General features: G+C 43.0%; 4 protein-coding genes across 4 annotated transcripts; 3 read left to right on the top strand and 1 right to left on the bottom strand.

Annotated features, from left to right (window-relative positions):
* Positions 1-6,286: 6,286 nt before the first annotated feature.
* Positions 6,287-11,328, top strand: LOC308049001 (bile acid receptor-like; the record flags this gene model as incomplete). Its single annotated transcript, XM_080358357.1, has 10 exons — positions 6,287-6,377; positions 6,704-7,072; positions 8,498-8,638; positions 8,783-8,922; positions 9,012-9,116; positions 9,214-9,313; positions 9,642-9,770; positions 10,331-10,450; positions 10,835-10,948; positions 11,090-11,328. The coding sequence occupies 10 exons, from the start codon at positions 6,287-6,289 to the stop codon at positions 11,326-11,328; spliced, it is 1,548 nt and encodes a 515-aa protein (XP_080214483.1).
* A 200-nt stretch (positions 11,329-11,528) lies between these two features.
* On the top strand, positions 11,529-28,816 carry SYCP1 (synaptonemal complex protein 1; the record flags this gene model as incomplete). Its single annotated transcript, XM_080358206.1, has 30 exons — positions 11,529-11,636; positions 12,492-12,573; positions 12,739-12,785; positions 13,217-13,381; positions 13,925-13,992; positions 14,184-14,257; positions 14,424-14,482; positions 15,020-15,089; positions 15,738-15,811; positions 16,660-16,768; positions 17,038-17,132; positions 18,151-18,335; positions 18,750-18,817; positions 19,297-19,358; positions 19,708-19,812; positions 20,461-20,564; positions 21,041-21,158; positions 21,401-21,471; positions 21,708-21,789; positions 22,255-22,317; positions 22,412-22,474; positions 23,074-23,136; positions 23,328-23,444; positions 25,266-25,376; positions 25,767-25,859; positions 26,356-26,430; positions 26,852-26,911; positions 27,639-27,782; positions 28,508-28,594; positions 28,673-28,816. 30 exons carry the CDS (start codon positions 11,529-11,531, stop codon positions 28,814-28,816), a joined length of 2,766 nt encoding a protein of 921 aa, XP_080214332.1.
* A 5,681-nt stretch (positions 28,817-34,497) lies between these two features.
* Positions 34,498-35,583, top strand: TSHB (thyroid stimulating hormone subunit beta; the record flags this gene model as incomplete). Its single annotated transcript, XM_080358306.1, has 2 exons — positions 34,498-34,659; positions 35,341-35,583. The coding sequence occupies 2 exons, from the start codon at positions 34,498-34,500 to the stop codon at positions 35,581-35,583; spliced, it is 405 nt and encodes a 134-aa protein (XP_080214432.1).
* Positions 35,584-41,482: 5,899 nt separating this feature from the next.
* Positions 41,483-55,703, bottom strand: TSPAN2 (tetraspanin 2; the record flags this gene model as incomplete). The annotated part of the gene is made up of 8 exons (XM_080358131.1): positions 41,483-41,560; positions 42,620-42,703; positions 43,388-43,459; positions 44,461-44,562; positions 44,683-44,757; positions 45,206-45,303; positions 54,155-54,257; positions 55,635-55,703. The coding sequence occupies 8 exons, from the start codon at positions 55,701-55,703 to the stop codon at positions 41,495-41,497; spliced, it is 669 nt and encodes a 222-aa protein (XP_080214257.1). The 3' UTR covers positions 41,483-41,494.
* Between the last annotated feature and the right edge of the window lie 9,040 nt (positions 55,704-64,743).

Genomic DNA, 64,743 nt, shown 5'->3' with positions numbered 1-64,743 from the left:
CATAAACAGTATTTCTGCGATGGAATAAATACACAGCATTTCTGAGAACAGCTGAGGTTCTTGCTCACTGCAAGGAAATCAAAAAGGAAAGAAATCTAGACAGACCAAAAGCATGGAAAAAATATAGATTGGTAACAGGCAGAGCACAGAATCCTGAGCACAACGTGGTATCTGCAAACCTGGGCTGAGTTCAGGCATCGGTGCTGAGGATGTTAAAACAATGTGCAAGAGGTAACGCCTGTAGCTTATCCAGAAACCAGCAGTGGAGTAAATGATGGATAACAATGCAAAGAGGAACTGACGGTTAGAAAATGGCAACACCTGGAAGTAGGTAAAAAAATAAAGGGCAAATTTCTAGGATAATTCTTGGGCGTCCAGTAAAACCATGTTAACTGTAAGTATCGTCTGCACGGTTTGAAAAATTTTGGTGAGTCTCTGAAAGTGCAAGTCCCACATAGTACTGCAGCAGCCATTAGCTTTTCAAAAACTGAATTGCCCCTACCAGTCTTTCCTTCGGTGTCTAACAGCCAAGCATTTCAGCAACTCCAGCTCGGTTAAAAAGCAAACCAGACTTCTCTGTCACACCGCACACGCCAACACTTCCTGACCGCTTGCTTTTCTAATTAAGTGATGGTGTTAACACAGTCATCAGCTACGGTCACAATTTCACTAGTATTGTCCTCAACAAAACCTGTAGCACAGAGACTCACAAACCAGGAGGCCACGTGAATCCTCATCTTGCACTTCTAGCTTATGCTTCCAGGTGGATCACTATTGCATAAAAGAGGCATTCTGTGACAAAAGTTACTACCAGGAAACTCAGTCTTATTGTTCATCTTAATTATCCTGCTTTGATAAATCTTGAAGAGTGACCAATTCCGCCGCAGCATTAACATTTATGAGTCTAATATTCTTTTTGTGCTATTAAAACAAATGTCCTTAAGATGGAATCCAGGCTAGAAAAAAGGAAAACATTCTCACTGATAAATGGATATATCCAGCTATTTCGGTCTCTCAGCAGCAAGACGCCACTGCCAATAAAATGCTGACCAAGGGATTCCAATATAATTGTTTTGTAATGCTTAATATGGTGTCAAGATGTTCTGCTTTATGGAAACTGGTTCCAGGACTTGGCTTTTCTTTGCTGTACCTACAAAGAAGTACAGTCATTTAACCTCAATGCTTAAAGTTACATTTACAAGTACTCTCTATGAATTATCGATTCTGAAATCATTGCAGGAGATTGTAATCAAGCTCTAGTTTGTATCTTTATTTTCCTCCACATCGTGCCTTGCTGAACACCAGTGCATCTCTATTTCAATATAACCTTTAACTCACACATAACGACAATTACTGTAATTAGCAATTAATTTTCCAAAGGCTGCCAATTGTTTAGTATTTGACTCTTGCTTTCATCATTTAATGATTTACAGTAATTAGCTGGAACATCAGTATTTTGTAGTGAAGTGGCCAAAATAGTTGTCCAGCCATCATTGACCTCATGTGACAGATCTCAGATGTTTTTGTGCGAAGTTAGCCAAAAGCAATAGACAATGCCATCGCTTCTGGTTCGTTTTTACTGAAAAACAACAACAAAGTGACCATCATGACTTTCAGTCAGTCTCAGTAGCTTTCGAAAGACCGTTACTTTGCTGAGATCCTGCCCCTTGGTTAAGTTTTGTTTGACAAATACTTTATAAATGAGCAGAAGAGGTGGTTTATGTTTCATTAATGAGGCTGATAGTGGTTAATTACTGAAGTTACGTAAACAATCCATTACCAGATCAAGCCGAACGGGTCAGTTATGTAGAGAAGATCCAGCTGGAGTAGATACGGTTTCCTTTAACTATTCGGATACCAAACAAGTTACAAAGATCTGGAATCTCTAGTTCCGATGAACAAAGAATTCTGATTAGCTTGAAAATTAATTCTCTCAACAGGTATCAGCCCAGGGAAGCTCTTTCTTGATCTGCAGTTTCAGCACCCACCAAATTCTTAGACCTCACCGCACAAAGACAGACACGGTGTGGAGATGAGACTCCGCAGAAGCTCACGGTTTACACTAACGATGGAAAGAGGCCACAAAAGCGGCACAATGCACGGTGTTCAGGCCAGACCAATGTCACCAGATCTGATTATTTTCCGTGGAAAACATGTGTGTCCCTTATTCTCCACTTCAGTGGCACTTCTAGATTTTGGCTCACGACATGGACTTGGTCATCTAATATTTTCAGGCTGTATCCATGAGTAACACTTTGTTTACTCACCTCTAGTAAAGCATGCTTGAAGTATAGCATTCTTTCCTCTGCCCGTTTACATGGCATTAGGCATGTTACTGATAGGAGACTTTATCAGTGTTTTACAAAATTGATGTATGTAAGGAAAATAACAGAAAAGAGAGCTGGAAGAGATCTCAAGTCCTTTCTCTTCCTTTACAGACCAAAATAACTCAGAGAGAACAATTCATAAGTTTTATCAGGTAGCCCAAACTGATCTTCAAAACATCCAGTGATGAAGATTGTACAGACAACTTCACAGAATCACAGAATCTCAGAATGTCAGGGGTTGGAAGGGACCTGGAAAGCTCATCCAGTGCAATCCCCCCATGGAGCAGGAACACCCAGATGAGGTTACACAGGAAGGTGTCCAGGCGGGTTGGAATGTCTGCACAGAAGGAGACTCCACAACCCCTCTGGGCAGCCTGGGCCAGGCTCTGCCACCCTCACCATGAAGAAGTTTCTTCTCAAATTTAAGTGGAACCTCTTGTGTTCCAGTTTGAACCCATTACCCCTTGTCACAGAATAGGGAGAACAAGGTGTGTTGTATTTGGAGATACTGGCCTAGCTGTGTGTTTCCAAATTCAATTATTATGTCATGTATATATCTACAAATAATCCGATTGCAATACTTTCTCTGTCCAGGAAATGTTATCCATCAGCACTCAGACATGGCAATGTTAAGCAGTCAAAATGGGAGAATTTTAAATTCTATCAAGAAAGCAGAATATTTAGCAATTGGGCAGGGAGAACTCTGGGAAACAGTGACGTGAGGGTCTCTCTGGCCTCTGTCCCTGATGACCCAGTTATTATTTGATTTATGTGGACTCACAGCTGCCCTTGCTCCGACCCCAGCGGAGGCTGTGTGGGAAGTTTGTGTCTCAGAGCCGGCGCGTTGCTCTGCGGAGTGTCTGGAGCCCCGTGTGTGCACAGAAACTGATAAATAGGGAAAAGGCCCCGTTTGCTCCAGCTGGACTCAGAGCCGGGATCAGCGCGCCAGCCCAGCTCCGCTCTGCAGGCAACAAACTCTCCGGAACTACCGTAAGTATTTCACTTACTTCTTCAAATGCTGTGGGATTATAAATTGTTGCTGTAGCCATAAACAATTTGCCATGTGAAAATATTTCAGGCATTGGGCTTTTTTCTTCTTTTTTCTTCCTTTTTTGTTCTTTCGTTTTAAACGTCTAACTAAATGAAAACAGACAACATGCGCTTTTAAATTTGGTATCCTGCTCCCAACAATTTGTTCCATTATTACTACATTTGACATACAGAGCCAATTCCTATCATGGTTATTATATGACAAGGAAGGAACATGTTTAATGAGAAGCGGATTTCTTCAAACCGCGGCTTTGGGAGCTTCCTGGCATATTAAAACTGGGAGAAACAGATAAATCCTTAATAATGCATGTAAGCTGTATATAGGATCAATCAGGATCCTACAGCTTCCCCTGCAAAATCATTCTTTAATTATAGTAACCAGTGATTACTGAATTGCCTGAGTGAAGCGACTACATCACCTGCCATCACACAGAGTTGCCACCAATTGTGCTCTGTTAAAATCTTTTTCAGTTTTGGTAGAAATGTCACAAATTGAAAAATTAAGCTATGCTCTCCAGAAGCAAAAAAAGTACCGTGATTAACATCGAGATGGCAATGAGCTGTCTAGTTCCACTACACGATCATTAACGTGCCACAAGGTGTGTTAAATAAATGTTGAAGACCTTCAGCTTGAGTCCTAAAATTCCCTGTAAACAAGAAATTTCCCTGTGACTCAACTGTCAAAATATTTACAATAGCAGTTAAAGTACTGTCAATACTGAGAGAGCTCCCTGGAGCCTCTTCTACAAGAAGTACGTTTTGCATCTTAATAAATTTAATGATAGAAGTTGATGATATGTTACTTTATGATACAATATTTTATAGCAATAAAAATGATTAAAATGACATCTTTCACCATAAATAACAAGAAGCAGATGTACAGTACGTATTCTAGTCTGAACGTGGACATTCTGTGACTGGTTTGTGATTCTTCTTTCCTTTTATAAATTAATTCTTTCTTTAATGGCTTCCATCTTTGATAAACTGAAGTATTTCAGTTAGGACTAATACCTTAATGTCGCTGAATTACTGTATTAGATGGATAAGCAGCTGCTTGAATCAACATATATTCCAATTTGTATTGAACGCTATATGTTCAGAAGACTGATTACTGTCAAAACTAAGCCTGTAAAAGCGCAACATTTTCAAATGTGATTAAGCAACCCAGAGTCTAGGGCACATCTTCTGAAAAAAAAAATTATCTTGCTTGTAGAGGCTTTTAAAATTAAAACCAACCAAATAAACAACCCCCACGATCGCGATCTCACATATGAAAATGCCCAGCAGAAATAACACCTCAGAAGTAACTGAGAAGAAGGGAAAGCAGGAAGCACCATGCGCCTTTATGCATCCAACATGTTCTTGCAGGTCAGTATGTCTGACGGAGGACTGAAGATTTTCATCCTTACTGTGTTACTGCTTGTGATTCTATGAAACAAGGTCTTAAAACATACATCTTGTTTTCAGTTACTTCTACTTTTTTAGGCTGATAGACCTTTATGCATCATCCTTAGGAATGTATATATATGACTATAACTTCCCCAAACACCCAAAGCTCTTACTCCAATCTTATTGCAATTTTATCCAAGTTATCATGTTTCGAAAATTCCAATTGGGCCCGTATGCGACATTCTGTGAAGGATCCCACAGCGTCCTAGTGCAGAGTGGAGCTTTGTGTGCACACAATGTACTTGTCTGCTCGGCAAAAGGTTCCTGAGTGTCTGTGTGGGCTCCGGGGCACGGCTCAGTGCCAGGGGCTCAGGGTGGCTACTGAACCTTTCAGAGAGCAGCATATAGTGCATCACGAAATTTCGACGACTCCTCAAGTCTGGAGGTGGCTGCTTCATTGCTGACTGACTCATATATAAAGGGTGAGGCAAAGGTCATAACATGTGACTATGACAATCTTATAAATAATCCAGACTTTCCTGTCCTAGAAAATTAAGTTCCTTCCATACATATCTTACTCTGTTGTTTTTGTTTGTTTTAAAAAGCTCAATGTTTTTTAAACCACAGGCTCCAGTATAGGTTGGGAATGACTTATTAGAGAGCAGCGTAGGGGAAAGGGACCTGGGGGTCCTGGGGACAGCAGGATGACCATGAGCCAGCACTGGGCCCTTGTGGCCAGGAAGCCAATGGGACCTGGGGTGGGTTAGAAGGGGGTGGTCAGTAGGTCAGAGAGGTTCTCCTGCCCCTCTGCTCTGCCCTGGAGAGACCACACCTGGAATCTTGTGTCCAGTTGTGGCCCCTCAGTTCCAGCAGGACAGGGAACTGCTGGAGAGAGTCCAGCGCAGCCACCAAGATGCTGCAGGGAGTGGAGCATCTCCCGTGTGAGGAAAGGCTGAGGGAGCTGGGGCTGTCCACCTTGCATTTAGTAATATTTACTTCATGCTCCCAATATAATATTTTTATCAGACTACATCAGTGTCATTTTATTTTAGCTTCTGTTCTTTTATTATTTTTATTTCAAGAAACTCCTGGAATCCAAGAATGCATTTCTTCAGCAAATAGACATTTTTGGGGAAAAATGTAGACTTTGCCCAGGCTAAATTGATCTAACTGATAAGGACCTCATGATTCAGTGAGTCATTTCGCTTTCAAACAAATATTTACTAGTAGAGATAACAAAAAAATCAGCATTCCAGCCTCACTTCATCTTTTCACCTTCTGCTGACAACACACAGAGAAAGCATTCTTTTCCAAAGATACGTCACATGCATTGAAAGTATGATGTGAGTTGGTACACACTTGTGCTTCTCTTATGATGTGCAAACTGTTTCATATTCTGGAGTTTTCTGGTTTTAGCTCTGTACGTAAACCTACCCAGCAACTCCTTCTCACATGATGTTTCCTTTCCTTTCCCATTTCTCTAGGTTGCCTTCTTAAAAGTCCATCACACGGCAACGTGAATGAAACAGTGCAGCTGGGAGCAGAATATGGCAAACACATTTGTCACTGTACCCGACGGGTACTGTCTGCCCGAGCCCATACAGTATTACGGTGAGTAAAGCAAAATTTCTACACTATGAAAAAGCGGTATAGTAAAATGAACAGCTGTGGAAATAATTTTCTTCACTTTAGTCTATCTTTACAAGCTCTTAGAAGCTACACATTTGACGATCAGGCCCATAACGAAAGTGTACTGACATATACTACCATGTGCTTATACATTCTTTAAAAAGAATGTGTCAGACTGCTCTTCTGAAAATGTGTTCCTCTAATATTTATGATTAAATATTTAATCTATAAAACATTTTACAGCTTTCAAGTAGCTGATGTTGAGATATTCTTCAGGTTATATCATTTCCAATTTCTTCTGTATCTAGATGTCATACCGGAGCACATCAACTACCACTTGCAAGACACCGATTTCCAGACTGCGCCTTACTGCCAATACTCAACAGTTCCAATTCCTCCTCCAGTGCTACAGTCACCGCCACCTCAGTCTCAGTACAGCCCGTATGGGCTGGACTCCCCGTACAGCGACAGCCAGTGCATCGGCGGCGGCAGCTGTGAGTTAACCAAACCCTCATTCATGGCTCCCCACGTCGATGACGGTGGATACCAAGGACTGAAACGGCCAAGATTCCACCATTCTTCCCTGCGGCTGAAGGGACAGGAGGAGCTGTGTGTGGTGTGCGGTGACAAGGCGTCTGGCTATCACTACAACGCACTCACCTGCGAAGGCTGCAAAGGTAGGAACAGGCTGATCCATATCCTACCCAGAACCACAGCCCCATGGTGCTCATCGTAACCTTCCACATCTGTGATTTAAGCAAAGAGAATCATTGTTTTCTATGTTGATATTTCTACAAAGGACAGTAATTTATCTAAGGAACGTTTTATCTAACACACTTACTTCAAAGAATCACAGAATATTAGGGATTGGAAGGGACCTCAAAAGATCACCCAGTCCAATCCCCCCGCCGGAGCAGGAACACCCAGATGAGGTTACACAGGAAGGCGTCCAGGCGGGTCTTGAATACCTCCAGAGCAGGAGATAACACAGCCTCCCTGGGCAGCCTGTTCCAGTGTTCTGTCACCCTCTGACAATCTCCTCCTTAAGCTTTGCAACCATGTAGAGCAGATCCTGCACCTCCTCACACCTCACACAGGTGGGATGCTGCCATCGTCATCCGGCAGCAGCAGGCTCTGGCACTCCCTGCAGCCAGAAACCTGAATAGCCACGGTTTGGGGCAGACAGTCTGTCCGAGTTGCTACAGTCTTCTTCAGACAAGCTCTCTTTCTGGTCGAGACCATGGTCAGCAACAACATGAGACAGTGGCAATAGGTGAGAGCGTCTAACTAGCAAAAGGTGACAACCTCTACACCCTAGCGCACGAGCTACTACACCTGCTGCTGCAGCACAGTGTGGGTGCTACTCACCCGCGGCGCAAGCAGATTGCCCCTTCCAGCACCTGGTGGGCAGCAACACATCACTGTCCTCTTGGAGGCTTTTTCAAGACCAGGGGCGGGGGTGTGATCTCCCTCCCCCCAGTAACGCCCAGTCCACGTCAGCTGCTCTCGCAAGGGCTGCTGGAAGCTTCTGGGTCTCTTGAGAATGGAAGTGCGCAATTGAGAGAAAAAATACCCAACAAAAGGCTTCTCTGTACCTCGAAGATTTTGCTTAATCAGGACCCATTGAGCTGCCTCCGATCAGCTGATCTCAGGAACATTCACATTTATATAACATTTTTTGAAGAAACACTTTCACAGCCTGTGTTTAATATGAGCATTTCACACAACTGATGTTTGCATTGATTATTCACTAGAATAGTGTCTGTTTAAGCAGGTGCTGATTTTCTCATGACCATTTATTATGGATTTACCTCACTGTTATTAATTATACTTATCAAAATAAAATAAAAACAAGTAATAATTAATTGCTACTTATATTTTAACTTGCTATATAAGAGCCGTCTTGATCAGGTAAGGAAAACAGTGATTAATATTAATCTGAAAGAATAAGGCATAACTATGTTGTTAAAAAGCAAATTTAAAAACAAGGTAATGTAAAAAAAAATCAAAGAAACAAAACCAAAAGACACTTTAATTCTTTACGTCATTATGAGATGAAACTCCTTAGATTCCTTCAGTCATAAACCCATCCTTGTCCATAGGCTTCTTCCGACGTAGCATAACCAAAAATGCAGTATATCGATGCAAGAACGGTGGTCACTGTGAAATGGACATGTACATGCGAAGGAAGTGTCAGGAATGTCGCCTGAAGAAGTGCAAAGCTGTGGGAATGCTGGCAGAATGTAAGTGCTCCTTCCATGCTGCCTACTTTACTAATCAATGTGGATAAAACCTTTTCCAAAGTCAGTCCCCGGAAAAAAAAATTGCATGGTTGTTTTTCATGCAAAATTCTCATGCGTATTGATACACACTTCCATGCCTTACAGGTTTGCTGACTGAAGTACAGTGCAAGTCAAAGCGACTCAGGAAGAATTTCAAACAGAAGAGCAGTTTTCTTTGCAACATAAAACTGGAAGATGAAGGACTGAATAGTAAGCGTGTATCATCTACAATAAGATCTGGAAAAGTGAGATATTTTTCTGTTTCAAATATCTCTTTTTATCATTTATTTTTGCCCCAAGTCACTGCCACTTGATTGGTTTATTTTTTCAAAAGATCCCAGAAAAGATGGAACTTACTCCAGGGGAACACCAGCTTCTTGACCACATTGTAGCAGCACACCAAAAATACACAATTCCCCCTGAGGAAGCCAAGAAGTTTGTAAGTATCCAGAACAATCCGCCTGCATTGATAAGTTGTTATTACCCTAAGCTTTGTATCTTGGTTATACCAGGTGTCTAAATGCTCTTTTGTGCAGCTACAAGAAACTGCAAGTCCTGAGGAAAGTTTTCTCTGGCTCTCTGAGACGGCAGTTGTCCATGTGCAAGTGTTAGTGGATTTCACAAAAAGACTTCCAGGTACGTTCCTTCCTTTGGAAAATGTTACAGAATAGTGTGACTTTTTTTTCTTTAAGAGGCAGAAACCATATTGATGACATGAATCCAAGAAAACTCTCATTCAACTGACTATTTTATCTTCCAACTCCAACAATCAGGGTTACCATCTACTTGTCATGAGGACAAGTCAGAAGCGTTCACTTCAAAAGCTTGCTATGATTAGATTTCTTCTCTATTTTTTACATAGAATAGCGACATTTTCTGAAAGTACATGGACTTTAAAATACCATCTTGAGTGAATCACTATTTTATGCCTTCTTTGATTCTCAACATGTATCTTTCTCTGCAGGATTTGAAAGTTTAGCTAGTGAAGACCAGATCGCGCTGCTAAAAGGGTCAACAGTTGAGGCAATGTTTTTGCGTTCAGCCCAAATATATAACCAAAGAATTAGTGAATGCCAACCAACAACAAGTGGAAGTAAGTTTGACTAACATGCTTTCTATTAACACCACGGGGAGGTTTTGTCATTTTGAAACAACTTCTACTTATTTTAATTCACTTGATCTAAAATAATTTCCTATTCAAGCATAGTAGCACTTAGAATAGTAACGATAATGCCCACATACCTTCTATATATTTTTCACAGAATCACAGAAAGTTAGGGATTGGAAGGGACCTCAAAAGATCATCCAGTCCAATCCCCCTGCCGGAGCAGGAACACCCAGATGAGGTTACACAGGAGGGTGAAATCCAGGGTTGCCATTCTGCTTGCTTTCCTGCTCCTGCCATATGAGATCCTGAACTCCACCATCTCATGGTCGCTGCAACCAAGGCAGCCCTCAACCTTTACTGCTTCAACCAGACCCTCCTTGTTAGTGAGGATGAGGCCTAGCAGTGCACCTCTTCTAGTTGGCTCCTCCACCCTTCTCCCTTTGGGAAAAATTAACAGATTTCCAGGTGTCTGTCTCCAAAGCAGATCCAGATAAATATTCAGCCGTACTAAGCTTAGCTGGGAACTGTCATCTCTCTTCTTCCAGGTCATATAAGACTTTCCGATCGTGGGACGTGTCATCACGTTCAAAACCTTGATAAAAACAACATTTATTCCATGGAAATGTCCCACAATGAAGAGAGTCCAACTTCCACTACCACCACAGGTAATGGAGGCCTCGGAATCAAAACACTTGGGAATCTTTTGCTTTACAACTGCCTGAAAGGAGCTTGGAGCCAGGGGGGTCGGGCTCTGCTCCCCAGGAACAAGCGCCAGGAGCAGAGGAAACGGCCTCAAGTTGCACCAGGGGAGGGTGAGGTTGGATTTAGGAACAATTTCTTCCCCAAAGGGCTGTGGGGCATTGGAACAGGCTGCCCAGGGCAGTGCTGGAGTCACCATCCCTGGAGGGCTGGACAGACGGACATGAGGTTCTCAGGACATGGGGCAGTGCCGGGGGTGGGGGAAAGTTGGATTTGATGATCTTGAGGGTCTCTTCCAACCAAAATGATTCTACGAAATAACATTCTAATTATTCTATTTCACTTTGAAGGTATAACCGAGGAGTTTATCACCGCGCTCTTTTACTTCTACAGAAGCATGGGGGAACTCAAAGTCACTGAGACCGAATATGCCCTGCTTGTAGCAACAACTGTGTTTTTTTCAGGTAAACTGGGAGGCTGATCCCTGTTAGGGTGTCACAACGAGCGTTCCCTTCCCCGGGCGCTGCCCCCTGTCCCCTCCCGGTGCGGCCGCCCCGCGTTCCCGCCCCCGCCCGCTAACCGCGCTCTCCCGCCCCGCTCCGCAGACCGCCCGCTCCTGAGGAACAAGCGCCACGTCGAAGAGCTACAGGAGCCACTTCTGGGCATCCTCTACAAATACTCGAAAATCCACCACCCCGAGGACCCCCAGCACTTCGCCCGCCTCATCGGGCGCCTGACGGAACTGCGCACCCTCAACCACACCCACGCGGAGGTGCTGGTGACATGGCGAAGGAAGGACCCTCGGCTCACCTCGCTGCTCTGCGAGATCTGGGACCTGCACTGAGCGAGGCGGCGCCTCACGGAGCCGCGCTGAGGAGCGAGCGCTGCGGAGCGAGCGCAGCCCGGCGCGCGCCGCCTCCCCTCACGCCCCGGTCGCGCGTTCCCGCTTCCCGCCTTTTGTCGCGCCCCCTCCTCAGCGCGGCCGACGAGCCCGGGGCGTTAGCGCGCCTGCTATGAGGTGGCGGCTCTGAGACCTCCGAGGCCATGGATAAAGAAAAACCGTTTAAATTGTTCGTGCCGCCGCGCCTGAGCGGTGGGCAGGTGTCTGCGGTGAAACCACAAGCGAACGCTCGGGCGGCGGGGCTGTGTCAGGTAACCAGCCCGGTGCGCGGCTCTGGAGGCGGCGGCTGAGGGGCGGCCGGGGGGGGCGGGAGCGGGAGGCGAAGGGGCCGTTCCGCGGGTCCTCCCGGCTGCTTGTCCCCACACGAAGTCCTGAACCTTCCGCCCTGGAAAGCACATGCATATATATCTGTAAAAGCGTGTGCGCTGAACTCGTTTTTCTGCAAACTTAAGGTGGCTACTGCGGGGGGGGACACCACCTTAAATTTTAACTTCAAAGACTTACGACTTTTTTCTATCAAAACCAAAGACAATCATCTTCTCGAGCATCTGCTATGGATTTTAACTGTACACCTGCAATGATAAACATGTTTGATGTGAGTGATTCAGAACAGTAAGGGGGAAATACACCACCCTGATACCCTTGATTTGATTTATTGGTCCCACCAGATCAAGTGTGCAGTGAAAACGTTTCGTCGCTATGCTCTCTGTGTTCAACGAGATATTTTTTAACGTTGAGGCTCATTGTGAAATATTAGGCTCAAATGTGATAATCTGAGCGGAGACGAGCTATACTATTTACAACACAAATCTATGTGAATTTTAAAACAGCTTATAAAATGAAATTTTCATGCTAAAACATGATGTGTTTTAGAAGCACTCTTGGGAATAAAGCAAAAAATAAGTATCAAATACTGGACTTCAGAAAAGTCATTTTGGTTAATGAGAAGCAAGCAGGAGAGTTCCAAAGCTATTACCAACACCTTGGGCTTTGAAAACTGTAGGTAATAATGGAAAATTCTATTTTCACGTTAGCTGTACTTTTTTTCTGGGTTTTATAATCTTTGCAAATCTGCCCATAAGAAACTAATTTTAAAATTTGTGCAGGGTTTTAACAAATGTCCAGATGATGACTTTAATATGCCGTTTTTAACAAGTACACCGAACTGTGGTGAAATCTCTGATTCAGGTAAGACTAAAATAAGCATTTACCTTGCACATTCTTTTAAAATTGTTTGCTATTGTCAACATTTTTCCTGAGTACTTTAACAATATCATAGCTGTAACACTGTTAAATACAGTTCCGCTGTTATTTTTTTAGAAATACATTGATCAAAATATCTTAATTTTTCAGATGCAATTTCACAGCAAGTAAAACTTTGCTCTGAGGTAGATGAAGAGGTCAGCTAAGTATAAACTCTGCATCTCTAATTTCTTAGAGCCTCTTAATTTGTTCCCCAAACAGTCCCTACTCTTCAGCATATATGTTAGGGCTAAAGGAAGGAGTCAAAGGGGAATAATAATTTTCTGTCTCCTATTTAAAGCTGAATCACAGTTATCCGTATCTTTAAGGCGATCTATTTAGCAATGTCACTAAATCAGAAGGCACTGGGGTATTTTTCACTTGTGTTTATGTCTCCTGTTTGTTCTGTACTGTCTGTTGGTACATATGCAGTGGATGCACAAAGATTTAAACTTTGAGTCCTGATTGTATATAAGCCCGTGTCACCATCTATGGAAAAAAAAATATGATATTTCCGAGATAAATATGTATCTGAAACTTTATTAATTAAATAGCATTTGAGATTAAATTGTGGAACCTGTTTTAATAGACTATAGAAACAATGAATGAGTTGTATTCAAAACTCTACAAAGAGGCTGAGAAGATCAAGCGGTGGAAACTAACTGTAGAATCGGAACTAAAGCAGAAGGAAAGAAAACTGCAAGAAAACAGAAAGATCATTGATGCACAGCGTAAAGCCATTCAAGAATTGCAGGCCAGTATTGTACAATATACATTGAATATGTAAAAACAAAGTTCTTCCTGATTTAGTATGAATTTATTATTCATACAATTAAATATTAAAGAGTGTTGCAGAGGCAGAATAAATTTTGAACTGTTAATGTGATGACTTCGAAGAAGCCATTTGGCTGGATACCAGTGACCTATGGCTCTACTGTTACTAAAGGAAAAAGCAACATTTTGGTTTGTAAAAATGGTTTTCCTCTTTTTAACGGTGTGCATTCCATCTTTGTATTATTTACATGCACATCATACTGTGGATATGCAGAAACCTGTTCAAGACTGAATAAGCTTTAATCTTCCTAGTATGTGTAAAGTATGCTCATGCATATTTCTGTATTCAGCACATACAGGTGTATATCACTAACATACCTGTAAGTGTTCCAGTTGCTGGTAAATTATTATTAGTATGTCGTTCATGCCAACTATAACAAAAGGCGTCTCAGATGTGAGTGAAGGTATATTTCTAGTATATTTTTCTGTAACAATGTCTTATTTTTGTTCCCTATGAAATCAGTTTGAAAACGAAAAACTAAGTGTAAAACTGGAAGATGAGATATGTGAAAATAAAGATCTCTTGAAAGAGTAAGTAATGCACTCAAATAGAGTTCTGTGAAAATAGTCAAGTTTTGTGCTGAGAACTGTATTAGTAAGGGAAGTTACATAGAGCTGTTAAATTGTAACGATCATCAGGGCATTTACATTGTTACTACATAGGTATGCAAAGTGCCGGGCATTCCTGTGACAACATATTACAGTATTTTTTTCCCTCTTAGAAACAGCATTTCAAGGCATCTGTGTAACCTGCTCAAGGAAACCTGTACTCACTTCACAGAGAAGTCCACCAAATGTAAATGCTCTTTAAATTTTGATTTATGAAAGTAAAAGTACTTCTACCTTTCTGTAAATTCATGAAAGAAAAAAACTATCATTCTGTTCCAAATACTTCTCTGGTTGAGATAAACTGTGTGTGGCGCTGCATCAGAGTACTTTATGGTATGTTCTTACTTTGACAGATGAACACGAAAGAGATGAAACAAGACAACTATACGTGGAACTTAATAACAACGTTGAAGTAAGTGATGTAACTTGTTCAAAGGCTCAAATATGATCTGGGTTATATATATATAAAAAGGTTAAATATTAATTGTAGGTTGTTGTAATAGCCTGTTCCAGTGTTCTGTTACCCTCACTGAGAAGTTTCTTCTCCAATTTAAGTGGAACCTCTTGTGTTCCAGTTTGAACCCATTACCCCTTGTCCTATCACTGGTTGTCACCGAGAAGAGCCTGGCTCCATCCTCCTGACACTCACCCTTTATATATCTGTAAACATTAATGAGTCACCCCTCAGTCTCCTCTTGTCCAGCTCCAGAGCCCCAGCTCCCTCAGCCTTTCCTCACACGGGAGATGCTCTACTCTCTTCATCATCTTTGTTTCCCAGGGATGGAGGTGAGGCTGTCTGGTCTAGAGTTACCTGGGTCCTCCTTGCCCTTTTTGAAGACTGGAGTGATACTTGCTTTCCTCCAGTCCTCAGGCACCTCTCCCATTTCCCAAGACTTGGCAAAGATGGTGGAGAGTGGTCCAGCAATGACCTATTGAATTTTATTTTTAGAAAATGATAACGGCATTTGACAAGCTTCGTGTGCAAGCAGAGAACACCAGATTGGAAATGTGTTTCAAATGTGAGGATTTTCTTTATTGTGTTTATACTGCAGGCTTAACATTTTTTTACTTCATAGATTTTAGCGCATAGATTTTATTACACCCAGTTTGAGGCCAGAAAGACAGCAAGTGCTGGAACGGTGAACCGGCAGCACTGGGACAGGCTGGACACTATTTTATTCCTGCCGCCTGCTATTAAATACCTGGGCCCTCTTATTGTTTTTCCACTGGATCCGGTTTGGAACTTTATTTTTCAAAGTCACTTGAAGTTTAAGTTTTGTCTGTGAAGTACAGTCTAGAGGTGACTATTTATTTTATGTGGTTGATTTATTTAAATGATAATTCACTAGTGTATAGCTACAGAAATGTTAATTAAATACTTCCTTCATTTACGCTCCTATGTGCCTGTTTCATTTGTACATGTGCAATTTTGTTCTTTTCTTATAACAAACTATTAAGTAATACATGTAATAATGGAATAATTCTGTGGGAAGCTGCTGCAACTATTAATTTGTCTGATTAGAAAATAGTTTCAAACGTGACCTCAACAATTAGGAAATAAATTGTACAGCTGCACAGTTATAAGCAGTCTTAAACTGGAAACTGTATTGAGCTTGGAGTATATTTTAGCTAATGTATTAACTATGGATATTACTATATCCCAAAAGTAAAAGAAGAAGCAGACAGAGTGGACAAGTTTGAAAAAGAATGCAAACTGGAAGTCAGTATGAAGGAAAAACAGGTTTGCTCAGTTTTACAATCTAGTATATACAGCTTTACTTATGAAACAAATCTTTCGGTTTCTTAAATGGTTAAACTCTGTTTTGCCTTTGTGACTTACTGATATATCAAATGAAAACAATAAAAGCGCCTTGATGTTTGTAAAATATTTGTATTTTGGAATGATGGAAATTAATATTGCGAATGACTTTTTGATGGTGTGTTCCTCTGTGTTACTGATTTGGAATAAAATATCAATTAGGCTGCTGTATTGTAACAAGGGACATATTAGTGACAGGATTTAAAAGCACCATGTAAACACTGAATACTCTTTCTGTTCGCTATACATACGCTCGCCTTTAGAAAAGTGGCTCGTGCAGGAGCATAAAATTAGCAAAGCAGTCATCACTCCTTATAGTTAGGGAAGATATTGTTCATTTCTGGTAAGAAGGAAGGTGAGAAGAAGGGTTATACTGTATATCAGACCCCAGGCTGGTAAGAGAGTTTAGGAATTTGAGATTAGAATAGGTTTTTTGTAGTGGTGATGAAGTAGCCATGACGAAAGACTGATTAAGTTGAAGGCATCAGTAAAAAGGTCAAAAATAACAACTGGAGCCACATTTATGTCAGATTCTAAGTTTAGTGATGTTCTAGTATACTGGGTCTGTTGGAATTCACGTTTTGAATTTGAACTTAAGAGCTTTTTCATCCAGAGTAATATGACTTGATCAATATTTGGCGAAAAACCGACCACCTTATTTTAACTTAAATGACACCAGCGTGGATGCTTATCATACGCGGTGCACAAATGAAGATGACAATCTATCCTTTTTTCTAGACTTCTTTATGATATTATTTTAATTTTGTTAGATTTCAGTTCTTACAATACAGAGTGATGAAAAAGATGATCTAATAAGAGAGATCAAGACTCAGCTGCAAGAATCCAAAAATAAGATTACGGACTTAGTAGAAGCCAAAAGTAAGAGTTCTTTCTGCTATGTTAAAATGTAATTGGTTATAGAAGTAAAGGAAACAGAATCATGATAATTTGACCCTGTTAGTAGTCAGCAGCAGAACTTTGGGAACCTGTAGGCAATTTTTAATTTGGAACAAAAGCTGCTGAGGTAGGATCAGGACTAGTAGCATAATTTGGATGTGTGTAAATGTATTTATCTGTGAAATAGAAATACAAGCGTTTTTTAGTAAATATCCCATTGTTCTTAAATGTAAGCATTTTTCTTTGCTCAGGACACGAAGAAGAAATGCTAAAGGAATCCCAGATCAAGCTAGAACATTTGAGGGCGGAATTGGAAGAGGCCAATGTTTTCTTGCAAAAAGCAGAGGTAGAGCTTGCTTATAATTTTCCAGTGTAAACAGATTCGACACATAATCACATAAATAATCATTGATACTTTAGATATGAAACAATTATTTCCCTTTGTTTCACAGAATCACAGAATGTTAGGGATTGGAATGGACCTCAAAAGCTCATGCAGTCCAATCCCCCCACCGGAGCAGGAACACCCAGATGAGGTTACACAGGAAGGTGTCCAGGCGGGTTGGAATGTCTCCAGAGTAGGAGACTCCACAACCTCCCTGGGCAGCCTGTTCCAGGCTCTGCCACCCTCACTGAGAAGTTGTTTCTTCTTCAATTTAAGTGGAACCTCTTGTGTTCCAGTTCAAACCCATTACCCCTTGTGTTACCATTGCTTGTCACCGAGAAGAGCCTGGCTCCATCCTCCTGACACTCACCCTTTAGATATCTGTAAACATTAATGAGATCACCCCTCAGTCTCCTATTCTCCAGCTCCAGACCCCCTGCTCCCTCAGCCTTTCCTCACACGGGAGATGCTCCACTCCCTTCAGCATCTTTGTTGCCCTGTGCTGGACTCTCTGCAGCAGTTCCCTGTCCTGCTGGAACTGAGGGGCCACAACTGGACACAAGATTCCAGGTGTGGTCTCCCCAGGGCAGAGCAGAGGGGCAGGAGAACCTCTCTGACCTACTGACCACCCCCTTCCAACCCACCCCAGGTCCCATTGGCTTCCTGGCCACAAGGGCCCAGTGCTGGCTCATGGTCACCCTGCTGTCCACCAGGACCCCCAGGTCCCTTTCCCCTACCCTGCTCTCTAATAGGTCATTCCCCAACTTATACTGGAACCTGGGGTTGTTCCTGCCCAGATTCAAGACTCTTACACTTGCCCTTGTTATATTTCACTAAATTTTTCCCCACTCAGCTCTCCAGCCTGTCCAGGTCTCTGGATGGCAGCACAGCTTCCAGTGTCAGCCCTTTCCCTTCAGGCAGCCTTGCCCATGGGATTTCCCCTAGCAATTGCTTGATTTTTTTATTATTTTTTTTTTAGATTGCTCAAAAGAGCTTAGAAACTGACTTGCAGACTGCAGTGAAGGCATTAGCTCAGGTCACTGCAGAAAAAGAAGCACAGATGGAAGAATGTGAAAAAACTAAGACTTTGCATGCGTGCCTGAGAGAGGAATTTGAGACTTCTGTTTCCAGTTTGAAAAGCTTGCTGCAAAAAGAGCAAAACAGGTAAATGCTACAGTTTGAAATCAAAGAATGATCATACAGGTAAAATACTAGATTACCAAACTGCTAGGAATAAAAACTAATTGTTCACTAATAACTTTTTTCTTTTTTTTGAAGTCCTTCACCCATCTGATTATTTGAATTATTAACACTTGAAGATGGCAGCTCTTAACTAAGACAGCATAACTCTGTTTTTAAGAAATACAGGGTTATGTATGTATATACTTGTTTACTAAGAGTTCTGCTGTTCTGAAGTTGTAGAAGTGAAATTTGATACATGTTGCAGGCAGATATATGATCCACCTGTTGAAAGGCAAATGTTCTTCCAATGCTTGTGCTAAGACTTTGCCATATTGTCTTTGAAGTTTCCAATGCAGTGCTTTGTACTATACAATTTTTTAAATTACTTTTTCTTAGATCGGAGAAATACGAGGATGAGTCAAAGCGACTTACCCTGGAGCTCAGAAATAAGTCTGCTGAACTGGGTAAGCTTGGTATACGGAACTTGCAAAAAATAGCAATGTGAGTGTGCACCTAGAAAGCATTTTGAAGTTACTAAGAAGTGGTTTCCTTTTTCAGTATATCCATATGAATACCTTAAGCAGTCCAGATGTTTTTCTGGAAAAATGTAGATGCATCAATACTTGCTGATTACTCCTTTGTAAACATTCCATGGCTTATTTGAAGGCATTATTGCAGAAAATATAACAGGCTCTGAATTTTATTTAAGACAAATTATTAGCTTTTCTTCAGATCTATATTTGCTAATGTCTTTCTGAATTATTTTATCAACTCTACATTTAGATTAGGTCAGAATTTAGGTTGTAATTTAGCTTTACTATTTCAGACCTTAATCCCACAAGTTTTGGAAACTGGGTACTGCCAAGGGATTAATGCTTTATAGTGCCTGTTAATTACGTAAATTGATTTCTGTTCAATTAATTTTACATTACATGTGTTGTAGAAGAGATGACTAAACTGAAATGTGACAAAGAAATACAACTTGAAGAGCTGTCAGAAACACTGGTAAATGTTCCTTTTTCTTAGTCTCATGGAATTTACTTTTCATATGAAGGTTCTCATGCTTTTTAAGTACCTTAAATGCTATATATAAACACTGTCTTAATGTTGCTACTAAATTTCTTAACTGTCTTTTAGATGATTTCAGTGTTTTCTTTGAAGGACTTGATTCTTTCCACCGTTTTTCTTGTTTTCATTTTCCTTCTCAACATTTCTGGTTGTTTCTTTATCCACACCTATTCAAATGCCACTCCCTCTGGACATAAAGATTTCCCATTTTTAGTTAGGCCTAGTATTTCCTTATATATTGTACATTGAATTTTCTAAACTGAGTTTCACCATTGTTCTTAAACAGGAAAAAGTTGAAGGTCTTCTAGAGAAGAAGAAAGGTCTTGAGGCTACTGTAGAAAATTTGCAGCAGAGAGAAAAAGAAACTAAAAGTCTTCTCCAAATCAGAGAGGTCTGAATAAAGGGTGACAGTAACATGTTTTTATAAGTCGTTTTGCATTGTGGTTTGGGATGCATCTAAAATATGTGCTTATTCTAATACATAGTACTGTAATTCTCTGGGTTTTTTTATTTTGAATTTATTTAGGTGAATGCAAAAGCTTACGGTGTCTGAAGCAAATGTTTTATTTATAAATAATGTCAAAGGAAAGCTAAATTTGTCAGTATTTTTGCAGACTAGGTAGTTAGAATAGGGGACACGTTTCACATTCATATAGGAGTTCAGTATCACACACAACTGCAAGTGGAAGAGGAGAGTTTATAGATCATGGCAGGAGGGGCTGGGCACTTGGGAAGAACATAAGGCTGTTGTCAGAGGGTGTAGGAAGGCAACTAGGAAAGCTAAGGCCTCAGAATTCAACCTGGCGAGAGGGGTCAAGGACAACAGAAAGAGCTTTTTCAAATACGTGGCAGATAAAACTAGCACCAGAGATAAAGATACTCTCTGGCTGATTTATGGCATGGATTTTTGTTTCATCTTAAATTTATGGCATGTAGTTTTGTTTCATCTTAAAACTTTGGTTGTCGGTTCAGTTCTGTGAGTTTTCATGACTTGTAGTTTACATGTGTGTACTCAAAACACTTTCTTTTTCTTCGTCAGAAAGAAATCCATGATTTGAAAGTACAGCTGACTAATACAGCTGAAAAGGAACAAAATTATTTAAAACGGCTTACGACACTGAATACAGATCTTGAACAAGAGACGTATGATCATTTTTGAAAATATAGTATTAGTTTAATTTTTGTGTGTGTTATATAGAAGTTACTTTAATATACAATGATCTATGAACCTATGCACACAGCGTGACATCTGTTATACACTTCTATTTATAAATTGTATTTCCTGTATTTATATATATGCAATTGTTCCATATCTCTGACTTAGTTGGGTTAACATGAAAGGAAAGTTTCTGAGTTCATTGTTAACCCTGCTTTGAGCTGGATATCAAATTACATTGTATTTAACAACCATTATTTTTATATAAAAGCTGACTCTCGGTTTTTTTGCCTCCTTATGTACCTTTTTGCATCACTGTAACTTTGCTGCGAAGCTTAAATTTGTAGGTACAGGCCTGGACTTTTTTCAGTGTGAAGTAACATTTTGTAATGGATAAATTTAACTTCAAAAGAAATTTCAAAATAGATGTTCTTAATCCTCGTGACCATTTGTTTTAAATTAGGCTAAGGAATGAACAACTAACAGCGTCTATCAATAAGCTTTTATTAGAAAAAGAACAAATAGAACAAGAGAAAAGTGGTATGGCTACAGAACTCAAGAAACTGCAAGAAAGTAATGAGGCAAGTTGTGAACTTTCAGCTTGTTTAAACAACAACATTCAATTTACAATATAAATCATATGGAAAACTGCAACATGACATGGCTCTGTGGAGTATCTGAGCTAGTTTTGTGTTTAAGATACGAAGGAAGTGCAGTTACCCTTGTGAATAAGTCCAGTCAACATGTGGCTTACGATGTCTTTGAATTTTTTAAGATGTCACTTTGAATTTTATTCATTTTACTTACATGGGTTTTTATTTAGGATAGTAGAAAAAAAGAAGAAAATACAAAGCAGCTGGTTGAAAACCTGGAAGAAGCAAATGACCAGCTGAGGCAAGTAAAACCAAATATGAATGTACAATATTATTAGAGGAAGCAGACTTGATCCCTTCAGAGTCAGTCTAAATATTGTGTTCATATGCTGCTTTCTGTGATTTTTAGATTAATACTTTTTTTAGGTGATATAGCTAAACAAACTATAAATAAAGTAGGGGTTTATTTAGCAGTAGCAAAAAGAAGTTAAAGTCATTAAGCAAATACTTACTAATGCTTATTATTTTGGTGTCTAGAAATGAACTGGAGTCTTTGAAGGAGAAGATGGTGAAGAAAGGTGAAGAGATTCAAAGTCAACTGGATGAAAGAGAAGAAAATGTATGCCATATCATATGCTTTACTATGAAAATACATAACATACCCCGTAGGATAAAATCTAAATGTAAAGCTTGTTTGTTTTGTTCTCTGCAAAGCCCTACATAGGGATTTAATCTCTTACAGAGCCGTTCTCCTCTCAGTGCAGCCACCGACTCAACAAATGTACACGTTTTATGTTAAAAGACGAGGACCTTTGCTGGGATGGTTATTCTTTACATGGAGGCTTAAAAGTCCAGATTTATTAGATTTCAAGCAAACAGAATTAGCTTTATTTATTTCCATATACCTACTTAGTGATGGGTGGGGTACGGGTTAGCTTGCAATATGTAGTATAATTTTAGTTTAAATATGTTCAAATATTTTTACTTTCTTACTGTAGTTTCAAAGCACACCTGGTTTTTTAAATGTTCTAATAGATACAACATTTTTTTTGTAAAAGTCAAAGATTTACAATTATAATTCCAGGCTAAAAGTATGGAAAATGAAATGTCAAGAAAGGAAAAGCAGTTGAAGATTCTAGAAAATAAGGTATGAAAATTCACAATCCCTGACATTCTGTGATTCTGTAACGCAGTGAATCCTTTTTTACTTTATTAATTAATGTTTGAAATATCTCTTTTAGTTGAATAATGTAAAGAAACAGGTGGAAAATAAAAACAAATGCATCGAAGAGTTGCAACAGGAGGTATGTATGGTTTTTAAAAGTCACAAATACAGAAAACATAGTATTTTGTGGTAACCGTTGCTTTTTGACCGTTTTTGTCTGGTGTAATATGTTCAGATATACCCATGTAACTTGTAACATTTCCTTTCTTATCCTAACTCTCAGCAAATTAAGGAGTGAAAAATGCAATTATGGAAATAATATCCTTAATAACTTTTACTATTTTCATTTAGTACATGGTATAATTGATAGACTTAAGATAATGACCTCAGTTACCAAAAGAATTGTGAATTATTGCTAATAACTGTACTGTGAAAATATAACTTGTGGTTTTTGTCATGCCATCTGCATACTTTCTTAGTTTTCCTTCCCGCCCTGCACCCTCTTTCGTTATTCTCTATTCTCACCCATGACGGGTCTTTCATAAGGTCCTGAAGTAAGAGTGTTATTAAAGTAGTTGAGCACTCTTTTGTTTGGAGAAGCGATCTGGAACCTGAACTGCACTACAAAAGGAGAGTTATTTGCTTGCTGAAAGCTGAAATTTTTAAGATTCCAACCTACTTACTCATTACATGATTCTGTTAACTTATTAAAGTATAGTGTTTGTTTTATTCTGACAGAATAAGGTGCTGAAAAAGAAGATTACTGCAGAAAGCAAGAAAACAAGTGCTTACGAAGGGAAGGTAGGTTTAATCGTTTAGAACTAAATAAAATTCTGTAAGTAAACTATTTCTAGATAAACTCTTTTTTCACTTCTTAATTGCAAAAATATATGTAATTGTAAACATAATATAGTCATATTAAAGGTAAAAAAAGAATCATTGGCAAATTTATTCCTGAACAAATAACAGCAATAATTCTCCATTCTGCAAAGGTGAATAAATTACAGTTAGAGATGGAAAATATGAACAAGCAACATAAGGAAACAGTTGACATCTATCAAAAAGACGTGGAAACAAAGAAAGTAAACGAAAATAAACTTCTTGAAGAGGTGAGAGTTGTTATTTTTTCTGCAACTTATAATTATTTTTTGATATATGATGGTTTTGTGAAGCTGTACTGGCCAGTGCCTTTGCTCTTCCATAGTCGTCTTATCAACATAAGTGGAACTTCTGGCGTGTCAGCCACTCCTCCCAGCTTGGTGTCATCTGCTGCCACAGGAGATCCTGAACTCCACCATCTCATGGTTGCTGCAACCAAGGCAGCCCTTGACCTTTACCACTTCAACCTGACCCTCCTTGTTAGTGAGGATGAGGTCCAGCAGTGCACCTCTCCTAGTCGGCTCCTCCACCCTTTGCATCAGAAAGTTATCGTCAAGGCACTGGAGGAACCTCCTAGACTGTGGCTGGCTGGCTGAGTCGTCCTTCCAACAAACATCAGGGAAGTTAAAATCTCCCACCACAGCCAGGGCCTGTGACTGTGAGGCTGCTCTCAGCTGTCTGTAGAGGCCTCATCAACTTCCTCACCCTGATCTGGTGCCCTATAATAGACACCCACAACTGTATCACCCCTGCCAGCCTGCCCCTTAATTCTCACCCATAGACTCTCAACTCGCTCCTCATCCGTGCCTGGACAATACTCAATACGTTGTAGTTGCTTTTTCACATAAAGAGCAACTCCACCACCACGCCAGGCTGGCCTGTCTTTCCTGAAAAGGACACAGCCATCCATGAGCACATTCCAGCCATGTGTGCTGTCCCACCGCGTCTCCGGAATTGCCACCAGGTCATCATCTCCTGCCCTAACACAGGTTTCTAACTCCTCCTGCTTATTCCCCGTGCTGCACGCGTTGCTGTGCAGGCATTTCAGAGAGCGAGCTGAGCACCCCGATTTCACCCCAGGGGTCTGGGAGGCCTCCCAGCCTTCATCAACTCCAGAGTGCTGCCCCACTGATGCAAGCCCAGCTACCACCCCATCCCCCTTCGAGTCTAGTTTAAAGCTCTCCAAATGAGCCCTGCTAATGCCTGTCCCAGCATCCTTTTGCCCCTGCAGGATAAACCTTTCCTACGTATGACTGTTTGGACTGGTGTCTTGTAAAACCAGCCGTTACCAAAGAACCCAAAGCCCTGCCTGTAGCACCAGTCTTGTAGCCAATTGTTTAGGGACTGAATTTTTCTATTCCATCCCATGTCATCACCCAAAACTGGAAAGAAGGAAGAGAAAATCACTTGAGCCCCAGACTCTTTTACCATCCATCCCAAGGCCTTGAAATCTTTCTTCATTCCCATCAGACTGCGGGATGCAGCTTCCTCCCCCCCTGTCTGGAAGATCAGCAGTGGGTAGTAGTCCGTTGGGTGCACCAGGTTGGGGAGCATCCTGGTGATGTCCCTGATCCGGGCTCCAGGTAGACTGCACACTTCCCTATGATGAGGGTCAGCTCTGCAGACTGGGCCCTCCGTCCCTCTCAGAAGGGAATTGCCTGCTACATTTACCCTTCTTTCTTTCTTATCTGAGGCGGTCTTGAGGCGTGGGGTCAACTGCCTCTTTCTATGTGACCTCATAGGTGGGCCTTGCACCACATCCTCACCTACCTCCTCTTCAAGATCCAAGGCCTCAAACCTATTGCAGAGGGGCACCTGGGGAAGCAAAGCAGGTAGGGAGGGGGGTTGCCCGCGGTGCTGAACTGGAACCTGCTTCCAACCCTTGTCATCTTTTCGGTTCACTACCTCTGCCTGACAGCGACAGGGACTGTCTCAGGTCTTCCCTTCTGCCCAACAGGGCAGGGGGTCCATCACCTTTTGGGGGGTATCCCCCTGGAGCCTCTCTGAGTGGCATAATTGTTTATGAATTAAATGAAACTTGTTACTAACAGGTAGAAAAGATGAGGTCACTTGCTGACAAAGCAACAGTAGCACAAAGAGAAACCGATATCCAGTGTCGGCACAAGATAACTGAAATGGTGGCGCTTATGGAAAAACACAAGGTAAGAGATTTTACTGATTTCCGTGGTTTGTAATTTCTAATATTCAGATTTGCATTCAGCAGTTTAATGCAACATATTTAAATTTACATTTCTTATTACTCTGCTTTGAAGTATATTTAGCAGATACCATTAATAAAAACATGGCTAGCTTTTACGTGCAACATGTGCCGCTGCCTAAAGATAAAGCATTCTCTATCAGCCCACAAAATACTACTGCTTGTCCATTTTCTCCTCTACAGTTTCTGCCGAAGCATCAATGTTTGTTCCTAGTACTTTCTGAATCTTCAAAAGAGTTGTATTTAAAATATGAGTAATGTTTTAAGATGAGGTAGATCTGTACCCTTCAGTCAAATGTTTTGAGCTTGTTGTTTTGCTTCGTTTTAAACGCAGCATGAATATGATAAAATGGTTGAAGAAAAAGATACAGAGTTGAAACTTTATAAAATAAAAGAGCAAGAGCAGTTGTCATCCAAACGATCATTGGTAAGGTGTACTCTTCAGCACTAAGTAATGAAAGGGAGGGGCTGCTGTCCTTAAAGTGTAATATAATTATAAATATCTTATTAGACTTCTTCCGGTTTAACACTTGGGGGGGTTATGTGTCTGCTTTAGTGGGCCTGAGCAGTAAAGATCAACCCACTAATATCTGTTTACTGTTACTTCTTACAGATTTTATTATGTACATTAAACAAAAGCAGATGTTTCTAAAAATAAATTGGAGTAGCCGTTGTTTGGTTTTGTTTTTTAATTTGGCAACTGCTTCTTTGATCTGTGTTTCTGGTGGTTGAATCATTTTGAAAAGGACTAGTAGATACCTCTCAGAATGTGAACTTTGTGGATAAGTTTGCTCTGCTGAACAAATGGAACTTTTTTGTTGTATGTAATGAATATCCCTATTAATTACTGTCTTGTTTGGACTGTTTATTTTTTTTCCCCAGGTTAAGCATAGTTAACCCTTTCCTTTATCTAATTGTTTTAGGAAAGTGAGCTCTCATCTTTGAAAAGTGAACTGTCATCCCTTAAGGAACAACTTAAAGCAGAAATCGAAGAGAAGGTATTTTCTTTTCAATTAAATGTAGCAGTAGGGGTGACGCGCTCAACCTGGTTTTCTGCACTATAACAGTGACAGCTGTGAAGTGCACTTTGGATTCTAGCTTCCAGTTTCTTGCGTGAAATAATAACTAGAAAATAGAGCTCTTTCTTTCTTAAATGCAGCTGTAATAAAAATTGTATCCGATTTTCTCAAGAGAAAGGGCTGGTATGTAGGTAACTTAGCAGAGATGGAGGAGGTTGTGTAAGAAATGAAACTGTGACTAGAAAAGCAGCGTCTTTTGAATGCTGCAGTTGGGTCATGTATTACTGTGAACTTTGTAATGGACTAAGATTGTGAACTGTGTTCTGTAATTACACCAAGAACATTCTCGACCGCTGAATTCAACTAAAATATTTACTTCCTATCACATAACTCTTTTTAGGAGAATCTTGCAAAAGAACGCCCCCAAAATACGCGTCCTGAAAATGAAAAGAAGAACAAGGTAGCTTTGACATTATCATTAATTAATTTTAGAATTCAGTGATATTTATATGTAGGCAATCACTCCAGTCTTCAAAAAGGGCAGGAAGGAGGACCCGGGTAACTATAGACCAGTCAGCCCCACCTCCATCCCTGGGAAACTGAGTCTAATTGAAGTTCCATGATAAATTTTGTACGTTTGACAAGACATTGAAATGCTTTTAATTTAAACCTTTTTTTTAATTTTAGAAAATACAAACTGATTTTTCTGAGACTCCCAAGACTCCTTTAGATCTGGAGTGTGCATCCGTTAATGTAAAAACAAAAAAGTCTCCATATGATACTCCTACAAAAGTCAGCATGATGGAAAAGAAAAAAATGCCTCCTTCAGTATCCACAAAAAGTCCCTTGCGTAGTCCATTGTTAAAGGTTTGTAACTCATAACAGTGAGTGTTTTATTTTTCTGATTGTATTTGTTCTCTGTAGATGCTTATTTATTTTTTGGTGTGGTAAGTGAGGATTTACAGGGTAGATAGCCACAAAAAATGTGTTCACAGTGATATTAGTAAGCAGTTTATATAAGGGCTCTCGCTGTGCTGTTTTTCTTGCACAGATACTTAATTTCTCTGTTATCATTGATCAGTAACAATTCTTGTCCTAGAGGATACTCAAGTCTGTTAGCTGGGTTATGAGTCTTAGATTCTATAATTACCACTGAAAATGTAATTTTAAATGCTATCTTTTCCCAGACATATAGTATAAAGACTCCTCCAATACCTAAACTGCAAAGTGAAAGCACAAATCTGTATTTGGACCAGTGCATGAGGAAGAAGCAAAAGGTGCTTCTACAGCTGGATGCTCATTCAGACAGCTCGGAACACAGCGACCTCCTGGTAAAAACTGGAGAACAACTGCTGTATTTAATAGTTCTTTGTGCACACTGCCGTACCCAAGAATACAGATAAAGTGTGGGGAGGTGCTCTATCCAACACAATATTGATATGTATATTTTTATTTCATTGGCTCTTTCTGGAGTTGTATTTATATGTACATAATTGATATGTGCATAATTGGTTAACTTCCCTTATGTTTGCTGGAAGGACGACTCAGCCAGCCACAGTCTAGGAGGTTCCTCCAGTGCCTTGACGATAACTTTCTGATGCAAAGGGTGGAGGAGCCGACTAGGAGAGGTGCACTGCTGGACCTCATCCTCACTAACAATGAGGGGCTGGTTGAAGCGGTAAAGGTTGAGGGCTGCCTTGGTTGCAGCGACCATGAGATGGTGGAGTTCAGGATCTCATGTGGCAGGAGCAGGATAGTGAGCAGAATTGCAACCCTGGATTTCAGCAGGGCAAACTGTGGTCTTTTCAGGCAATCGCTATGGGAAATCCCATGGGCAAGGCTGCTTGAAGGTAAAGGGGCCCAAGACAGTTGGTTAGTGTTCAGGGACTGTTTCTACCAGGCATAAGATCAGAGCATTGTGACACACCTTCCTGTGTAACCTCATCTGGGTGTTCCTGCTCCGCCGGGGGGATTGGACTGGATGAGCTTTCAAGGGATAAAGAAATTACACTTTTCATGTAGTGCGATTAACTAACTTCTTTATTTTTCATTGAAGAGCATGGTCTCAGAGGAAGAAATGTTCAAAAAGTTGTACAAAGATTATCCTCAAGCTTCACAATTATGCGCCATGACACCAAAAAAGGTAGTTTAGCTTTTCTTCTTTAACCAACAGTTAATCAAGTTGATTATAAAAACTAATGGTTGGCTTTGTTTTTCTTAGAAACCAACTACATCAGACTTGAAAACTCCAGGCTCTGTACTGAAACTTACAACCATGAGGAAAATGCGAGAGGCTGGCTGGGCCACAGTGTCTAAAATGGACAGGAAAAGGAAAATGAAAGAAGCTGAAAAGCTCTTTACTTAAAATGAAAAAGTGACTAGTTCTCTAGCGTTATTGAATTAGTACAACCACAGGATTTTTGTTGGTTCAGAGTTAGGACATCGTTGCGTTTTTATGTCCTATTCCATAGTGTAACTACATAGAAAGCTGTTTCAAAAAGATGAAAAAGGTCTGGGATTAGACATACTGCTTTTAAAGAAATTCAGTTTTGTTCTTTTAACTTGACTCTCTTAAATGTAGTTTCTTGATACATAAGTCACAACAGGATATTATTTAGTGAAAGAAGTACTGAAGTTGTTAAAATGCATACTCTTGTACCGGAAGTGGTCTTGCTTTTTTGTTCATTTTAAATGTTGTCAGAACTGTCTTTTTAGACTCGTGTTTCCAGTAGCTGCTATTTCAGCTTGTTAAAACAGTTTTGAAACTTTAAAAATGGAATTTTCAATATCATTACGTTGGTTTAAAAATATTTCAGCTTCTCAAGGAATAAAATATACACACGTTTCAAGATTGCAAAAATAATGGTAAGATGTTATTAAATTGTTTATCTGAACCATAAAGTGTGGGACCAAATGTTGTTGCTTTATGTATTAGAACACAGATATGGATCATCAGGCGCCTTCCCAATGACTAACAGTTCCTGCCATGTACTTGTAAGAGTAGTTTAGAATAACACATATTTCTGCATTAATCCTTGATCAGTCTTGGTGTCACAACAATGACAAAAACCTGCTTCAGAGATAACAAGAAAAGTACAGGTCCATCTGAAAATATTACGAAAGATCAAAATCCTGGATTCATCTGACGTGGGTAGCAAAACATACATATTTACCTTTATCCTTATTTACCACGTGTGCAACTGGATTTTTCTGCAGTCCTTTAAATATTTTTCCTTTTTTTCTCAGGCAGATGCCGTCACTTTCCTGCTCTCACCTCTTCAACCCGCCCTGTTCACACAACGGTGTGTCCTAGACCTTCAAACTTCCACATTGTCATCAAGTTCTTGATGCAGCTCTTCGTCTGCGCTGCAGCTCACCCCAAACAGGTCTGGTCCAGCAGTTCAAGGAAATGTTGCTGTGCTATGTCATGATATCTGCCTGGGGCCTGGCTTGTGCCATCTGGAGTCAGAGCTGCTGGGATGGCCACTGTTGGGTAAGAGCAGCATCTGACAGGCCTGCATGCCCAAAGCCTAAGGGGAGAAACAGAAACATACCCCGGTGTTCATCCCAAGTGTATTTAATCAGCTGACGTTCTGATCTAAAAATATCAATTGTATATGCATAGTCTCAAGTCTCCATACCAGATCTTCATCGGTGAAGATCGTGTCTGGTTACCTACTGACTGCTTATCAGATCGCCAGTCAGATAGGAGAACACTACAACTCTCAGAAACTGAAAAGTGTCTTTGGCTTTTATCCCTTGGTGTTGTCACGATATTGGGTGGATATATACTTATCCTTGATAATATTGCAGAAAGCTTCTGGCTTCTCTTGGTTTTGTTTGGGTTTTTAAAAATTTTGGCCCGTGTAGCCATTGTGTATCTCAGAATAACAGAAATCTCCAGCACTTTCCAAAGAAATGAAACCAAGTATGAAGTGGTCTATCGTATGAGCCAATCAGCAAATAGGATTAGGAAGTATTTTCGGACCATAAATGGAGATCATTGGCAGATGATATGCAACAAAGAGAACTGCTGTTTAATCTGTGCTTGATAGGAAATGCTGCAGCTAATCCTAGGAAAGAAAGAAAAGAGCGACCATCTGTGAATCTATAAATGTAGGAGATGAGAGCTGTGTTTCACGCTATTACACGGGGACTTGCAGTAGACAGATTAGCTTTGGAAATTCAGCAGCCACAGTCTGTTTAAATGCAAAACCTGGCAAAAACACTTGTTTCTGTGGCAACATATTAGGATCTTATTTCCTTTTATCAGTGGCGATCTGCAACAGGATGAGGTCGGAAATAATTCCTCTACCAGAATACTGATCTTTTAGAAATCTGATTGGCTTTGCCTGTTCTTTTCATCAGCATTGCTGCTAATTCTCTGTTGCTTGCAAGCCTGGACATGTTTTTATTTTAATCTGCACAGTGCTATCTGCAGTGAAACAAGAGGTGCTCTGCTCTAGAAGTTAACCTGCTTGTAAGATCACAAAGTTTTCATTGTGTTACACTAACAGGCAAAGAGTGGGTAGGAATCATATGTGACAACTTGTCCTCACTGTTCCTCCTTCTATCTTAAGAATTGGTCAATGACAGAGAATCCTATTAAATTACTTTTACCTATAAGCTTCTGGTATGCACTGAATTTCTCCAGCCCGTTACAGAGATTCCTGGGTAATGAACCCGAGAATTTTATGATTACTAAATTCTATTTCCAGACATCACTTAAAACCCTTCTTGTAGAACATCAGCATACCGTCTTTCACTTAATGAAAGTGTAAAATAACTGATGTCAGTGAACGGATTGGTTTAGTTAACAGAAAGGTTAAAGATAAATAATTAACAGTGTAACTGGCTGTTCCAGAACAGGGCTGCAAAGCTGATGGCTGTAAAAACACATTAAAAATTTCTATCAGTGAACAGTCTGCAGGTCAGCGGGGGGGCAAACAAAGAACTACATCCATAGGCATCAGACTTTTAACTGTGGATTTTAGGAAACTGTATGAAAGAAGCCTTGGCCACTCAGAGATGGCCACATGGGACTTTGTTGTCCTGCCACAGTCTTCTGTCAGGGAAAAGTTCTTCTACCAGCTTAAAAGTTTGTGTGAATTACTAAAGGAACGTGAATGTCTGTATCACTCCGGTGATGTTTAGTGCACCTGACAAACGGGCAGGTTAGTGTGATGCCAGCAAAGAGCTTCTGTGTCCATGTCAGTGTGGAGCCAACTTGAGTATGAGCAGCAGTAGTCACGTTAGTCTCAAGGTCCACTCAGACTAATTCATTGTGCTTCCAGATAAATAGATTTTCATTCTTAATACTTGGTCAGATATTTCTGTAATGCACTGCAGTGCATCCAGAGGCCGGGTTAAAAAAGTTGCAGTGAAGAAAGGCACTACTGAAATTACACTGCCTGCTCCAGTGATTAATAATTCCCGACATTTAGCATGTGCCACATAGGACTCTGCCTAATGGCTCTAAACCTTCATGACCGTGGGGCTCTGGCCAGATGGAACTAAGGACTTAGCATCTGTGTAGTTGCCTTAACAACCAAATTTGTAATCGCCTCAAAGAATGAAACCAGGTTTGTGTGGCATGACCTATTTTATGGAACACCATCTTGAAGGGCATTAATTATGTTCTCATCCGTTAATTCTTTATTGCTCAAATCCTGTATCAACTTTCTGTTATTTTACCTGATTTATCAGGGATAGATGTCAGGCTAGCTGGTTGAGAGTTACCTGGGTCAACATTCTCTCTTTAAATATTGGCCTAATATTAGCACTTTTCTTAATGTTTTGAAATTTCCTCAGTATTCCCAGACTGGTTGAAATTAGCATTAGCTAGCTAATGACATTGATTTTAAAATATTTATTCCTTATACAAGTTATTTAATATTTTTTCTTGCAAATATGCTCTGCTCATGTCCTTAATCCAGTAAATTATATTTAATTCCTGAAAAGTTACATGGTAGAAATTAAACCATAATTAAAGACTCCATGAAAATGGAAAGATTTCAACTAGTCTTAATAGAAGGAGAACTATATCATGTTGGAGAATTAGTCCAGGACACAAAGCTGTGTGCAGCAGTCCGAAACCACAGGAAAAGGAGATAACGTTATTGAGGAATTAGCTGCACACAGATCGGACTGACTGGATCGCTCCTCAAATAGCCCAAAGTGACCATGTTGACCAATTCACGCTCAACTTTATCTCATTTCTTAGGGCTGGGTAAACGGAGAGTGTGGTTGAGCCACATGAGATACATCAGACCCAAGTCCGATGGCACCGGGTGATGAGCTGGAAGGGAAGGTGTGAGCGGAGCTGCGTGACGAGCACAGCGACAGGGCTGGTGCAGTGAGGATGGGGCTTTGTGCTGAACTGGCACAGGACGTGCACGCTGACTCGACCCTTTACTTCCACTCCTCCCAGGCGGTCACAAAGCCCTAACCGCGAGGGTTTTTCCCTTGGCTGTAGACATCTCAGTTTCACGGGTGGTGATGCAGTATTTTGCTTCTCATTGTGCTACAAGGAGTGGTTTCTTACAGTCAATTAGTATTTCAGAGTGAATTGCTTGTTACTTTGATATTTGCTCAGTAGATTCAATGTCGGACAAATTCTCAGTGTTTTGTTCCAGTAGTAAGTCAGGGTGTACCTAACCACGCTGCAGAGCGATTGCTGCGAGGTGTGTTAGTGTACGTGTATAACACTGCATCTCAGTTGTGCCTGCCTGGTAATGAGCAAACTGCGTGAACCAGGCTTCATTAAACTGCCACAAAACAAAGGTGTAGAATGTCATATGTGATTCAAAATGACGCCATTTCCATGCTAGCCTTCCTGCCATAATGTTGCTGTCCTATGTAGCGATTAAATTCATCAATAATAACTTATTTTAAAGCAGTGGTTAGTTTAAAAGCCTGAGAAGAGAATGACTCTTAAAATAATTAGATTTCCAGCTCCAGTTTCCAGGTTAGGATATTATGGACACATTTGTTCCTATCACATTTGCTTTGTGGTTCAGCATGAATTTTCATTAGATGACTTTACGATAAGAAAGCAGCAATTCAGATGCAATTATATAAACAGAAAGATCAGCCTGGAATTAGCCTGGAGAGTATAAAGCACACCCGGAGCTCGTGCTGGCTCACTGCCTCTCCCCACTCAAGGCAGAATCAGGTTCCTGTAATAGGGGAGAATTCAGCTGACAAGAGGTTGGTCTTTCCAGACTTGCGTTGTTGCAGCTACAGGGTAAACCAGACTGTGTAACGAGCGGCTTTTGCTATGGGAAACTGGCAGCTGGGAGAGACTGGAGGGTGATGTCCGTATGTTGTAGACTCTGTCATTTAAAGTTTGTAGTTTAGAAGTTGTCGAGTAGTCCCTGGAACTGTCTCGGAGTTAATCAAAGCTTTGTTCTCAGGATCCCCCAGCAGGTCTGAAAAATTAGGTCAGTACAACAGGCAGATAAAGCGGGGATTCATTAACTCTTTGTTGATGTTCTTTATTGTAATTTGCTTGAATCTATTATTTAATTATTGGCAGTGTTCCCATTTCGTCATGCCTCTGAGCCAACTGGGAAGTAAAAAATACAGCGGTATGTCTGATATGCACAGCTGTTTCTTTTTCTCTCTTGAACATTCATAAGATACTTTCTTTAGAAAATTACTTTTAAACCAACGAGATTATTTTAGCATCTCTGGTTAATTCTAGAGCTCATGTTCTCTCACATAGGTCACATTTTCAAATCCTTTAGCTCCTGTTATTTGTGTCAGCATTTTATCACTCATTATTGAAAAGTTCTATGTAATATGTGAATTTGTTATATATCGTTAATGGCCTGTTTACCTTTCTTTTCTGTTTAGTGGTTAGTACTCTTTCAATTAAAGGTCTGGGATTGGAAAGAATTTGTCAGGCTGTAGCTAAAAAAGTTAAGATTACTTCTAGTCTGAGACTATGCTAACTGTTCTTGTCAAACTCAGAGAAAAGGGCTGGAAGGTATGTCTGATTTTAATTAGGGTTTGCTTTGTTTGTTTGTTTTTCCCCTGTCTAGCATGAGTCCCTTCTTTGTGATGTCTCTCCTCTATGGCCTGACTTTTGGTCAAACAGCATCACTTTGTGCTCCTTCTGAGTATATAATCCATGTGGAGAAAAGGGAATGTGCCTTCTGCTTGGCCATCAACACCACCATCTGCGCTGGATTTTGCATGACTCGGGTACAAGGCGTTACTCTGTTCTAGGCAGTTGTTGCTATAAGGGCCGTGACTGCAAAAAAGTGCCTGTTCTCCCTGGAAAAATTGTGTGTAAATGATCCAATTTGTCACAGGCAAAAAAATCACACTATTATCATGTTTTCAAGTTAGCTTTTTGCCAAGAGATGGATGAGAAATGCCAGGCCTCCGGTGGCACAGCAGAGACCCGAGAGCTGCTGTCACTGCAGAGCCTCCTTAGTCAGTTTGTGGGGTCAGGATGGAACAGGTGAGAAGCAGATGATATTCAGTCACTCTTATTTAATGTAAGGGACTTGGGTAACTCCTACTCCCACTACCATTATGCCAACTAGTGTGTAGATGTGCCAAACATGATGCTTGAGCTTTACTGTTCAATGTAGCAAGTTCCGCCGTGGTCAGCGGGCAGCCAATACGGATGACAAAGCGCTGTGAGCCGAGCACATTAGTTAAAACCATAAAAGCAAAGTGAAAATATGTACAGGGGTGGAGAGCCCCAGTCACACGCAGAGGCAAAACTGCCCATCTGAACAGAAGTATTCTGAAAATATCAGAGCCAGTTTAAGGGTGAAGAGGTTTGCTGTCTGCCTGTTTGAGAAAACAACAAAGGAGGTCTAATGACGCTCGTGTACGCTTTGGTGAAACGATGCACTTGTTTTTTCTTTGTAGGACAGCAACGGCAAGAAGCTGCTACTCAAAAGCGCTCTGTCCCAGAACGTGTGCACGTACAAAGAGATGATGTATCAAACGGTGCTGATTCCGGGCTGCCCTCGTCACACCGTCCCGTATTATTCCTACCCTGTGGCCGTGAGCTGCAAGTGTGGCAAATGTAACACCGATTACAGTGACTGCGTTCACGAGAAGGTGAGGACAAACTATTGCACTAAACCACAGAAGCTCTGTAACATGTAAGCTTCCAACAGAACGTGGTCGACATGTACCTCTCTGCTCACAGCTACACGTAAATAAAAGCGTATTTCACAATAGGTTTGCAAATTGGCGTGCAGAGTTTTATTCTATTTCAATACATATTGACATGCCCTCAGAACATTGTGTCCCTTTGTCCTTTCAGCAGAATTTGTGTCCAACTTTAAGACCCTCAAATACAGCAACAGCATTCTATTGAGGTGATGGCTCCTGAGGGTCAGGGGTTGGTTTACATTTAATTTATCTTAAAATGCCTTTTCACATAACTAAGCAACGGATTTGCAGACAATCCCAACATCCTCTTCTCAACATCTTAATTCTGGTGAGGAAGTAACAGGAGAGCACAGGAGCAGAGAATTCAAATTAGGCTTGTAGGGGGCTTGGTCAATCAGAATCCACGTGGAAGCAAATTTATCCCTTAAACGTCATCGGCCTCCTCTTCATCACTGATGTCATTGTCGTGTTCATTAGCCCCGTCTTACCTGGGAGAGGCTTGAAAACCGGGTCATCCTCTGCCTGCAGCTGCTCTGCTGCTGCCCAGCTCCAGCCACGCAGCCGGGCCGCCTGCGACCCCCCGCAGCAGGGGCGCGGAGCCGGTTCCTTGCGGTCCTTGCATCACAATCCCGACCGAATTAACGCGTCTGGGGAACCGGCACCGCAGCCGCTCCGGTTGAGGGGGAAAGACGCGCCCCGGCGGGAGGCAGCTGCCCCGCCCACCCGCCAGGGGGCGCCGCCGCGCAGCCCCGCCCAGACGGGGCGGACCCCAGGCCCACCATGCACACTGAACCACCTCTCACCCGGCCCCGCCGAACCGGAGCGCTGCCCCCGGTACAGCTCAGGGCGCGCCGGCTGCCTCGGCCTTGCCGCCGCGATCGCACACACCGGCCGCTCCGTCGCCCTCCCGCACCCGCAGCGCGGACGAAGCTCCGCTCACGCGCACTGCCCGCCGCGCGTGCAGCCAATGGGGAGCGAGCCTCGCCCACTGCCCCTCCCTGGTGGGCGGGGCCGGGGCGCCGCGCGGGTCTCTGAGGAGAGCGGAGCCGGTGAAGCGGCGGCTGCCGGTTCGGCTCCTGTCGCGCTGCCCGGGCCCTGTTCCGTTACCCGGACCCCACCCGTGGCCCGGCGCCGGCGCGATCGCACAGCCGAGAGTACCGGGCGAGCTCCGGGAAGAGCCGCCCCGCAGCCTGCGCTCGCGCCTCGGCCTGAGGAGACGGCGGGCGGGGGCGTCGCGCGGCGTTGGTGCCGTCGCCTCAGCGGGTGCCCGGAGACGGCGCGTGACGAGGGCCGGGATGCAGCAGGTGAGGGGAATATTGTGTCTAGTTGTGGCCCCTCAGCTCCAGCAGGACAGGGAACTGCTGGAGAGAGTCCAGCGCAGCCACCAAGATGCTGAAGGGAGTGGAGCATCTCCCGTGTGAGGAAAGGCTGAGGGAGCTGGGGCTCTGGAGCTGGACAAGAGGACACTGAGGGGGGACTCATTCCTGGGGATCAATATGGAAAGGGGGAGTGTCAGGAGGATGGAGCCAGGCTCTGCTGGTGACAACCAGTGATAGGACAAGGGGTAATGGGTGCAAACTGGAACACAGGAGGTTCCACTTAAATATGAGAAGAAACTTCTCCATGGTGAGGGTGTCAGAGCCTGGCCCAGGCTGCCCAGGGGGGTTGTGGAGTCTCCTTCTGTGCAGACATTCCAACCCGCCTGGACACCTTCCTGTGTAACCTCATCTGGGTGTTCCTGCTCCATGGGGGGATTGCACTGGATGAGCTTTCCAGGGCCCTTCAACCCCTGACACTCTGGGATTCTGTTGTTCTGTGAGGGCTGAGGTGCGGGCCGGGTGCAGCAGGTGCCGGGGTCCAGGCCCTGCTCTGTCGCGGTCAGAGCTCCGCACCCTCTGGCCGCCCGCTGCCGCGCTCGCAGGAGAGGCTGCGCCGTGGTACCTCCTGGGCAGTTTGTGGGAGTTTGTCTGACAGGGCACAGAGACACATTCTCTCCAGTAGTTGTTTATTTCAGGTTATTTTTATTAGAAAGTTGGTTCAAATAAAGACAGAAAAGGTGATAAAATGCCACTTCAGAACACGTTAGGGAAGTGAAAGGTGATTTCAGCAACAGAATAAGGTTTGTTGTTTGTTTTTTCTTTTTTCTCTCAAGGAGAGACTTTGCAGCATAAACCAATGTGCCAGTTCTGCCCAAAATCAGAATTTGTGCTGTAGAAGCAAATAAGTGACATGGGAAGTGGTTTGTGTTTGTGGCTGGAGCACCAAAAGAGAGGAAGAAGATTGAAAACCTTTATTTATGTACATTTTCCATGAACAGCATCTGTTGCTGTTAATCAGTAGCCTCCAAAGGCTGTAAAATACAGCATTTGAAGGCTTAAGATGACTCAATTTCTTTTTCAATACACATGAAATACATTTTGCTATAAAACGGTCACTTTCAGTATGAAGAAAAGTGAAATATGAACCTTCACTGTAGGGATATTACAGGGCTGTGCTTCATCAGCTCCTGTGTCATCTCTGCAAGACATCAAAACTGGCTGAGGTTCTCCTGTAGCAAATGAAGCTCCCGCTGAAGTCAGTTACTTAGAAAAATTAGACAAGGGAATTGTGAATAACGGTGTTTAGAGATACAATAAAAGCATCAACAATTTGCATATTTATGCTTTAGAACAAACTGACAGAAGAAAATGTGTGCGATGTGTTTTCAGAATTATCAGCTGGAGAGATTTGATCTTTTCCCTCTTTCCTCTGAAATGGGTGCAAGGGGGAGGAATAAATAGGTACTTCTGCTGACTTAAATGGCAGTTACTATGTATCTGGTGCACGCAAGCATTGTAGTTTGTTAATTAAACCCTGGCATGCAACTCTGGAGCATTAACTGTATTTGAGGAATTTTAGATACTGGTTTGGATTTAGTTACCTTTGAAAAGCTTTCTTATTGAAGACATACAGTGTAGTTGCTTGGAAATGATCTTGTACTGCTGACAAATATCAAAGATTTTGCACTTCGGAGAGGTGAATGAAAGAGCAGCAGCACAACAAACTGCAGGCGCTACTGATGCGGTTTCGGTAGCCAGAACCTGGCCTGGGACAGTGGAGCTTTCAAAAGGGCAGCTCCAGCTAGTCAATGGAAGTTGGAGGTGTTAACGAGCTAGGATCTAAAAGCAACAGGAAAGAATCCCTACAGCTTTGACAGGGAAAGAACAGCTGTGTTTTCTGTCCAGAAATGAGCTAAAAAAGACTTTCCGTTACTAAGATGCAGAGAAACCTGCAAATACACTGTGCACCCCACAGCAGTAGATGCAACAAAAGAGGCTGCGACTTTGGATTCTAGTAAGGCACTAGTAGGTGCGTAACACTGATTTCCATCTTAAATTATACCAATAACTTAGAGAACTAAACCAGAAACTGGTATTATTCTGTTCCTGATATGCAGTGCAAGTATCCCCTAGAACTAAATAGCAGTAAACCCTGGAGTATAAGCAGTAATTTGCTCAGAAAAAAAACCAAATGCACTGTTCAGAGGAAGAAAAAAACCCACAAACCCAAAACACTTCAGCAGAAAGTTCAGTTGTTCAAGTCTGAATTTACAGAATGTTTCCTTCTACCATTCTTCCCTGGGTTCATAAGGCACTTGGATGTTTTGGTACTTCTGGGGGGGCTGGGGAAGCAACCCAAGTTTCTGCAAGCTGCTCTTTTATTCAGTGCATCTCAAAAGCAGGAGTGGGTGTCTGCCACCTTACTCAAGAGACAGTAAACAAATACAGACGTAAACTCTGGTCCTTTCATTACATTCTGGTGCTATAGACTTGAGGAATTAAAACCAATTATATGTAGCTGTGTTTAAATAAAATACTATCATTAGGAGGGGGAGTGTAATAGATGCAAGTAGCTTTACTTGCAAAAAATTTCTGTCTCTGTAGGGCAACAATCTTGGAATATGAACCACTGGCTTCCCTATGGTGGTAATTTTACTGGTGTTCCTGGAAAGTTGTCCTGCTCTGAATGGGAAAAATGACACTATACACAGGTTTCTTCTTGCTGCCAGTGTTACTGTGTCCTATCCCGTTATCTATTTAGAGCAGAACCTGTTGCAGGGACAGTCTCGAGTGTCCCTGGGATCCAGGAAACTGCTTTGGCTGTAACAGTTGGTCCCAGGCCCTACGTTTACATGGCATCCATAGCTAATTGGGGGCGTACATTCCACACGAACACACTCACTAAAATGCACATCATTTCTGAAATCCAGTTTCTTTCTGTCATGTTTCAGTGGAATAAAGACTCCCTGACTTGCGAATGCCAAGTCCTGTTAGACATCATGGACCATTTAAATGACACATGTAGCTTAGTGGAGCTTTTGCCCATCGTGTATTGAACAACTGCATCAGAAATCTAAACCAGTGATCATCAGAGAGACAGAGCTACTATGTAGGTATCGTTAGCAAAAAGCTGTTCTCTGAAATGGTGAATTATCTCGAGTAAGCCAAAAATTAAGAGATTCTGAGCCTTTGATGTAATTTATCTTCCCCTTCTGGGGACAACCCTTCTCCCTTCTAGGCTGTTTTAAAAGGAACATTCTCTTACGAATAAATATGACAAATAGAAAAATAAAAATATAGAAACAAACTATGTAAACGCAAGCCCTGAGGTATTTCAAGCACACAGGATAATTTTTTCTACCTGACATGCAATCTAAAGGTGTCAGTAAAAAAATGTACTTTATGGCTCTGTAAAAATGTCCCATCTTTCTTTCCTGCCTTACACCTGCAAGAAAGGGTGAGAGGTTGAGGTAAGAGCCCCGTGGAAGCTGTGATAGTCACAGAAGCAGAAACAGAGGATATTAAAGTGCTGTGTGTCTTTCCCTGACCATTTTCACTCTTTAGTTGGCACCTACAGAGTATCTGACAAAGCTCCTGCTTTTCTGTATACAGGTTCCACTCCTGCACCAGCTTATACACCGGACAGAGTCTTGCAGGGTAAAGGGGCTTCTGAATACAGATTTTAGTGGCCCCTTTAACTCATCGGGTTGGTTTATTCTGGTGTGTCTCCAGCACACTTGGCACTGCAATTGCTCCCAAATGACTGTGTTATCCTGCCAGCTTCCCACCTCTTTCCCTCTCCTCCTTTAGCCTGGATCTCCTTGGACATGTTTCCTCCCCAGAGCTTTCTACATTTGCATGAAGGGTCCAGTCCTAAAAAATAAAATCCAGTCTCTGCATGACAGTGAAGTCAATGGGTCTACTCACACGAATTATTTTGCTAGAGCAGGCCCTTAGGCATTAAGGTTTTTTTTCATGAAGTCCAGTGTTATTAATTCTATTCTGTTTGGGCTTTGGAAAGAACAGTTACAGAATGGATCACAGGTCTTACTTTTAAAAATGGCACTTGTTCCTCTGGTAATTCTTGGCAAACAGGAGTTCAACATGGAAGGGTCTCGAGCACTCGTCCCTCTGGGTGTGTGTGCACTCCTGCACAGCGAGACTCAAGAACACGCACACGTGCACACACAGCGTGTTCCATTTGCACGGACTCACCTAAACAAGGTAGTGCATATACAGGTACCTGCTCATGTACAAATATATTTGTAAGGAGAGATATGCATGTGCTTACACAATGCCTATAGATGTGTAAACTCTTAATTGCACATATACAAACATTAAAAATCAAATTAGTCTTAGATACACCTTTGCTTTTTCATTAAAAAGGACATTTTAAAACCCTTTTTTGTTCACTTCGGGTTTACTGTAACTAATACAATTCACCTGCTCACCTAATGGGATATTTTCCTCTCAGTATGTTAAAACACTCATTAAAATGCATTACAATTATTAAATTGTGTAGAAGAGCACTTCTTGTAAAGCTTAGTCTGGAACTCCCGGGACATAGTTGTGCAGTGAACGTTTTAGATCATGTCTCTGGTGTTACGGATCGCACAGCACAGAACCATGCTGAATACCATGCCAAAGATCTAGAAGAGAAGGGATGCAATTTAGGGAGGCACTTACAAAACAGTTATAGAGTAGTTTGCACATCAGAACAATCTGAAGGTTCTTAGGGCAGAGTAGCAAGTGGCTGCTTCCATCCACATCCCTGTTGTTAGAAACAAGCACAGAGAATGTACAGACAGGTTTCTGTGGCTAAAGAGGTTATAATTTCATAACCTGCTGTATTTGGTGTGGGAAGCCATAGAAGGGATGTTTGCATTTCTAGTGCATCCTTGTTGAGCACTGAGGTTATTGGAACTCTGTCCCACCCGCATTGCTTTGCTGTATTTTTGAGTACACCATCACATTTTATACAAATCATGGGAATATTTAATCCCATTTACCCACACCATGGTTTCTGTTACATACACAAACCCTTGATTGGCTTTTAAGTGTCCACATAAGCCCATGAACCTCCTTCACTTTGGAGCAGCTGAAGGTGTATTTGGTCACCAATATTCTGGCTCCTCATGCAGAAGTCACAGCACAGGCGTGCTGGAAAACGCTGTTACAGCCTGTGCAACAGCCTGGCCGCTCCTGCCGCAGGGTGACATCTATTGGTCACAGTTCTGTCAAGAAGGAGCAGCCTTGGGAACACAACAGTCTGTTCATAAACCATCCCTCCCATTGAACCAACACTACAGCGTCTTCCTGGAAAGCCGGTTCTATACAAAGCATGTTCCCTATTCCTTATGAAATCTAAAGCATCAGTCTGCAGTTGTTTTGGAATAGATTAAATGCTGCTACGGCCTTTTGCTTTTCAGTTTGGTTTATGTGCACTCCAGTTTCCTGCTATTGCAACAAAGTAAGATTACTGTTAGCTACTTGCGACCTTGTGTAAGGACATGAGACAAACTGGTAAAACAAAGTCATGCAAGTCTGGTTGTGTCAACGTGGGCCGTTCCTAGTGAGAGCACACACTGGAAGTGTAAGAACAGCTGCACCTTTGAGGAATCGTGCCAGTTGCTACAAAAAACCTTCCACAAAGCTCCGAGTAAGGGACTCAAATACAGATTTGAGAGTGAGAATGCAGCTTTACTCACTGTGGTGCCAGCAATTGCAATTCCAATAATTCCAACTAAGTGCAGATGAGCATCAATTACATTCTGGATTTCAACCAGGCAGTTCTATTAAAAACAAAATGGAAAGATTTTTACTCCTAGAAGAATATACTCCAACCAACTCTGTCCACTGTGCTCAGTAAACAACTGACCAACATGACAGATATTATTGCTGGCACTGTCATTCTTGCATCTATGCCTTGTGTTTTGTTTGGTGTATTCCTTCTCCTAGTGAGCCATCTGTATCTCCTGCCTGCACAGGCTGACACATACAAGTCATTTTCTTACGCATTTCCCTATATTTAAACCCCTTTATATGACAGGCTATGCTAAATCAGGAAGTCTGGCCCTATGATTGACATCGTGTTCAGAAGCGGATCCCACAAAAGACAGAAATAACAGGATCCTTCTTAACACCAACAAAGCTTCCCGTCTCCACGCATGACTAAGGCAGGCACTTGCCAAAATTCCGCCTCCGTGGGGCTTTTCTTTTAGGACTGCTACATCCTCCCTGCTTTTCTTTTCAGATGATGTAATATCGTCTCAGCCACCGTGGGATGCTACAAGCAGGATTCAGAGCTGAGGGATGAGCATGTTTAATATGACCTCGAGCTCATTTCTGCCTCCACTCTGCTCTGTTTCATATGGAATTTCATGTTCTTCCTTTCTTTTACTTATAGAATGTCTCCCATTTTACTAAACAATCGGCATGAAAACATGATTAGAGCAATCAGAACAGAGGACACTTGCCTTTGGCAGCTGGATATTCTCTGGACAGGGTAATGCCGTTTGTTCTATACTGTCTTTACCACAGCATTGGAGCTAAATGAGAGAGAGATGAAGAATCAAAGAAGGGGAAACCATAGATGTGTTTCATACTGAAAGTGAGTCACTACTTTCATACTGAAAGTGAGCTGATAAATAACTAAAAAAAAGAAACTATACAGATCAAGTCATAAGTTTATTCCCTATCTAACTGGTACCTCGGGTAGAGTTCCAACTGTGTGGGACAAAATCCTCAAAAATCAGTTTCAGTTGTCTGAAGCCATAGAAAACACACAAATTTGTATTAACAACAACATCCAGAGAGGATCTGTATCACAGTATCTCGTAACGAAGCAAACAAGTGGATTTTGGAAATGCAAATCCCTGGCTTACAAGGAAACAGGAGTTGTTAAAGAAAGAAAGCAGAAAGTTCAAATAGCGCCTGCAGAATTATGGGCGATGCACAAAAGCTAAACCAAACAACGCTAGAATCTTTATTTCTGACAAAACATAGTGCTGGGTTTGGACACAGTAATAAATCTGAGTGTTTCGGAGGGTTTGTTTTTCCTGTTTGCCTATCTCCCACAAAATGCTTGGGATTCCTGTTTGGGTCAGAAGTAACAGCTATGGGAGAAGGACAAAAGGGTCTGAGGTTGTGAAATGTTTGTTCTAAAGAACGTGGGAATGCTGTGAGGAGCAACAAAGCTTGGGCTTGATCTCTGTGGGAGGCAGGATGGACACAAACAGGAGTCAAGAAGTCAAGAGTTCTAATTCTGATTCGGACACTAACTTTTTGGGTGGCCTGGACGGAGTCACATGTATACTTTTGGTTCTTTACCTACTCGGTTCAGTTAGTGACAGATCTGCCCCATTCTGGGTCCTGGGACGCAGGATTCTGACAGAGCCATCAGGAAAACGGGTTGTGAGCCTCTGGCTCTGTCCTAAGTAAGAATCAGTTCTATTCTTTCATAGCTCAGTGGGAGGTATTCTGAATTTTAAAGGGTAATGTGACAGCAGAGAAATGGTGCAAGGTGTTAAAGCTCAGCGGGACTACTCACAGCCACGTGGTAGTGATAGATGGTCTTGTTGACCTTCCCCCCGGGGTTTTTCATATAGTCATCATAAATATCTTCGTAGATTTTCTGGGCTTCCTGTATTGCCTGCAGAAATCAAACGTTCCAAGTAAGCGGCTAGTAAGTCTTACCCCCAGTCCAGGTCTGTCATCACAGAACCCACAACTGCCCCATTATTTAGTACATTAGAAGTCACTTGCTACTTACCACTTTCTTGCCTATAAAGGCAAATACTCCAGCAGTGATCTCAGCTGCAAATATCACCAACAAGCAAGCAAAGAACTGCAGAGGAGGAAGAGAATCTTATATTAATATACCTTGCACAATTCTACTTTATACAGACTGCTGGTCAGTCCCCCATCCTTGCCAGGCCCCAACAGCCCACACAGTAACTGAAAACAAGCTGCTAAGTCTATAAAAGGGGCATCAAAAAGTCAGATTTCTTGTAATACAGAAAAAAGGTGAAAATGGCAAAGATGTGGCTCAGCTGGCGGCTTCAGAAGAGACAGAAGGTAATTCCAGGAAATATATCATGTGAGACAATCAACTGAACTTCTTCATCTACCGAAGGTGTGCAATAGCACGGTGGCCAGAGACACTAGGTTAGCCAGTAAAGGGCCATGAGACATTTCAGGTCTTGGACAGCAAAGATCTTTCTGCTAATGACACAAAACATAGGCTTTTAAAAGAGTTTCCTGTGCAGCCCAGGCCCTTGAAACCTTTTACTTACTGCTCCAAGTAAGCACTGAGACTCCCGCGCTGCTCCACAGCACCCAAAAAATCCAACTGTGGTCATGATAGCCCCTGCTCCCACCAATACATAGAGTCCTATGAGAAATCAGAATCAGACAAGAATTTAAGAAGGTTTCTCTTCCCAAAGTCTGCTCCCTATTTTGTTAAAACTGCACATTTGTAAGTAACAATGATCTCTGGCTCTCACAAAAATACCTGTTACACAGAAAAGTTGCTCTCACCACAAAAGGAGACGAATTCTTACGAATTCTTGGGGAATCTCATGAAGAGAAATGAGAAGACTCCCACCTCCCACAGGTCCTGTCCCCAGGGCATACACCACACCATCCCCAACCACCTGGCAACAATTCAGTGAGGAACATAAAGCAAAAACCAAATCCCACAATGCTCGAAGGCTTATGTCTGTGAATCCTGGTGCTGGAAAGGTGCTGTACTGCTGTGTGGGGGTGGATGTTAACGGACCTGGCAGCTGGGACAGCGGAGCTACGGACCGTGCACACTAGAGGGCACAGCCGCCCTGCTCCCGCTTCGGCTGCGCAGACTTGAGTGAGAACATTCAGTATTCTAAGTTACCACTTTAAACACTGTTGTAAAACCTGACCCAAATCTTTAGGGTGGGCAGAGCTGCTGGCATTTACTGCCAGCAGGCCTTGTGTAACCTGGACTAGAAAGCCCTACAAGTGACAGTTTGCAATGACTGCTAGGAAAATGCAAAAACATTCACTATATGAATGCAACGCATCTCTCTACGCTGCCACTCAGATGCAACCTGCTTGGAGAAGACAGACTCCTGCCTGCTGCACATTTATAGGCACATCACTGTCCTGTCACTGTATATTGGCCAGACATCTATCCCAGCTATTGTGATGCATCTCCCCTCCATCCTTCTGGCCCTGGTACCTTTCTCGTGCCAAGGACTGCTGCTGAGGAACACATTCTGCTAAATAACCAAATGATTATAATTCATATGGCTTTGCAAGGTCTGTGACGCCAGACATGTGGGATTTGCTGCTGACTGTGCTGGCAGTTCATATTCTGTATTTTCTAGATTTTTAATATCAGCATCTTGGGACTTCATAGGACTGAGCATTCACCAAGCTAAGACTTGCACACATACTCACAACACAGTGTTTTTTACCGTGGGAGGGATATATATGGCTCAGGAGAGAAAGAAGATTAATTGGGAAAAAAAACAACTTCTCTGAGGTGTAGAACCTGCTGTTCAACTGCCGGACACCAAAACTGCCGTTTTCTGAGCTCTCCATGGTAACAAACAGGCTGTAATTACCAAGGTGTTTCCCGGACCCTTTCTGGATGTTACTTTCTACTCCAGTCCCTGTAATTACTCATCAGGCAATTTAGCAGAGAGACTTTCCCATTAAGATGACTAGAAATAAGTCTTCCCATTTCTTTCTGTTGCTTCCAGAAGCAAAGACACAGCTCTCTGAGGCTCCGGGGGAGACCACTCTCTGGAATTCAGATTTGCTTTTGTCGGAGAAACAGACTTAACATTTCACTGGCATGACTCACAGCTCAACCGCTACCTCGGGCAGAACTTCCCTTTTAAGGCGTGTTACAGGAAGAGCTCACACACCAAACAAAGCTGAGCTTGCTTGGGTCTGGCCCCACAGCTGAGCCAGCCAGGAGTTTTAAACCACCTTCATGTTCTGTTCAGGAGAATTCATCCCAGGCTTTGCCCTTTCTCAGTTTAGGACTAGTAGCTGCTGATAGAGCTGGAAAAGAATGACAACACTTAAAAAACATCCACACAACTAAAGATGTTTTAACTTTTCTGCTCTATACACAGGTGTAATCTTTCACATGGGAATGAGAAACTTGGAAAACATTCAAAGGGCCTAGGTTACTTCTCAGCTTGCACTGCCAGGTTTCCTCGCAGCCACATCCAGGTTTGCTCCACTGGAACAGGATTTCCAGGAAGGATATCAAAGCAATAGATTCAGAAACACCTTAGATGGTGTAAGTATATAATATAGGGAGCTAGTATTGCTTGTCCTAGGGAGGAATACTCAGCAGTGTAGGAATGATCACCTCAAATTCCTAAAAGGAACAGACCTAAAGGGAAAAGTGGACTCTCTAGAAAGGAAAAAAAAAAAAAAGGATAATAATGTGTGGCACCCCTTTTAAACACAGAATATCATGCAACGATAGCCGTGAATTAGCCCAGCTATGGTCAGTAAAGCAGACAAATCCAGAAATTTGGTGGCGTTAATGTTATACATTGCTACGCAATAGTCTCACATGTCAGAAGTAATTAAGCTTAGATAAAGCCTGTTCCTTTCAAAAAAGCAGGATGGAAAGCAAAGCCTTTATCAGCTGCTATTCATAAGCGCTTCCACTGTAAAATACAAAGCCTTGGCATGGCCTCCCATTTGGCATATACAGCACAGCAGAGGAACGAGAAAGACTTAGCTGATAATCACAAAATGGAACACGTTTGGTAGCTAGAAACTCTGACACGGAAAAGTTCACCACAAAGCTCAGCGTGGCAAAAAGAAGCGGCAAGTCAGGTCACAGCTGAGAGCTTGTTTCGGGGAATGGAAAATTTTGTTTTGGTGGGTGGTTTGGTTTTGTTTCCTCTCTTTCTTCTTCCTCCAAAATCTTACTGACAGCTTTGAGATACAACCCCCTGTCTAGAGCCTACTGCAAGCAGCGGGAGCAGACAAGCACACACTGTGTTTCTCTCTGGCTTTATTTCACGTGGGTTTCTTGTTTACCCGGCTGCTATGGTCACTTTCCATTTTAAATAATTCTACTTTTTCTTTTTTTGGGCTGAGTAACTAACACTGAACAAGCCGCCAACTGTTCGCACTCCACTGAGAAAACAAGCAGCTCTGTTCTTGATACAGGGATCCAGGAGCAGCGATGACAGGAACCCCAGAACCCAGACACGACCTGGAGAGCTTGGTGAGGCCATGTGTGCATTACAGGCTGGGTGACAGACGGGATCCCGGGCCCTCGGAGCACCGAGGAACCTGCAAACGCACTGCTGGCAAAGATGAGAAACACACACAGGAGCTGGAAATAACGGGCCAGACAGGGGCCGTTGGGGACATTGTACATGGTAGCAAAGTCCGCTTCTGAAATGGGCTCATTACTAGAGATTATCACTTTTGTGTTAATAAATTTTTAGTATATTTATCTACAAAATATATTTACAAAACTGGAGAAGAGAGGCAGAGTCCACTGAAGAAAGATTAATTTCTGGAGAACTGGAACATACCCTTAATTTGAGCATAATGCACAGACATAATTACACGTCTTGTGTGAATCCAACAGGTATTTCGTGGTTAATCTTCCTGGAACCACAGAAGCATTAGAGATACCAGCTTGTTTGTAGGCTGCTGCTGATGCACGAATTCTGAATTTCAATTTAAAAGCAACCTCACTGTAATTACAGTAACATCCTGGCCCACTGCCTCCCCCTTGCCACAAAATACCAGCACTTGTTACATATCTCGCTCACACGCATCTCACAACCCTAAATAATTATGTCCCAAATTCACATAAGCCGCAGTATGTGAGTTGTTACCTTCTCAGCGGTCCCCAGTGGCTCTGAACCTGTATGTGGTGGATCTGCACTATTGCAGCTGAACTTCACAGGATCCTGTGGGAATGGATTCTACAATTTAATGATGTGAATAGTGTGGAAAACTTCCTAGCATGGAAGTTGGCCATAGTGTATATTATGATAATAATCCTGTCAAAATTCTTAGTGCTTTTTCCAGTTTTATTGCATCCTTTTTGACGAGAACCACATACGGCGTTCAAGACACCAAGTGCACCGGCAACTTACACAATGACATTAACATTTCTCAGTTGGATTCTCATTTCCTTTCTTAATAACTCCTGACATTTATATGCCCTTTTGACTGCAGCTGAGCAAAGCACTTTTGTCAAGAGCAACTGACAGTAAGTCTGAAATCGTGTTCCTGTGTGCTTATAACTACATTTAAAGTCTGTCAGTGTTTATACTGCTCAGATTATCTGTTGCCACGTGCGTCACTTTGCTTTATTGATACTGCATTTCATCTGGCTTTTGAATACTCAGTCATTTGGTATTCTGAAATCCTCTCACGATTCTCTGTAATTCTCTCTAGATTAGGACACCCTGAATAATCCTGAATGCATACATTTCCATGCAGATGTCAGTAACAATTATACACTTCTAATGCTTAAATGCACAGGCTCCAAGCCACCCAAACCAGAAAACGGAGCATGGCCATAATGCACCCACAGAACCCTGGAGCCCCAGAGCAGCAGAAATTAAGACTCTGCAGGTAACTGTCTTTACCCACCCAAGCGCAGATAAAGTGCTGGAACTAAACCAGCCAACTCAATCAAACCCTCTCTGTAGCCATTTTTGAAGTGACAAACCTCAAAAAAGGAGCTAAGAGCTTTTTGTTGCCGTTTTATTTTTTCCAGCAAACAAAATGCTTTCCTCCTAATGGCTTCGTAGCAGACAGTCCCATTATGCTCTGCCAGAATAAAACCCAACACAGCACGTCTGCATCGAGAAACAATATGTTATACTGGTTTGGTTCTTTCACTAGAAGCCACGTTAGAGAGTAGCATCTAGAGCAGAGTTAGTCCTGTTAAAGACAGGAGGGTGGATCAAAGGAGGAAATGGCGTAAGTGTCGGTTCAACCGCCGTGTGGAACCCGCTGCACAAAGAGAGGGTGGGAGAAAGGTTTACACAGGACAGGGGGGGACGATACCGACTCGTAGGAAATGATTGCTACGTTTTATGATCCAGCACAGAGCTTTTGAACATCTTTCATTTTGACTAAGGCCTTTTTGGTGGGGTGGTAGCGTCATACTTTTTAAGCAGATTTCCAGGGCAGCAGCTTTTGTTTTCCACTCAAGGTCACTATCAGCCTTTTCTAAACCACTCTTCTGCAGAAGAGACTGCACACGAGATGACAGAAAGAATGACAAGTTCATTGCTTAAATCTTAAGTACAGACTAAAAGCCTGGTGGCAGGACCATCTGTGGTACCTCTTGTGGTACTGCATCTCTACACTGAGGCTACTTTGTCAATAGGTCTCATTTTAAAGGCTGATGAAGTTTGACAGGTGATGGATTTTGGGGAGAAAATACTGTTGACTAAGGGTCTAGTGCTTGACTCCAAAAGACATTAACAGAACTATAGCAAAATGAGGCACAGGAGCAGAGAACTGCAGTTTACATGGATTTAACTGCCGGCCAACTCCTGTTTGTATGGGCATCCGCTACTGTGGAGAAAAACTACTAATATCCTTCAACTCCAGACATGACTTCATATCCTAAGGCATGCGCCATCTAACTGTACCTTTCAAAGCCAGAATGATCGCTCACGCTCTCACAGACCCCAAGAAAAAGCCACAGCCCCCCTGTCTGTCCCCAGCTGGCCCTGATGGATGCCTGGACCGCAGGTTGGATCGCGGAGCTGGAGCAAAGAGAACGTAACACAGCAGGAGGCTTGTGAGCTCTGGCTGAGCAGGACAAGCGATGCTTCGGTGCTGCCAGTGATGAGAAAGAGCCATCCAGATTGGTTCATTCACATTCATTGGGTTTTGTTACCATTCCTGATGGGGCTTGTTGAGTATATACACTTCATTTTTATTGCTGCTGGCAGTGGTGTGACCCTCTGCACTTCATTTATTAGGGATACAGGGAGTTTGTCCTCAAGTTGCACGAGGAGCAATTTACACAATGACATTAACATTTCTCAGTTGGATTCTCATTTCCTTTCTTAATAACTCCTGACATTTATATGCACAGAACAGACTTTCCTCTTCATCCACCAAAAGCAAAGAGGGGAGAATAGGTGTCTTGAACTGACCCCTAAAAAGTCCCCATGTTAGTTTTTACTTCAGAAAATGTTCAACTTGCATTCAGCAGACACTTTTTCACTTCTGTACTTTAGGTATTTTTAAGTTTAAGAACAGCACTACTACAAATAATTAATTTAAAACTAATTAATTGTGAGACAGAAATGCTGACATCTTGCGTTCACACAAGCATCTCTCTTTTCCTTCTGATTGTTGCAGACTTTCCTGCCCAGTGAAAAAGTCACCAGAGCCTCAAGAAGGTTGAGCAATCTGAGGGAATTCCCTTTATTCTCCAGCTCTTTCCTGCATTGGGTCAGTGCAGTGTCACAGACAAACCAGATGAAAGAGGGAACTGCCCAGCTATTGACCTTTGCTGAAATGATCTCTCTTTTTCTCTCAAGTACATCTAAGAGAAGAATACATGAACTGTACCAGAGCTGGACTACAACAGAACAGGAAAGCTACAGTTCTGCCTTAGCACTTGAAGCATGGGCACAAAAAACATGCTATCAGGTGGAGTAACATAAAAATATTGTCACGCCTGCCATTGCAGAGGGAACCCCAGAAGCTGGGGAGCTGCAGAGAGACCACGTCCAATCTTCGGAGGCTGCTGCAGCATCAGATACATCTGGTAAAGTGGACAGACACTGCGTGGGTCAAAGAATTCTAGTCCCAACCTGTTGTGTTGTAGGTTAAAAAACTGCGAGCTGCAGTGGGGAATATGCATCACTGAACACAAAACCACAAGCAACAGAAAACTAAGAACACATATGTGCTTGACCTCAGCACTGCTGCCTGGAAGTTGTTCTCCAACCAACAAAAACATTTCAGTGGCTGGAAAAGATGAACAGGCCTGGTTGCCAAGTCATGGCCCAAACTATTCCAGGGGGCAGAAAAGACAGCTGGACTGCTGGTAAAGAACAAGGCTATTTAAGGAGACTCCTCCTGGCCTAATGGAAAATGCAAGGATGTAATTATCAATTATTTTAAACTAAAACAACATTTCAGACCTAGGAAAAAAACCATCACAAGGAAGCACAAGAGCTGGCAGCTGAATCCAGGTACCAAAAGAGCAGAATGTGCTGTGCTTTAGAAGCAAGAAAATCAGTTTGTTTCCACAAGATGGTGATTCTGGAGAGCGCTTCAACCTACAAAGCAAACTTTGAATGCACTGACACGGAGCTGACCTGATCACAGAATCAGATCACAGGGGTTATCACAAGGCAGCCACAAAAGCGGTCAGTGCAGCAGAGCTAAAGAAATTATTTTAAAATATATGGCCATATGTTTGTATGTCTGGGTCACACTGATGATCTGCTTTCTCTTCCAGCCCTCTGGGCAGCTGCTCCCTTTGTGCTGCCCAGCGTTCCATACTAAGAATTCCTGTGCAGAATTCTGGCTGTCACCCAGGATGCGTGTTACAGAGCAACACACAAAGCAAGTCACCAACACCGCAGAGTGCCTGGGAGAAGGGACCAGCACACACCTGTCCAGGGGACTCAGCTGAAATCCAGAGAGGTAAAGCTCTTGAGCATGACAACTGGGGCCTTGTCTCCTCCAAAAAAACACCTTTACTGAACTTATCACCATTCCTTTACCGTTGCCTTAGTGACAGATTGTTAGCAGCTTCAGACTTCTGAATGGCTGTCCCAGCAAATGCTCAAAAGTAAAACAGCATTTAACAATTTGTAATGAGGGAGGGCAGCGGGAACGCTCCGTTCAGAGCACAATATCTGTTACAAAAAAAAAGGGCCAAAATTTTGCTTTAGAATTCAGTCAAAAGTACAAGTTTAAGATAATTCTCAATGTATATTTATGTCCTGTTCTTCAGCACTTCCTCTGCTAGCATTTACATCTTAGAGCGTACAGCTCTATAAATACACGTGGCAGCCCAATAGCTGAATGTCAAGGTACATGACGAAACTTTTACAAGAACATTCTCCAGGACTTCCCAAAATTAACAACTCTGAGCGGCTTTTGTAATTCCTATTCAAGACTGAGGCAGATTACATCTTTTAGAGATTTAAATACACAATGCACCAAAGAATATCTTGTTTACACAGCGTTACAGCCTGCACCACAAGGCTGTGAAATGACTGTGGTGCTTTTTCACATCACAGCATGCAGCACTTTCTGCCTTCTAACAAACCAACAGCACTTGATTTTGAAAGCCAGAACACTCTCCTCTCTTGTTGAATCTCCTGGGTCAAACATAAGTGAGTAAAGCAGGGAAGAGTTCCAAGATCCAGCATAGGAAATTCACCAGGTATAAACTGGATCTGGAAATGAAGCTGCTGATCTAATATGCTGCTGACATAGCAGCTCAGATGTAGGAGAAAAACTACCCTGTTTCCCCGAAAATAAGGCAGGGTCTTATTGTTGGAGAAACAGGGTAAATCATACTTCCTGGTCTCTGTGTCAGTGGAGGCGCTACAGGGTATTTCACAGTAACCCCCAGGTCCCAATCAAATTTTCATCTGAATGGATGGAACTGGAAATCCTAGGGAGAAAAAAAGTCTCTTAAATGCCTAAAAGTAGATAAGACTGATTCTGTGGGCTTGGGGAACTAGTCAGTTCCTGCCTAGGCTGGACAAGCAGTTCTTGAGATGACTGAACACTGTGTAGTTTTACTTCTCAGCTGTGGAAGGATTTGCTCTGACACTTGAAGTCACACTGAGGGCCTCTGTGTGCAGACACTAGTCAGTAAAGCTGCACTGGTATTGGAAACATTCACAAGTGACACTGTTGCTTTGTTGGCCAGCAGCTCCACAGAAAACTCTGGAAGGGTATGTTGGTGAGTCCTGTTCCAGGAGTCTCTGACCCATCTCAACTTCTGTTCCGACAGCACTTGCACAATTCACTTCGGATACGTGAGAACAGGATTAAGTCTGAGAGTTCAGTGAGGCCTAAGGAAGCTGATGCCAAGCAGAGGAAAACAAAAGCCATCATGCACGTGACACACAGCACCAAGATGTCCAGTTTTGTGAAGTTCAGCCCAGGAATTGTCTGCCTTCGTATAATTCAGTGCACAAAGGTATGTCACACGTATGAAACCATGGCTAAAGGCTCCTGTCATCACAGGCACTTCAACTTACCCATGAAGAAATACTCCGGAGACTTTTTGTCTGAAGCCAAGTCTGCCATAACCCCACCAAACCGCAGCCAGAGGCCAAAGGCGATGACAGCCAGTCCTGCCAGCTGCAACATAAACACACCAGTCAAGACTTCAGTAACAACCGGCTGGAGAGCATCGAATAAGAGTCATTGGCACCTTATGCTTTTTTGAAACCCCTCAGCTCAGGATTGCACTGTCAGCAAATTCAGGAAGCACTTGCCAGTGTTTGATACCAGCCTGCAGGGATGGGCTCAGCTCAGACTGCACCGGGACCCCCCCTCTAATCTCAGTGCCTCTGTTAATTTGGGTGTATTTGACATGAATGTCCCCAAGTCCAGCTGAGGAGATGGTTCTTGCCATCCCAGTGAAAAGGCAGATAACAACACACAGCAATTGTCACTTTTGTGCAACAACATAACGCGAAGCTTTGTCCTTGTGCTGGCCTGCAGCTGCAGCTGGGCAGCATCACTGCTCCCGCAGCCCGAGCACAGCAGCGCTGTCACCAAGAGGGAAAAGCAGTTGGTTTAACTGTGTTTCAAGCATAAAGGAGACAAAAGCCCAAAACTGCTTGCTCCAGACAGGCTGAACAGGATTATTTTGTGACTTCTTCAAAAAAAAAAAAAGAAAACAACAGCGAATCAGAAAAAGAAAAAGACATTTTAAGAAGATAATATTGCTAATTGTTTTCCAGTGTGAAAGACTGTAAAGCTACTGCAAGGGATGCATGAGGGAAAGAGAAAGAAGAAAGCAAGCTTGAATTCAATGGTATTATGGAACTGTGAGACTATTGCAAAGATGCAGTGAGGGAGAATGGGCACAGAATTCCCTAAATCTCCTGGGGGTTCTGCCGCAGGCACTGGTCATTGCCACATTAGAGTAACTTTCTCTTAGGATGGACTTGTAAAAGTAGCAGCTGTTGGCTCACTTTTAGAAACTACATTATCAAAAAGCATCGTGATGCTGCCAAGTGTCCCGCTGTCCCACGCTGCCCGGGACACGGGGAGAGCCTCACAGCCTCCTGTTGTGGGAAATTCTACGGTTGTTAGGGAAATGCTCACTACTTCAGATCATCAGCTTAAGAAGACGTTGTCTTTTCAGCAGTGCCACCTTGCACCAAGTATGTATTTCCCCAGCAAGAGCTGTACCAAATAGCGAGTAGGAGCCCGAGCCCTCCCCGGGGGGCACCACTGCCCTGGGCCCCGCCTGGCCCGGCCCGCAGCTCCGCGGGACCCGCGCACCCCCCGAGCTCGGCCCCGCACCCCCGAGCTCGGCCCCGCACCCCCCGAGCTCGGCCCCGCACCCCCCGAGCTCGGCCGCGCCGCGGGGCAGCCCCGGGGCCGCTGCTCCAACTGACCCCCGCGCCCCCCCTGCCGCGCTCTCCCCCGGGGCCGCGGGTTCGCGCCCCGCATCCGCCACCGCCCAGAACCACCCGCAGCAGGTGCCGCAGCCCCGGCGCTCACCCAGAAGGTCAGGTTGAAAATGAAGAGCAGGATCTTGATGCAGCGCATCTCCCAGTACTCCGTGCCCATGGCGGCCGCCGCCTCCCGCTCCCGAGGCGGCTCCTCGGCCCGACTCCGCCGGCGGCTCCGCGCGGGGCGGCGCCGGGAGGCAGGTGCAGCGCTGGGCGGGCAGTCCCGGACCCGCCCCGGGGGGCGGTGGGGATGGTGCCCGGGGAGCGGCCCTGGGCGGGCCGTGTGCCCAGCGCGGTGCCCGGGGGGGGCCGGACGCCGCCCGCCCCCGCCGCCGCAGCTCCGCGCTTCCCGGCAGGCCCTGGCACCTTCGGGGTTTTAATTTTTCCGCGTGGAGTCAGTAAAATCCCTCTGGGCCCTCTGGGCGTGGCCTGTCTCTCAGGCCAAGGCTTCAAATGAGGCATTTAAATTATGCAGGACTATAAACAAGATCGATAATCTGATGTGTGAAATCCTAGCATAGCAGGAAAAGGGCCATTCTCCTTAACAGTGTTTGCTCACACTCATTAAGAGCCCCAAAAGTTCATTTTACAATCACTAATACATCCACTTTCATTCTCAAGATTTGCCCAAATATGTTACAAAAATCTTAGACCTTTCTCCTCTTACCGTTTTTTTTCAGCTGCTGTTTTCTCTCTCAGTCCTCATCGAGTCTGAATGTGGAGGTGCCTGCAGGACTTGGACAGGGAACAAGGTAAGGGAGAGTCTCCTGAGAAGTGGGTTTGCTGTGGGAAACATTTCCTCTCACTGTTTAGCAAAAACAGTTATTTCCTGGTTTGTGCTATATCAAAGCAACTGAACAGTTTCACCTACCGGAGTGTTTTCATGTTTAGAACCAATTTTTCCCAAGGTGTGTATGAAAACCGTGCAAAAAGGCGTAGGAAAAGATGCTTGGGTCTTGTTTTGAATGCAGGTACACTCACAATCCAGTAATACTGAAGGATGTTGGAGGTGGTTGCTGTTTTCACTCACTTTGCTGTTTATTTTCAGCTGCTTTCAAGCCTGGCAGCATTTTCGGAAAATCATCCCAAATAGCTTATCTGAATTGCAATGGCGGCGTTTTATTAAGAATTTCATGTTCCATTTGCAATGAAATGCCCTTTATTGTTATTTTTTTAAGCAACATTCAACCTGCCTTACGACACAAACCTTACCCTGGAGTTTCCCCTTTTTGCTTCAGAGTGATACTGTGCTAAACGGTACCAACCTACCAGGTATAATGTGTTCTAGGAAAACCAAAACCACGAATCCTTTTGAATAGACAAAATAATGAGATGTATCGAACAGTAGGGAAGTGCTTCATTATCCCCTGGTACATTTGAAGCAATAACCTAAAAGAGGGGAAAGTTTTGCATTGGCTTATGCTGGCGAAATAGATAGGTTTGAACAAATGCTTTATCAGGCTGCTCTGCTTCTCTAGTAATATTCATGCTAATTTTCTCTACAAGTTTGGGAATGGAGCGTTCAGCCTTCAGGAGCAGTAGAACTGGCTACGTGATTCTTGCAGGGAATGAAATCAGCTGAGATGACAATGAATTTTTCCGGGAGGTTTTGCTGTTTCGGGGCAGCAGTTTCAGCTGGCGGTGTGAACAGGGGCATCGGTTTGATGTTGTGCTCTGTGTGACTGGGCTTTTCCGCTCACTCCTTGTTGCAGGTACATTTATGTTAATATTCCATCGTTCCGAAGTTGCTCATGGTGACGAGCACGTTCTCTTGTTTGGCTCCTTGACCGTATGCAGGAGATGTGAGATCACCTGATATGGACTCGATTCTAGACTTTTGTGATCCTTTTTCTCAAAAGCATTTCAGAATTGTTGATTTTAGCGGCTTCCCCATTATTCTTTCTCTAAAACGTGTTCCCAGGGCTATGGCAAGGGGGGCAGCAAACAGTCCATGCACAGAATGTCAGCGAATAAACATCAGTCTCGGTCCTGGTCCCCTCACGGAGCCTCTTCAACCCAAGCTGCACAGTCCTGTAGCACAGAATGTGTTTTCTTCCTAAAGCAGATCAAAGATCACCTTTCAAAACCTGTCCTGGGGAGCTCTGCGCCACCTCACGTCACTTTGGGCAGTTTGAGACTCCCCAATATCTGGATGTAGCAGAGTGTGTTCCTACGAGTTACACGCAGTTTTCAATAGCAGAACCACGACGAAAATTACGGGTTTTAGGGTTTTTTTTCCGATTTAAACCCAAAAACCCGGATTTGAATGGAGCGGGGGGGTCGCGGCCCCGGGCGCGCACCCTGCGGGCGGCAGCGCCTCCTGCTGGCCCCGCCGCGCCACCACCCGCCGCCGGTCCCGCCGTAACGGGGCCGGGACAGCGGGGGATCTGCCTCAAATCCCGTCTATCTATTGCTCTAAAAGCACCAGCCTCTCTCATTCCCCTTCACATCCTTTGCCTTTCTCTGGCAACTCAGCCATCCTGACACTTCTTATAGTAATGTTGGTGACTCCCAGGTTTTCTATCCATTAAGAGATTCTTGAGGGAAAACTACAAAGGTGGTTAATATTTTAATTTAATAGACTATTATGGAACCAAGCAATATAATTAAGGAAAGAAGGGGCTCACAATATTTTTGTCGATAGGGTTATCAAGTTGTGAAGTAAACATTCACTTGGTAGAAAATTCACATTATTTCATGAGTCAGATTGACATTGTATTTTCATCTTGAATATGCCCAGCTTCAAAGTCCACAGATCGACCTGCTTTACATATTAAAGAGCCTTCTATTATCAAAGTGCCATTTCCCCCGTAGGTTCTTACATAGTATATCTTAGATAAAACAAGTGTATGGATATTTGTAACCGCTTTCTAACCTGGAAGCTTCTTTGCAGTTAGTTTTGCAATGATGCACATCCTGGGGCAAAGACCATTTGGGTTTGGTTATTTTCTCATTGCAGAGTATACTGGGAAACTTTTGAAAGAAGTGTTATCCAGCTGTAACACTAGATCTTTAGATCCTGCTAAACATATGGTATTATTTTATTGATAATGACAGACAGGTAAGAAACTATCCCTGCTTGAGCAAGTGCTGTTTCATTTCAATTACTAGAAGAAAACCTGAGTTTTCAATCCCATAAAGATCATCTCTAAACTGACTTCAGAATCAAAACATTTAAAATATATCCTTACAGGCCTGAATTTGACTGTTCTTCCAGGTCTGACCTATTCTTCCGCTGTTTTTCATTGTCTGCCAAGTCGTTCTCTGTTAGCCCATTAACCTTTGAGAGATTAGGAGGGCACAATATTGTTATTCCTGTCTGGTGTTCAACTGTTTCCTAAGTGTTTTACAAGCATGTGCCTACAATTATTCCAGTTTTATGCTTTATGAACAGCAAAACTTTGATATGCATGCATCTCAGCTCTGCAAAGGATTGTTCATGTTTCCTGTTCCTCGCTCTTTCTACACATGCTGAGCTCAAATTCTGTGTTCAAATCCTCAACAGCCCTTCAGAGGAGCAAAGGCCAGGGAGCGAGGAGGAGCTCCCTTAAAGAAATAACCTTATTTCCTGGCTTAAACATGTGATTTACGTGGAACTACAACTGACTTCAAATTCCAAGCAAACTGCCCAGAAACCATAATGGGCTCCCATTCTGACATGGACAATGAAACTTGCATCACACCGTTGGCATCTGTCGTGCTGTTTCCATTTCCACTGAGTAATTGCCGGAACGCTGGGCCTGGCAACGCCGCCTCTGTCTCCAAATGCAGCTCGGGAATCGCTGGACTACAAAGGAGGTTAGGAGGGACTGAGCTTCTCCAACTGTCTGAGCAAATAGTCTGCTCCTTTGTTTCCTTCCGTGCTCTTTAGGTTTTTTTAAACACATTTTCTTGCTTTGCATCAGGAACTTGCGTGACAGATTAGTCTGCACAGCGTGTGTGAGGCTGTTGAGATGGCTGGATCCCCTGACAACTGCATCCGCCTGGTTTTCTCTTTTTAAGAGTGTCCAGAATTTGCTGTGCCTCAACTGCTGGCCTACCTATTCAAGCTGCTTTTCAGAAAAGGCATTGCAAGTCTGTAAAATCACAGAATCCTCTAAGCTACTTAATTTCTACAGTACGTATGATCCGGATGTTATTTCTAGCATCTCCACTTAATGGCCAAAATGGGAATGAGGACAGAACACCTCATTTTCTTTGCTGTTCTCTCCCAGTGAGCAGCTCTCAGTCCCAGTTTGGCTTTTTGAGTCCTGTCCCAGCTCTCCGCTAAACAAACGAGAGGCATTCATCCAGTTGCCAGTTAATATACTGCCTTTGCACATTCCTTCTGCTCTTTGAGCCCGATGTCTCTCTCCTTGGATAGATTTCCAATACGAGAGGAGTTGCACACTTTGCTTCAGCAACTCTTCCCACTCAGGTGAGTTCCTCTGCCAGGTGCAGATGAGTGGTCCTTAATACTTATACAAACATTTCCACTCAATTTTCCCTACCCAAAACAGAAACAAGGTTCCGTATCATAGCTGAACTACCTGCTGTAATCTGTTAACTTAGAACACCACACTCCGCTCCATAAAATCAAAGGAGACAAACACATAAAATAGAAGCTGGAGTTCCTGGCGTGGCTGTGAAGGGCCCTTTCACACATCTTTGCCATGGCAACATCCAGTTCTCAGAACTGGAGCGTTCCCTTGACTGGGGATGAAACAAAGCGCTGCCCAGAAAGGACGTTTTGTCCCCGTTGGTGCTGTCCCTGGACAAGAAGTCACCGTTACAAAAAGCAAGTTTAGTTGTTTCTGCCTCCCGTTAAGCAGCAGCACATTCTGGGCAGTTGACGTTGATGGGTGCATGAACCGTCTATGATAAAACATAACGAATGCCTATGAAACGTTTTAATTTGGCTTCGTTTCCCTGGAAGGATTAAAAGAGAAAGGAGATGCTTCGTTTCCCAGGAAACCTGGGCTAGAGGGTAATAACATGATCTGTCAAACTGTGAAAAATACTGAGGAAAAACTGGTTATCAAAACTATTGCTCAAGGTTTAATTAGAAGGAATTCGGCTACGTATGATGGCTAAGGCTGTTTTGAGCTAATCTGGCTGGGTCAGCATGGAAAATGAGCTATGGAACTAGTTCTATGGTGAGTCACGGGGGTCCGGAACAGCTGGACCGGGATAAACTTATTTGGCCTAGGCCTAAGAGTCTCCGCTCCGGATTACAGTGGCTGTTTTTCCAGAGCTTCTGGCTTTTGTGTGTTCATTAATTCTGGGCTCAGGACGCTTCTCAGGTCTGTGCGGCACGTACCACAGACAGCCCGAGGCCCGGCGTCAAAGTGGAGATTGTCTGCAGAGATCGGGCTACTGGGGTGATCCCAGAGCTTCAGCTCTCGAGTGCTTGTCCCAGTACTTTGTGCTTTGCTCCCGTGTAAATCTGTTCTTCTCTTTAGGGAATTAAAATCTCATGCATTAAAAAAGGGTCTAAAAGTCACTTATTTCATAGTGGTCTGGGACTGTTTATTAGAGAAAGCCTATTAAAAAAACCTCTCTGCTGATCTCTGCGTGCCGTGATGTACAGGAGGGTGTGCAGTTCTGTTCTTTGCCTGGAAAGCAAGAGGGTTCCTATGCTGTGTCTCAACAGCAGAAATTGAGGGTAGTGTGTGGTACTGCACACATTGTCAGGCGCTCCGGGAATACCCCGGGGGCGACTGTAATTTCATTCAGTCAGCACCGAGGTCCCCAAGGCCCCGACTCGCAGTCTGCATCGCAGGACGGAACTCGCCGTTGCTGCCGTCTTCATCTGAAAAACTGCGTGAGCCAAGTAGGAAAAGGAAACCGTTCCAAAGGGCAACAGAAGAAAAGAAAGTTACTTAAATTCAAAGCGTATGCCTCAGGATCAAGGAAGTTTACTAGACGAGTTTTAAACTACACATTTCTGTGGTCCTTCAAAAATGCGTCAAGACTGGAATGTGAAATAAGAGAACTGAGTGGTGAAACGTGCCACATATTTTCTGCATTTCACTTCACTGACATAAAGGACAGTGGTGATTTGTAGCATGATGAGACACAAGGGCTCTGCCTGTGAGTTCTGGGAGCTGGGGCGGCTCCTGGGGGATGAACGAGCCGTGTATGGCCCAACGCGCGCCCACCAACAGATCTGGCGTCAGTTCAGATCCACCTCTGCCTGGTGTCGTCATGGTGGCTTTCAATTAAGAATTATAGCTCTACAGACAATATTTTGGAGTTAAAACGCTACATCATTAGTAGCATCTAGTTAGTGTTGTATCCGGGGGACCACCAAGCTGCCTGCTATACCCTTACTACGACATGGGATTATTCTCTTGGCACAGAAAAACTCTGCCTGTGTTGTATCAGAAAAATATTTGGACACGGAGTTCAGTTATCTAAGAGAAGTTTTCTGTTGCAAGGAATCCTCAATCCAACGAGCTTATGGTAAATTACTTTATTAGTTTTTGGGAAGATTTCTCTGCTATTTAGTCTGTTCTACAGGCTAAGTTGAATGTGCTCAAGTCTATAATCACTGCTTATTGTATGCCTAGATATACCGAACTTCACTGAGTTGGGTTTTTTTACTAGCTGGCTTTTAAAGATGGTTAAAATTCCCATAGTGTGAGGATTCACTTATTTCTGAAATCAAAGAGACTGCAGAGTGGGTGAAAATGTGGGGTGTAAAGAGATACACAGTGATGGGAGGGGGAAATATGACTGCAAAGGCCGTATCGGCACATGGACACAGCACATGAAACTGCAGAGTGTGCGGGAGGTCAGGGGAAAGAAGGCTGAGGGTAACAGGCATGAAACGGAACTTGAAGGAAATATATTGATGCGATCGTACTGTGGTACCGTGCACAGCAAGAGGAGGTTTCTGTCAGCAGCGCCACTGATCCCAGCCCCAGCTGCTGCTGCTGCCTGGAGAGTCGCCAGTGTTTTAAATAGACTTCTGCATTTTCCCAGGTCTCAGATGTAATAGGAAAGGCCATTAAGAAGGACAGAGGGTGCAGCGGTTAAGGAGAATGGGGAAAAAGGTATTGCAGTTTCATTACTGTCTGTGGAGTGGAGAGGGGGATTTGAGAGAGCCCGTTCTAGCATTTCAATTTGTGTGTGTCGAGATGAGCCGAACGACAGGACCCTTTGAAATCATTCCATAGCCGAACAGTTCGGGCCGTCCTTGATTTCCACTATTCTCACTCTACATTTTCTTTTCCTGTTCTTCTTAAAACAAACATTGCTGAATTCCAGGAGGCTCATACTACGAAAGTGCTGCCCCTATTCTTACACTTACATTTTCAAGCTGTTTCCTTCGGCCCTTACTGGCAGCCACTGATAAAACTAGATGGACCATTGGTACGGCCAGAACCTGTTTCTATATCTGTCATTTCTTTCATGTCTGAGAATTTCACTACTCTGCACAACATCTGAAACAATATTAGACCCTGCTCTGTACTCTTCCTATTTCCACTTTCAGTGTGGAAAAAACAAACCCATTTGGTGCCCGAGTCTATTCATTTGCATGGTGTGCGCACCCTTGGAGCTCACAAGTGTCTCCCTTGCGCAGGAAGCTGCTTTCAAAGAGCCTGCACAGGCCAGGAAAGCCTCCAGAAGCATATGCTGTGCCGTGATCCAAGCACCTTCATTATTCAGACTCTGAGTAGCTTGGAAAGGGCCGAATCTCTTTGGGTTGAGTCAGCGAGGAAAGTCAATCAAATAGAAAAGGAAGAATCGCTTCAGCATTTCAGAAATTATTCCTTTGTGGTCAAAAAGCTACTAAAAATGTAGTAGAAATAAAAACAATATTTATGTCGATAAATATATATTAAAAGTTTGGAAAGACAGGAAACTGAAAAAGCAAGTAGAAGTACCATATTTTTTTCCAGAATAGTGATGCTCTGAGCTCATCTATATCAAGGAACAGAACCCGACAAGAGCATCACTTCATTAGCAGGTGTAACAGTCACCAAAAATTGACATGTTTAGTAAGTTTTGCTATTCTGCATTTTGGGGGTAAAGCAGGTAATATACCTGTGACTATTATTCAGCTATTTTACCAAAAAAATCACAATCACCGTCACTTCTCACCGTGGCTTTTGTCATTAGATCCTATGGGCTTATAAAAAGGTTTCAAACCAAATACAAACCATCTCATTTAGTCCCACAGAAGCGGGAAAAGCAGGGACTAGATATTCAAACACCACACTAGAGGGCACTTGAGCTGTTTTTTCGGGAGTAGGTAAAGGTCAGAACAGCAGGATCCTTCCTCAGGAGCAGCACTGGACACAATTAACACAGGAATTAGTGGGATTTATCAGTATCAGGTCGGTAGAACTATTAGTTAATTTCCCCCAGCAACCCACTGTGTAAACTTCCAGGTTTAATCTTTACTTATGGGTAATGTAAGCTATTAGGAGTAAATAATATAAGATTACTGATTGATGGTAATAGAGTGGAAGAGCCCTATTGGGCTGCTTCCTGCTTCTAGATCTCGTTCATCTTTATAACCTGCTCCTTCCCATTGTGCCCCTACGGATCTTTCTTGGAACAGTTTGGGTTGGAGGGACCTTCCCAGCTCCCCCAGTGCCCCCCCTGCCATGAGCAGGGACATCTTCACCAGCTCAGGTTGCTCAGAGCCCCGTCCAGCCTGGCCTGGGATGTCTCCAGGGATGGTTCATCCACCACCTCTCTGGCCAACCTGGGCCAGGCTCTCACCACCCTTTAACTCAGTTTTCCTGCACTGTGGACTATTCTCATCCCCGAACCTTCTCACCCTCATTACTGTTTTTCCCTTTCATTTAACCCTCTACTCTGGTTCTGATTTGTGTCTCCAGCTGCGTTTGCCGGGGTTGCTTTCTTGTGTCCTGTTCCTCAGACCCATCTGCAGCCGCTCCCATGCGCTCAGCTCCGCTGCTGTGCCTGAAGGATGCGTCCGTAGGGACGGGAACTCAGAGCCAACCAAAGGCTCATCTCATTTTTTCAGTTCCCAGCTGCACGGGGTTCCAGATAAGCCCAGGGTCATACAAACACATGAAAAAGCAGCTTTCTGATCAGAGAGGGGTGCAAGAGCCACACTGGGAGCCACATAAATTGTCTTGGCTGGCTACGTTTAGCTAGTTGGCTGCCATTTTGCCCTTATTAAGTTCAATAATTTAAAG

This window comes from Nesoenas mayeri, assembly GCF_963082525.1.
Source record: "Nesoenas mayeri genome assembly, chromosome: 23".
NCBI classification, from domain to species: Eukaryota; Metazoa; Chordata; class Aves; order Columbiformes; family Columbidae; genus Nesoenas; species Nesoenas mayeri.
This window is presented reverse-complemented; position numbering and strand designations above follow the sequence as displayed.